Genomic DNA, 69148 nt, shown 5'->3' with positions numbered 1-69148 from the left:
GAAAACCAGATGCTGCAACTGTTCATGTGATTTTTGGTTCTTATGAAGGTGCTTTCTCACCTTGGGAGTTTTCCGTTTTGTCGTCCTGGGCGGGGGAGGCGGGGGTGGGGGATGATTGCTGGAGGGTTCTACTTGAGCATCTCGCTCCACTTTCCTCTCACCACCTTTTCAACATTGTTCGGAAAGCCCTAGCAAATGCGATAAGATTAGAAAAAGAAAGAAAAGGTATAATGATCAGAAATAGGTGTAATTGGGCCGGGCGCGGCGGCTCATGCCTGTAATCCCAGCACTTTGGGAGGCCACGGTGGGAGGATCACTTGAGATCAGGAGTTCGAAACCAGCCTGTCCAACATGGCGAAACCCCGTCTCTACTGAAATTACAAAAATTAGCCAGGTTTGGTGGCGGGCACCTGTAATCCCAGCTACTTGGGAGGCTGAGGCAGGAGAATCGCTTGAATCCGGGAGGTAGAGGTTGCAGTGAGCCAAGATTATGCCACTGCACTCCAGCCTGGGCGAGAAAGGGAGACTCTGTCTCAATATATACATACATACATACATACATACATACATACATACATAAAGTAAATGCAGCAATGAAAAAGAACGAGTTCATGTCCTTTGCAGGGACATGGATGAAGCTGGAAGCTATCATCCTCAGCAAACTAACCCAGGAACAGAAAACCATACACCACATGTTCTCACCCGTAAGTGGAAGTTGTACAATGAGAACACATGGACACAGGGAGGGGAACATCACACACCGGGGCCCGTCGGGGGGTGGGGGCTAAGGGGAGGGAGAGCATTAGGACAAATACCTAATGCATGCAGGGCTTAAAACCTCGATGACGAGTTGATGGGTGCAGCAAACCACTCTGGCTCGTGTATACCTATGTAACAAACCTGCACGCTCTGCACATGTATCTCAGAACTTAAAGTAATTTTTTTTTATTTTTTAAATTTTTTATTATTATTTTTTAAAGTAAATTTTTTAAGACAGAAATAAGTACAATTATATTTATTTGCAAAGTTTATTATTGCTTCTGTATAATATCCCAAGAAATTTACAAAAAATCTTCTAGAACTAATAAATGAATTTGTCAAGGTCACGGGATACAACATTGCTATATTAAAATGATTTGTATTCTTTTTTTTTTTTTTTTGAGACGGAGTCTCGCTCTGTCGCCCAGGCTGGAGTGCAGTGGCGCGATCTCGGCTCACTGCAAGCTCCACCTCCCGGGTTCACGCCATTCTCCCGCCTCAGCCTCCGAGTAGCTGGGACTACAGGCACCCACAACCGCGCCCGGCTAGTTTTTTTTTTTTTTTTTGTATTTTTAGTAGAGACGGGGTTTCATCATGTTAGCCAGGATGGTCTCGATCTCCTGACCTCGTGATCCACCCGCCTCGGCCTCCCAAAGTGCTGGGATTACAGGCTTGAGCCACCGCGCCCGGCCAATGATTTGTATTCTTGGTTGGGAGCCGTGGCTCATGCCTGTAATCCCAGAACTTTGGGAGACAGAGGTGGGAAGATTGCCTGAGCTCACAAGTTCAAGACCAGCCTTAACAATGTGGCAAAACCCTCTCTCTACAAAAAAATAAAAATAAAATCATTTGTATTATGTAATGGCATCAAATAATTATTAAAAAATAATTTAAAATAGTGCTAAAGAACATGGAATGCTTAGGAAAAAATGTAACAAAAGATGTTAAAATTTTTAATGCTGAAAACTACAAAATGTTGCTGAGAGAAATTAAAGATTTCAATTAATATACCACATTTCTGAATTGGCAAACATATATCTGATTTATGAATTGGAAGATTCAGTATGATTGTCTTAATCTGTTTGGGCTGCTACAGCAAAATACATTAAGTGGCTTAAACAGCAAACATTTATCTCTCGTGTTCCGGAGGCTGGTAAGTATAAGATTGAGGCAGCAGCAGATTTGGTATCTGGCGAGGGCTGGCTTCCCGGTTCACGGACAGCTGTCTTCTTATTGTGTCCTCATGTAGCAGAAGGAGTGAGGGAGCTCTCTGGGGTCTCCGTTGTAAGGGCACGAATCCCGTCTATGTGGGCTCTATCCTCATGACCTTATCATCTCCCAAAGTCCCCTCATCCAAATACCACCACATTGGGTATCAGGTTTCAACATATAAATTTGGGAGGCATTCAATCCATAGCAATTGTTACGATGTCAAATTTTCCCACATTGATCTATAGCGTTAACACAACCCCCCAAGAAATTCAAGGCTTTTTTATATAAATTGACAATGTGATATTAAAATTTATATGGAAATATGGAGGACCCAGAGAAGCTTTCTTTTTTTTTTTTTTTTTTTTTTGAGATGGAGTCTTGCTGTGTCACCCAGACTGGAGTGCAGTGGTGTGATCCCAGCTCACTGCAAGCTCTGCCTCCCGAGTTCAAGAGATTCTCCCACCTCAGCCTCCCCGGTAGATGGGATTACAGGCACGCGCCACCACATCTGGCTAATTTTTGTATTTTTAGTAGAAACAGGGTTTTGTCATGTTGGCCAGACTGGTCTTGAACTCCTGACATCAGGTGATCCACCCACCTCAGCCTCCCAAAGTGCTGGGATTACAGGCATGAAGCACTGTGCTCGGTTGCAATTTTTTATTATTTGTTTATTTGTTTATTTTTGAGATGGAGTCTTTCTCTGTTGCCCAGGCTGGAGTGCAGTGACACAATCTTGGCTCATGGGAACCTCCGCCTCCCGGGTTCAAGTGATTCTCCTGCCTCAGCCTCCCGAGTAGCTGGAATTACAGGTGTCTGACACCACACTCAGGTAATTTTTGTGTTTAGTAGAGACGGAGTTTTCACCATGTTGGCCAGGCTGGCCTTGAACTCCTGACCTCAAGTGATCCGCCCGCCTCAACCTCTCAAAAGTGTTGAGATTACAGGCGTGAGCCACCTCACCCAGCCAGAAGCAGTTTTTTTTTTTTTAGAAAAGAACAATTCTTTCTCAGGCTTTTGGTAAAGACAAAGTGTGGTCTATATGACCAGCTTAGTATTTGATATGTCGTCTATTCGAGGACAATATATTAAACGGGTGTCTAGAGCAAGCAAATAGAATAGGTGCTTATTCTGTCCATTCCACTCATTAATCTGGGGTTGCAGTATCTGGTGCCTGGAGAAGGAGATGGAGAAGTAGGTGTAGAAGAAAGAGAAGGAAGGAAAGAAGGACAAGAAGAAGAACAAAGCTAAAGGTATTACCCTACCTGATTTCAACGCTTATAAACTCGCAGGAACCAAGACAGTTTGGTTCAGGCAAAAAAAATAGATACATAGGCTGGGTACGGTGGCTCACGCCTGTAATCCCAGCACTTCCAGAAGCCGAGGCAGGTGGGTCAACTGAGGTCAGGAGTTCAAGACCAGCCTGACCAACATGGTAAAACAAAAATACAAAACAAAATACAAAAATTAGCCGGGCGTGGTGGCTCGCACCTGTAGCCCCAGCTACTCGGAAGGCTGAGACAGGAGAATCACAGAGCGAGACTCTGTCTCAAAAAAAAAAAAAAAGTTAGACTTCATCAAAATGAAAAACTTGCTTTTCAAAGGTATGATTTAAAAACTGAAAAGGCAAACCACAGATGGAAGAAAATATTTGCAAATTATATATCTAATGATGTATATCCAGAATAGATGAAGATCCCTTATAACTCAACAATGAGACAAGCAGAATGTTTAACAAGGGCAAAATATTTGAATAAAGACTTAACAAAAGATGCACAAATGAAAACTAAGCAGGTGGAAGATGTTCAACGCCATGAGCGGTCGCAGGGAAGTGCAAGTGAAGGCACAGTGAGATGCCGGTACGTGCTCATTAAAAGGGCCTAAATTTAAGAGACAGACTATACTCAGTATTAGGGAGGATGTTGAGCAACTGGAATTTTACATGCTGCTGGTGGGAATATAAGCTGTCGCTACTACTTTGGAATACAATTTGGTAGTTTCCTTAAAAGTTAAATAAATACCCAACATGTGACCAGCCGTTCTATCTGTAGGGTTATCCATGAGAAATGAAAGCTTGAATCCACACAAACGCCTGTGCTCAGAGGTTCATGGAAGCTTTATTTGTAATAGCTCAAAAGTGGGAACAATAAACTAATTCAGAAACAGAAAGTCATGAGGCGGGCAGATCACTTAAGGTCAGGAGTTCAAGACCAGCCTGGCCTACATGGCAAAACCCCGTCCCTATGAAAAATAAAAAAATGATCTGGGTGTGGTGGAGTGCACCTGTAATCTCAGCTACTCAGGAAGCTGAGGCGAGAGGATCGCTTGAATCTGGGAGGCGGAGGTTGCAGGGAGCTGAGATTATACCACTGCACTCCAGCCTGGGTGACAGAGTGAGACTCAGTCAAAGAAAAGAAGAAAGAGAGAAGGAGAGAAGAGGAAGAAGAAAGGAGGAAGAGGAAGAGGAGGAGGAGGAGAAAGAGGAGGAGGAGGAGGAAGAGGAGAGGAAGAGAAGCAGGGAGGAAGGGAGGGAGTCCAGTACTGCATGTTCTCACTTACAAGTGGGAGCTAAACCGTGGGTACATATGATCATACAGATGGAATAACGGACTCTGGAGACTCCAAATGATGACAGGGTGGGAGGCAGGTGAGGGCTGGAAAACCACCTTTTGGGTACAATGTTCGTTATTCAGGTGATGGGAGCGCTGCAACCCAGACGTCACCACTCTGCAATGTGTGCACGTAAGAAGCCTACACTTGTACCCTCTAAATATACGTATTTTTCAACAGTGGAAACAACCCAGATAGTGATCAAAATGAATCTGTGCGATAGACTACGACTCAGCTATGAAAAGAAACTCTTGCTTCCATTTATATACAATGCTTGAAAATGCAAATTAATTGATAGTGACAGAAAATCGCCGGTTGCCTGGCGACAGGTAGCGGCCCTGGAGGATGTGAGCAGTGGTGGAAGGGAGAGACGCCCAAGATGCACAAAGAAACTTTCACAGATGATGGACACGTGACAGTGGGGATGGTGTCACAGCGTGCACCCCTCTCGAATCCATCAGGTTATCTGGTGTCACAGTGTGTGCCCCTCTCGCATACATCAAGTTTTCTATTCTAAATTGTATAGTGTATTACACATCAATTATACCTCCATAAAACAGTAAAATTAAAAGTGTGCATATACACCATAGCATCTTGCTTTGTTCACTTAATTATAGATTTTGACTGATTCATAGCTATACAAATAAATCCAATCTTTTTTTTTTTTTTTTTTTTTGAGACGGAGTCTCGCTCTGCCGCCCAGGCTGGAGTGCAGTGGCGTGATCTCGGCTCACTGCAAGCTCCGCCTCCCGGGTTCACGCCATTCTCCTGCCTCAGCCTCCCGAGTAGCTGGGACTACAGGCGCCGTCACCTCACCCGGCTAGTGTTTTGTATTTTTAGTAGAGACGGGGTTTCACTGTGTTACCCAGGATGGTCTCGATCTCCTGACCTCGTGATCCGCCCGTCTCGGCCTCCCAAAGTGCTGGGATTACAGGCGTGAGCCACCGCGCCCAGCAATAAATCCATTCTTTAAAAATACTGGAGATTAGACATTACATGGATATGCCATATATTTTAAAAAATCATTCCCCTTTTAAAGAACATCTAAGTAGGTTGAACTATTTTGCTACTGCATGTTATATTTAACACAGTACCTCTGATTTGTGTGTATGTGTGTGTTTCTATTTATTTATCTATCTTTGTGCACAAGTAGAGGGTTTTTCCATAGGACAAATACCTAGAAATAGAGTTTCCTGACCAAACGGCTTATGTATTTAAAATTTTGTTAGGTCACTTTTAGGCTGACCTCCCAAGATGCTGGACCAACTTGTACTCCCATCGGCAGTGTATGAATACATTTCCATTTCTTCCCCCGGCTCATCAATGAATTGTGTCACCAAACAGAACAGAAGCTTGTTTTTCATTCGTGCTCCTCCCGGAGCAGGGGTTCTCGTCCACACTGTCAAGTGGGGTCTTTGATGACTGAACTTCCCACATTTTGTGACAGCAGCATCTAGAACATGCAGCACTCTCCATCATCGCGTGAGAAAAAGAGACTGCAGAATCACCCAGAGCTCTTTATCGCTTCAGCTAAATAAGTGACATGTGTCCTGTCTCATGATTCATTGGCCAGAACTAGTCCTGTGGGCCTAACTGCAAGGGAGCTGGCAAACGTGGAGTAGCAGATGGAATATTTGGTATTTAAATGCCACTGCTTTAATACAGTGGTTAAGAGTAAAGTACTTGAAGTTATAAGGAGATTTGTTCAAAAAATAATGACTTTGCAGACAGGCGTGGTGTCTCAAGCCTGTAATCCCAGCACTTTGGGAGGCTGAGGCAGGCGGATCACTTGAGGCCAGGAGTTCATGACCAGCCTGGCCAACATGGTGAATCCCCGTCTCTACTAAAAAAAAAAAAATACAAAAATTAGCCAGGCGTGGTGGTGCACCTGTAGTCTCAGCTACTAAGGAGGTTGAAACAGGAGAATTGCTTGAACCTGGGGGAGGTTGCAGTGAGCCAAGATCGCACCACCACACTCCAGCCTGGGTGACAGAGCGAGACTCCATCTCAAAACATTTTTTAAAAAAGCAGCAGCTACAATATCTGACTTGCTCACTCCTGGATTTCCAGCCAGCCCAATACTTGGCACGTAGAAGTCAGTCAGTACGTATTGAATGAGAAGTATCTACTTCAAAAAACTGTTTCAAGGATTAATTGAAATAATGCAGGTAAAAAGCATTATTATAATGCCTGATCTATATAACATTTTCAAATTGTAACTATTGTTTTTACTTGCTGTTCCTCCAATGCCTAGGATTCTCCTGTATCTTTGATTTTGTTTATGTACCTTCCTGCACCTGGAGGGAAGGAAATTGACAGTTATTCATCTTTTTATACTATGGCCAATACTAGGGCTGCCCACTTTTACTTTGCTGCATTAAAAAAAAAAAATTAAAGTATATTTTACATACAACAAAATGAACAGTTTTTTTTTTTCTTAAGTTTTGGGATACATGCGCAGAACACGCAGGTTTGTTACATCGGCAAACGTGTGCCATGGTGGTTTGCTGCACCCGTCAACCCATCTCCCAGGTGTTAAACTCCGCGTGCCTTGGCTATTTGTCCCGATGCTCTCCCTCCCTTCGCCCCTTCCCCCCACAACAGATCTTAAATGTAAACTTTATGAATTTTGAAAAATGTAACAGTAACTATCACTCAAATCAAGGTATTAGAGCTTGATCACAGTATTTTCTGTTCTGTGGTTTTCTGTTGGGTTCTTGAATTCCTTGATGCGGAGTTGCGTCCTGGGTGACAGACGTGACCCCTCTGCCCGTGTGGCAAGCGCTTCCAGGTGTGCAGGAAGCGTTTTGCATACACTTGGTGGAAGGAGGACTTGTTAAGTGTCTGGGTACATAATTAACTTGCAGAATGCTCAGGTAAGGTGCAGGGCTGAAAGCTGAGCTCCCTTCCCAGCCCGCGAAACGGACGGGGATGAGGAGGTGGGTGGCGCCCAGCAGAGGAGCAGCATCAGAACCAATCGCACCAGCAGGTCCAACTCGATGCCCGAAGCTTTCCAGCGCGGCCTTCAAGGAAAGGAACAGAACATTCTGGAGATGAATGCAGCGGAGCAGAGGTTGTGTCCTTACCCCCACGAAAGTCAAAATGCTGAGAGTTCCCGTTGGAGAAGGGCAACTTCTTCTCCCTCTAGGAAACCAACGAGGAGCAGGAACAGGGAACAACAGAGCTGAATGCCAGCAGTGCCGTCTATCACCACACACAGGAGGCTTAGAGGCCCGAGGGTATCACCCCATCACTTACCAGGTGGCGTAAACTCTGGGAAAAACCCTTCACCAGTGAGGACCAGGCCCAAGGATGGCATCAGACTCTCAGTGCCAATTCGATGGCCTCAGGCTGCAGGAAAAGCGTCTATAAAGTAGGAAGCAAAAGGCCGGGCGCGGTGGCTCAAGCCTGTAATCCCAGCACTTTGGGAGGCCGAGACGGGCGGATCACGAGGTCAGGAGATCGAGACCATCCTGGCTAACACGGTGAAACCCCGTCTCTACTAAAAAATACAAAAAACTAGCCGGGCGAGGTGGCGGCGCCTGTAGTTCCAGCTACTCGGGAGGCTGAGGCAGGAGAATGGCGTGAACCCGGGAGGCGGAGCTTGCAGTGAGCTGAGATCCGGCCACTGCACTCCAGCCTGGGCGACAGAGCGAGACTCCGTCTCAAAAAAAAAAAAAAAAAAAAAGTAGGAAACACAGCCGCCGTTAATAGCTCTGAGGAAAAACACACTCTCAGGTGATCTCAGAGAAGCTGAGAATCTTGCCAGGTTCGGTGGTGCACGCCTGTAACCCCAGCTACGTGGGAGGCTGAGAAGGAGGGTGCCCGGGAGCTCTGGGCAGCTGTGCCCTACGTTGATTGGGTGTCTGCACTAAGTTCGGCACCAATACGGTGACCTCTCAGGACGGGGGGACCACCAGGTTGCCTAAAGTGGGTGAAATGGCCCAGGTCAGAAATGGAGCAGGTCAAAACTCCCTGTAGTGGGATCACATCTGTGAATAGCCACTGCACTCCAGCCTGGGCAACATAGTGAGACTCCGTTTCTAAAAACAAACAAACAAAAAAACAAAAAAACATAATAAATTTAATCAATGTAAGAAAAAGAAGGTAAGAATCTCCCACAAACTCGTAAACGCTGATGGTGAGAGTGAAAACTGATATATGCATTTGGAAAAAGAGTTTGGCATTGCAGACGATATCTGGAAATGCACAGCACGCCTATGACCTAAACTGGAAGAGAGGTCCGTCCATGTTCTCACAGGAGACGTGCATACAAGATGTTCATCACAGAATTGTTTGTAATAGCAAAAAATTGGAAATGCTCAAAATGTCCATGAATGAGGATTGAGAAAATTTTATATTCATGCAATCCTGTGTATCTGGAGATTAAAATGAACTATATGTTTCAGCAAGGATAGATCTCAACATGCCAAATTAAAAATTCATTTGCATGACAGAACATTTTGAAAGAGTGTCATATATTCATAGTTATACATAACTGGATTTTAAATGAGAAGGACTCAGTATGCAGGCAGAAAGCAGCATTATTTTTTATTTTTTGAGACAGGGTCTCACTCTGTTACCCAGGCTGGAGTGCAGTGGCACAATCTTGGCTCCCTGCAGCCTCCGCCTCCTGGGCTCAAGCGATTCTCCTGCCTCAGCCTCCCGAGTAGCTGGGATTACATATGCACCACCACGCCTGGCTAATTTTTGTATTTTTGGTAGAGATGGGGTTTCACCATGTCGGCCAGGCTGGTCTCAAACTCCTGAGGTCAAGTGATCCATCCTCTTCGCCCTCCCAAAGTGCTGGGTTTACAGGACAGGCCTGAGCCACCGCGCCGGGCCAGCATTATTTTTTTTCACACCAGTGTGCTTTATTTTCTATGATAAATTTCCCTCTTTGACCTTAATGTACCTTGGATAGATCCCATAGCTTTTGTTGGCACTCACAATTATCAACAAAAACCTGTGGTCTTATTTTGTAGGCTTTAAAGTCCAGTGCAATAATAAAACTTCAATCTTGTTCCCAAGGTGTCACTGGTCTTTTTAAACTTTTTTTTAAAGCTTTCGATTGGTTTTTAAATACCAATTGCATGAGGGTCTGGGAAATCAGGGGCTAAAGCAGGTTGCACTGTTTTCTCCCCCTGAACTTTTTGTTTGTTTGTTTGTTTTGAGATGGAGTTTTGCTCTTATCACCCATGTTGGAGTGCAGTGGTGGGATCTTGGCTTACTGCAACCTCTGCCTCCTGGGTTCATGTGATTCTCCTGCCTCAGCCTCCTGAGTAGCTGGGATTACAGGCACCCGCCACCACGCCTGGCTAATTTGGTATTTTTAGTAGAGATGGGGTTTCACCGTGTTAGCCAGGCTGGTCTCGAACTCCTGACCTCGTGATCCACCTGCCTTGGCCTCCCAAAGTGCTGGGATTAAAGGCGTGAGCCATCGCGCCTGGCCTGAACTTTGTTTTTTAAACTTTTTTTTTTTTTTTAACTGTCTTTCTTTTTTAACTAAACGTCGTTGGTTTCTTTGTTATTTTCCCATCTTACTCCTTTACTCACTTCGCTGCCCCTGGCTCCATCCGAGATGTGGAAGAGGAGAGGAAAGGTCTGGCTTACCTAGTGCGGTTGTTGCATGGCTGTGTTGGTTCTCCCTGGGGGCAGCAGATGTCCAAATGCCAATGTCCTGTTAAGGAGGGCGTTTGCACGGTCTTCAGAAATCCTTTCTGCTGGAGATCTTTGACTACGGCGCCCTGGTGCAGTCAATGTCCCTCTCAAGTCCTCGGATCTGTCAGCCCTCCTGCCTCTGGGCCTCTGGGACAAGCCACCATTCAAGACAGCCAAGTCTGACTCCCTTTGCTCCTGCCCTCCTGTGGCCATTTCCTTGCTCTGCCATTCTGCTTCATGTATGAGCTGGGTACCAGTCCCTGCATCCCCCAAATCTAGGGAACATGGGTTAAATTAGAAAACTATGTCTTTCTGGCCAGGCGCGGTGGCTGACGCCTGTAATCCCAGCACTTTGGGAGTCCGAGGTGGGTGGATCACCTGAGGTCAGGAGTTCAAGACCAGCCTGGCCAACATGGTGAAACCCCCGTCTCTACTAAAAATACAAAAAATTAGCTGGGCATGGTGGCGGGCGCCTGTAATCCCAGCTACTCGGGAGGCTGAGGCAGGAGAATCGCTTGAACCAGGGAGGTGGAGGTTGCAGTGAGCCGAGATCTTGCCACTGCACTCCAGCCTGGGCAACAAGAGCGAAACTCCATCTCGAAAGAAAGAAAGAAAACTATGTCTTTCTATCAAATTTACTTTAGCTATCTCATATCCCATCTATCATCCTACCTGTATATATGTACAGAGAGATATCCAGAATGAATGATGTTTACTTAATGTTTTTTGTTTTGTTTTGTTTTTGAGATGGAGTCTCGCTCTGTTGCCCAGGCTGGAGTGCAATGGTGCAATCTCGGCTCATTGCAAGCTCCACCTCCCAGGTTCACACCATTCTCCTGCCTTTAGCTGGGATTACAGGCGCCCGCCACCACGTCCGGCTAATTTTTTGTATTTTTAGTAGAGACGGGGTTTCACCGTGTTAGCCAGGATGGTCTTGATCTCCTGACCTCGTGATCCACCCACCTTGGCCTCCCAAAGTGCTGGGATTACAGGCATGAGCCACCGCGCCTGGTTAGTGTTTGGTTAATGTTAATGCCAGTTATTTCAAGCGAAAAAGATTTGTTTTTCTAATTAATTTTGATTTTGATCAATAAAATACTTACGCATAGTTTTAAAAACTCAAATAGTCTTCAAGGTTTATAACAAAGGATGGCTCTGACTTTCCCCGGTCCTTAGATGCCATTGTTTTAAACTTTTAGCAGTTTCTTTTGATATTTATCTCTTTATTTCTAAATAACGTACTTAAAATGTTTCCAGTTTTAGATATTATTGGTTGATTTTCTAAAGCCACAGAAAATGTGGCTTTCGCTCTTTTTTTCTTTCTTTTTTTTTTTTGAGACAGGATCTCGCTCTGATTCTGAGGCTGGAGTGCAGTGGTGCAATCTTGGCTCACTGTAGCCTCGACCTCCCAGGCTCAAGTGACTGTCCTACCTCAGCCTTCTGGGTAGCTGGGACTACAGGCACACACCATCACACCCAGCTAATTTTTGTATCTTTTGCAGAGATGGGGTCTTGCTATGTTGCCCAGGCTGGTCTTCACCTCCTGGGTTCAAGCAGTCCTCCCACTGCAGCCTCCCAAAGTGCTGGGATTACAGGCCTGAGTCACAGTGTCTCACCTGTCTTTAGCTCTTTTTTTTTCCCTTCTCTTATTTTTATTTTACAATAGAGATAGGGTCTCACTACGCTGGTCTTGAAATCCTGGTCTCAAGCAATCCTCCCACCTCAGCCTCCCAAAGTGTTAGGATTACAGGTGTGAGTCACCACATCCAGCCATCTCTCTTATACCAACTCTCCTTCCCTATTCTTTCAATATGGTTATTAAGTAAACCAAGTCAGTATTTACATTATTATATTACGTGCACATTATTCACAGATGAGCCATTGGATGAACTAAGTTTCCATTTTCTTTCTTCTACAATTCTTTATTTTGTCTGGAGATAACAATTGCCTACATTTTTAGTTTGCTTTGTTTTCTATTTACCTTTCAATATCTTATCCCCAAACTCTTTGACAGACCATAAATCTCCTCTCAGCACATTCAAATCCAGAAGCTAATTGATCAGTTTCATGTTTGTTCCTGTGGTCGTCTCTTCAGGAGCTTCCATCTTCTTGGTCCGAGTCTGACTGTTGGCCCTTTGGACGACTACACAGCTGTGATCCCATTGCCCAGATCCCCCATTGCCCAGATCCTACATCTTCTTATTTTTTGGTTTCTTCTCTTGGTGGAGCATATCTTTCAGTAGCTTCCTAAGAGAAATTTCATGAGATGTCATATCAGGAGACCTTTTTTTGTTTGTTTGTTTGTTTTTTGACGGAGTCTTGCTCTGTCACCCAGGCTGGAGTGCAGTGGCGCAATCTCGGCTCACTGCAACCTCCACCTCCCGGGTTCAAGTGATTCTCCTGCCTCAGCCTCCTGAGTAGCTGGGATTATAGATTCACTAACATACTTTTCTCTCATCTGGGTTTTTTGCAGCTCAGCTTTGGCATGGTATTTACGTATGTTATCAGAGGGGTTAGGGAGTTGGGTAAGAGAGAGAGAGTAGGCGCCCTGGATTTGTATCTTGGTCATGGAGATTCTAATCCAATTGCAGTCGCTGCCTTTCCATTGCTGCGTGTCCATGGGTTCCTGCTCTACCTGACAGCCTGTTTCTGCTGAGTGGGTGTTACTCTTGATGTTCTCTAAGGTCTTTTCAGCTCTAACATAAAATCCCTCCCTCACTGAGACTGTACATTTTCTCCTTCAAACTTCAAATCCAGATTCAATTCTACCCTTCAAATTTTTTCTTTTGTTTTCTCTTTCTTTCTTTCTTTCTTTTTTTTTTTTTTTTTTTGAGACGGAGTCTCGCTCTGTCACCCAGGCTGGAGTGCAATGGCACAATCTCTGCTTCCCAGGTTCAAGTGATGCTCCTGCCTCAGCCTCCAGAGTAGCTGAGACTACAGGCGCCTGCCATCACGCCTGGCTAATGCTTGTATTTTTAGTAGAGATGGGGTTTCACCATGTTGGCCAGGCAGGTCTCGAACTCCTGACCTCAGGTGATCTGCCCATCTTGGCCTCCCAAAGTACTGGGATTACAGGCGTGAGCCACCGCACCCGGCCTAAATGTATTCTTTTATAATCTTTTCCTCTGCATCCCAGTAACACAGAAGTGCTGTTGGTGAGACTGTAGAAGCTGTACTTGTCTCGTAGGTGCCCTGCGTTCCCCTGCGAGTGTTCCTCTGCGCCTAACCACCCGGTCACCTTCTTTGGGTCTGCTGGTAGTGAGGTGTCTTGGACAACTACAGCGAATGTTCCAGGAACATGCCTTTTTCTATGGACAAGCCCGTCTCCGCAGAAGTTGCAGATTAGCATCCCTGCAGAGGGTGACTTGTATCTGCTGCTTCACCTGCTTCCCTGATTTCTGACATACTCACTGCCTTGTCTTCTAGACACAGAATTTCCTTGAGTTTTAACCCACAGACCTATCTTCGCTGTGGCTTTTTGTGTGTTTTGGCTTTTTGGCTCTTCTAGACCCAACTTTCCACTCTGCTACTGTGACGAATCATCCCCTAAGGGCTGCCGGGATTTCTAGAACACTTACACCTACGGGGAACGAGGGGGCCATGCTGCGTGGAACGGGGGAGCAGTGCTGAGTGGAACCGGGGAGCAGTGCTGAGTGGAATTGGGGAGCAGTGCTGCGTGGAATTGGGGAGCAGTGCTGAGTGGAATTGGGGAGCAGTGCTGCGTGGAATTGGGGAGCAGTGCTGAGTGGAACTGGGGAGCAGTGCTGAGTGGAATTGGGGAGCAGTGCTGCGTGGAATTGGGGAGCAGTGCTGCGTGGAATTGGGGAGCAGTGCTGAGTGGAACCGGGGAGCAGTGCTGAGTGGAACGGGGGAGCAGTGCTGCGTGGAACGGGGGAGCAGTGCTGCGTGGAATTGGGGAGCAGTGCTGAGTGGAATTGGGGAGCAGTGCTGCGTGGAATTGGGGAGCAGTGCTGAGTAGAACCGGGGAGCAGTGCTGAGTGGAACCGGGGAGCAGTGCTGAGTGGAATTGGGGAGCAGTGCTGCGTGGAATTGGGGAGCAGTGCTGAGTGGAATTGGGGAGCAGTGCTGCGTGGAATTGGGGAGCAGTGCTGAGTGGAACCGGGGAGCAGTGCTGAGTGGAACGGGGGAGCAGTGCTGCGTGGAACGGGGGAGCAGTGCTGCGTGGAATTGGGGAGCAGTGCTGCGTGGAATTGGGGAGCGGTGCTGAGTGGAACCGGGGAGCGGTGCTGAGTGGAATTGGGGAGCGGTGCTGAGTGGAACTGGGGAGCGGTGCTGAGTGGAACCGGGGAGCGGTGCTGCGTGGAACCGGGGAGCGGTGCTGAGTGGAACCGGGGAGCGGTGCTGAGTGGAATTGGGGAGCGGTGTGGAGTGGAATTGGGGAGCGGTGCTGAGTGGAACCGGGGAGCGGTGCTGCGTGGAACGGGGGAGCAGTGCTGCGTGGAATTGGGGAGCAGTGCGGAGTGGAATTGGGGAGCAGTGCTGCATGGAACGGGGGAGCAGTGCTGCGTGGAATTGGGGAGCAGTGCTGAGTGGAATTGGGGAGCAGTGCGGAGTGGAATTGGGGAGCAGTGCTGCGTGGAACGGGGGAGCAGTGCTGAGTGGAACTGGGGAGCAGTGCGGAGTAGAATTGGGGAGCAGTGCTGCATGGAACGGGGGAGCAGTGCTGCGTGGAATTGGGGAGCAGTGCTGAGTGGAATTGGGGAGCAGTGCGGAGTGGAATTGGGGAGCAGTGCTGCGTGGAACGGGGGAGCAGTGCTGAGTGGAACTGGGGAGCAGTGCGGAGTAGAATTGGGGAGCAGTGCGGAGTGGAATTGGGGAGCAGTGCGGAGTGGAATTGGGGAGCAGTGTGGGGTGGAATTGGGGAGCAGTGCGGAGTGGAACGGGGTAGCCGTGCGGAGTGGAATTGGGGAGCCGTGCTGCGTGGAACGGGGGAGCAGTGCTGAGTGGAATTGGGGAGCCGTGCGGAGTGGAATTGGGGAGCAGTGCTGAGTGGAATTGGGGAGCAGTGCTGCGTGGAACGGGGGAGGAATGCGGAGTTCTTGAGTAAGGGAGTGACATGATGAAATTGATGTTTTAGGAAGATGAACAGGGAATTAAGGAGGTACAGGGACTGAAGTCGGCAAGGTCATCTACACAATGTTGTAATAATGTCATTCAAGGGTGTGCATATCATGGCATTATCTTGTGTAATTCTTACAATCTCCCGGTGAGGGGTCATGTCTGAGACACAGAGGCTGGCTAATGGAAGGATTTGATCCAGCTCACGTGGAAGCCACTTCATGGTTAGGTGTCTGGCTTCCCAAAGGTACTTGATCACCGTTTAAAAAATGAATGTGGGGAAGCTTGGACTTGGACACAGGTTCTTTCTACGTGGAATAAAGTGGTAGCTGAGAGGAAGTGAGAGGGGAGAGGAGGCAGAAGGTTGGACCCCTGAGGTATTTGGGGCTGAAGTAGGCATATTAGGTGCTGAAGGAGGAGATGGGTAAAGGAGGCTGCTAAGAACCTGAGTCTGCTTTCCGGACAAATGAGAGAGCCAGGGGAGTAGGGAAGCAGAGCTGGATTGAGAGTTTGGGTTCTGTTGCTACCTTCTAAGATGAAACAAAAGTCTGGGTGTCCACTCAACATCAGTGCTCAGGCAGGCAGCCGCAGACGCAGGGAGTTCGGTACCTGGGGGCCTCATTAGCTTAGCTGTGGGAGGGGAGTTGGGGAGTGGCAGCGGGTGGAAATGATCTTACCCAGCTGGAGAGGCTAGCCAAAAAAGGAGCAGGTATGGGCTTGCCTGGAAGGCTGTTTTAGCAGAAGGAAGACGAACAGTCAGCTAAAGACTGTGCAGTGTCTGCACCGCAAATGGGGAGATTTGAGCAAAGGAGAGGGCAGAAGAAAGGTGCAAGAGTGACACAGTACCTCACCATTTAAAGGCAAGCCTTGACCACAACATTTTCCTACACTTAGTATGGTGGGTTCCAGGGGAAGCCAGATTTCAGGGAGTTAAAGAAGGAGTAGGTAAAGAATCAAAGGGGCCCGTCCTTCATATGATTAGTCTCGACTCCTCCACTAGAAGTTTGTTTATTTATTTATTTATTTATTTATTTTTTAGACAGGGTCTTGCTCTGCTGCCCAGGGCCAGAGTACAGTGGTGTGATGATACCCCATTGCAGCCTTGAACTGCTGGCCTCAAGCAATCCTCCCACCTCAGCCTCCTGAGTAGCTGAGATGACAGGTGCACACCACCACAACTGTCTAATTTTTAAATTGTTTGTATGTAGAGAGTCTTGCCATGCTGCCCAGGCTGGTCTCGAACTCCTAGCCTCAAGCAGTCCTCCCAACTGGGCCTCCCAAAGTACTGGGATTATAGGTGTAAACCACCGTGCCTAGCCTCTTTTTTAAAAATTATTTTTTTTTGGCCAGGCGCAGTGGCTCATGCCTGTAATCCCTTTGGGGATTACACTCCGGGAGGCCGAGGTGGGAGGATCACTTGAGCTTAGGAGTTGGAGACCAGCCTGGCCAACATGATGAAACCCAGTCTCTACTAAAACACAACAATTAGCCAGGCATGGTGGGTACCTGTAAGTCCAGCTACTGGGGAGGCTGAGGCAGGAGAATCACTTGAACCTGAGAGTCAGAGGTTGCAGTGAGCCGAGATCACACCACTGCACTCTAGTGTGGGTGACAGAACAAGACACTGTCTCAAAAACATTTTAATTTTTTTTAGAGACAGAGTGTCCCTCTGTCACCCAGGCTGCAGCACGGATCACAGCTCACTGCAGCCTTGAACTCCTACATCAACTGATCCTGCTGCTTCTGCCTCCCGAGTGCTGGGACTCCAGGTGTGAGCCACCGTGCCACGCTAGAAATTCCTTGATGGTGTATGGGGCCACATCTGGAATGACTGTGCCTGACACCAACAGATGACCAGGAACTGAGCTCACGGGTCCGTTACCAACCACAACTCTGGGTGCCACCAGGGGGCACCAGAGCCCAGGGCTCCACGAGGCTCTGTTTCGGAAAAGCCCATGATGACCTCAGCGTTTGTCATCTCTTGGCTCGTCTGGCTCTTGCTGTGGTTGGGCAGAGGGGGCAGGTGTGTGGGAGCGGCTGGCAGTGCCTCCTCCCAGTGGCCTAGTAAGGCTTTGAAAACTGAATTGCTCGGGGGCATGTGAGCACAGCCCCCTTGGCCGCTCCAGGGACCCCCGACTTGGGCAATAGGGAGAAGGCACAGTCTGTTCTCGGTCCCAGGAGGATGTGGCCAGGGTTAGCAGATACGCACCACGCCTGAGAATCCTTCAGAAATCCCTCTCTTCACCTCCGCAAGGAGGCAAGTGATCCCCTCCTGACTCAGAAATGGTGGTCCTTTGTCAAGTGCGACCGTCCTGATCCCAGCCCTCCCTTCCCGGGGCCTTAGCCCGGCCTCCTTCGAGGCAGTGAGGGTGTGCTTGGGAACAGACCGGCTCCTCATCCCCGCCAGCGGTTGCCTTCAGCCAAGCACCTCCCACATCTGGTAGCAGGTTGGAATCTCTTAGGGAGCCTTTAAAAACTAAGATGCTGGCCAGGCGCGGTGACTCACGCCTGTACTCCCAGCATTTTGGGAAGCCAGGGTGGGTGGGTCATCTGAGGTCAGGAGTTCGAGACCAGCCTGGCCAACATGGTGAAACTCTGTCGCTATTCAAAATACAAAAATTAGCCAGGTATGATGTGATGGCGGGTGCCTATAATCTCAGCTACTCGAGAGGCTGAGACAGGAGAACTGCTTGAACCCGGGAGACAGAGGTTGCGGTTGCAGTGAGCCAAGATCACACCACTGCACTCCAGCCTGGGTGACAGAGTGAGACTCTGTCTCAAAAACAAACAAACAAACAAAAGAACTAAGATGCTAAGGCTGGGCGGGGTGGCTCATGCCTGTAATCCCAGCACTTTGAGAAGGCTGAGGCGGGAGAACAGCTTGAGCCCAGGAGTTCGAGACCAGCCCAGGCAACATCTTGAGATCCTGTCTCTACAAAAAAAACAAAAACAAAACAATAAAATGAAGATGCCAACCGCCATCCAAGTGGTCCTAGGGTGGTGCCTGGGCACCAGCATTTTGTTTTGTTTTGTTTTGTTTTGCTTTGAGACAGTCTCATTCTGTTGCCTAGGCTTGAGTGCAATGGTGCGATCTTGGCTCACTGCAAGCTCTGCCTCCCAGGTTCAAGTGATTCTCTTGCCTCAGCCTCCCGAGCAGCTGGGATTACAGGTGCCTGCCACCACGCCCAGTTAATTTTTGTATTTTTAGTAGAGACAGGGTTTCACTGTGTTGGCCAGGCTGGTCTCGAACTCCTGACCTCATGATCTGCCCGCCTCAGCCTCCTGAAGTGCTGGGATTACAGGCGTGGGCCACCGCACCTGGCTTGGCATCGGCATTTTTGAAGCTTTCTGTGTGATTCTTGTGTGCAGCTGTATTGAAGCTGTCTGCGTCTAAGGCCTTGATAGTCAGAGTGTGGTCCATGGGAAGCTTGATAGAAATGCTGGATCTCAGCACCCTCCTCCCAGTTTGCTGAATCAGAATTTACGGTTCACCAAGATGCCCAGGTGATCGGCCGCACACAGTTCCAGAAGCCCTGAGCTAGTTGGTATATCGTTCTTCACCCATGCCCACCTCCCTGGCCTGAATCACAGCGTGTCTGACTTGTTCCAGTTGTAGCTGTGGGTCTCAATGTTTTGACTGTGACCTACAGAAAGAAATGGACTTTACAACGATGAAACAAGAACACCACAGAAACAATGCCTTCACTACCTGGGGTGCACTCTGCACTCTCATTCATTCAGCAGGTAGTTTTGGCACCTGCTTTGTGCCAGGCCTCGTTCTAGAAGAAAGCTGCTGTTGTTGGGAGGTTTCTATTCTAGGAGGAGGGCAAGGGGGTCAGAAAGTTAAAAGTAAGCCATGTATATAAAGGGCATGCTAAAAGTTATTTATTAAAATCTCTTTAAAAATTACATTTTGAGGGTGGGGTTCTGGGGTGCTGGTTATGTTCCGTTTCTTGATCTGGGTGCTGGGTGTGTTACCTGCAAGAATGCAAGCTTTCCGCACTTCTCTGGAGGTATGTTGTATGTCAATAAAAAGTTCAAAAATTACATTCTGATATATATTTTTTTCTTTTTTTTTTTTGAGAGACAGAGTCTTGCTCTGTCACCCAGTCTGGAGTGCAATGGCATGATCCCAGCTCACTGCAACCTCCGCCTTCCAGGTTCAGGTGATTGTCCTGTCTCAGCCTCCCAAGTAGCTGCGATTACAGGCATGCACCACCATGCCTGGCTAATTTTGTATTTTTAGTAGAGACGGGGTTTCACCATGTTGGTCAGGCTAGTCTCGAACTTCTGACCTCAGGTGATCTGCCGGCCTCGGCCTCCCAAAGTGCTGGGATTACAGGTGTGAGCCACCACATCCGGCCAAACATTCTTATATTTTTTATTCCATTATTATCCTCTTTCATGAAAAAAAAAAAAAAGTCATTCAAAATCCACCATATTCAATTTACCTCCCACTAAAAGTTTGCAACCGTAGTTTTTAAAACTGCTTTATTTAAAAACAAGCTGTGTGCAGTGGCTCATGCCTGTAATCCTAGCACTTTGGGAGGCTGAGATGAGTGGATTGCTTGAGGCCAGGAGTTCAAAACCAGCCTGGCCAACATGACGAAACTCCATTTCTACTAAAAATACAAAAAATTAGCTGGACGTGGTGGCGGGTGCCTGTAATCCCAACTACTAGGGAGGCTGAGGCAGGAGAATCGCTTGAACCCGGGAGGCAGAGGTTGCAGTGAGCCGAGATTACACCACTGCACTCCAGCCTGGGCAACAAGCCTGAAACTCCATCTCAAAAAAAAAAATAAAAACAAACAAACTGGAAGCCCAACCCCTCAGCAGCACCCACCCGCTCTTGGCTTAGCAGCTGCCGGCAGGTGTGAGCCAGGCTGCCCGCTCCCCAGCAATGGCTTTCCTTGCCCTCTTGCTTACCCCACAGTGCAAAACCGCCCATGGTGGAGATTCTTAAGGGCACCACCCAAAGCCTCCCTCTGGCAGCCTGGCCCACCTCCGCTCCCAGCTAGACCTGACAAGCCCTTCTTGCCGAGTCATTCTGCTGTGGGCAGCTCTCCTGCAGTCCCAGATGTAAGAGGAGATTGGCTCAGGCACGTTAATTAGAGGGTTGGGGTTATCCCTGTGGCCACCTCCCAAATCTCCTGGGACTTATGTTTTTAGTCTGGGGCTCATTCCTCATGTCAGCTCCCTAGTGGCAGAGCAGTCTCCCTCGGTGTCTCTCTGGCCACCACGGTCAGCGTCACGGACACATCCCAGCATAGCCCCAGTGCTCAACCCCATGGTGGGGACCGTCCAGGAGTTGGTGAGGAACAGGGTGGGAGGGAGGAAGGGAGCAGGAGACCTCACTCTTTCCTCTGAACCTAAAGCTCCAGATAACCCTACACTAGAGGTCATAGGGGGCGTGACTCTGGCTTCTTGAGGGAAACTGGAGAGATGAGGGGCTGGGGAAATGGGGGACTGGGCTGCCCTAGGAGCAGGACCAACCACGGTGGAGGCGCTTTGACCCCTAGCTTTGTTTGATTTGGAGCTTGATTTACTGGAGGGGAAGTTTGCTCTAAATCAGTTGTTTGCATCTATTGACCAATAAAATCTGGTTAGTCCTGATGCTTCCTGAAGCAGGGCTCCTGGATTTGGCATTGCTATTTTGTGCCTCAGATTTTTTTTTTTTTTTTTTTTTTTTTTTTTTTTGAGATGAGGTCTGGCTCTATTGCCCAGGCAGGAGTGCAGTGGTGTGATCTTTATTCACTGCAACCTCCATCTCCCAGGTTCAAGCGATCCTCCCACCTCAGCCTCCCATGTAGCTGGGATTACAGGTTCGTGCCACCATGCTCTGCTAATATTTGTATTTTTTTGTAGAGACAGGGTTTTGCCATGTTGCCCAGGCTGGTCTTGAACTCATGAGCTCAAATGATTTGCCCTCCTCAGCCTCCAAAGTGCTGGGATTACAGGCGTGAGCCACCACACTCGGCCTGTGACTTGGACTTTAGAGTCGGAAAACTGGATTTGAATCCTGGCTTCACCACTACCAGCTGTATGGTGCTGAACAAGTCACTTGGCCATGTAGAACCTCAGTTCTACCACGTGTAAAATGGGGACATTATGTTTCTCCTTGGATTGTTGTGGGGTTGGATGAGAAGAAGTGCAGAGGGCAGGGCCTTGCACAGTTGGGCTCCCTGAGCCTTAGCAATGGCCATGACTGAGGCAGTGTGAGGGAGACTGGGAAAAAACCTCCTCAGGTTCCTTCTCCCAAATCTGTTGTCTGCCGCACTTTCTTTCCTGAAGCCAGGCAACAGGGGGGTGGTCCTGGCCCAGCCTCAGGGCTCCCTGGGGCAGGGCTGCCATTACTTGCAGTGTCAGATAATTCAGTAGAAAGTTGCCCGGCCCACCTCGCAGGCAAGGCACCGCCACCCAAATCCACCCAGATGGGGTCTCGCGTAGGTTTCCGGAAGCCACCTCTTTCTCATTGCCCTACTGCCCTCTGGCCATGGCCCTGGGGCCCACTGCTGGACAGTGTGAGTGCAGAAAGAGCCAGCCCGACAGTTCCCAACGTCTGAGCTTGCCATCTACAGCGAATTGTTTTGTTATTACACCCATCTTCTAGATGAGGGACAGTAACAAGGGCTGAGTGGCCCTGAGCCCTGGGGTTCCAAGCGCCCGCTGCCCAGGGCCGCCTCCGTTTGGGCTGGGACCCGGGCCTGCAGGCTGCCCCGCCGCTGGGAATCAGAGCTCTGGGTTTTCTCCTTCTGGGGTGGGGGGTGGGGTGGGGCAGGGAGGAGACCGCTCAAGTGCAGGAATGATGAAGGTCCCCTTGCCTGGGGCTATTTCTGCCCAAGTCCTCATCAGGAATTGTCAGGCCTGAGACAAACCCTCCCTCCTTCAGGAGTCCTCCGTTGGCCCCGGGGAAAGAGAGGTGATGGTCCGGTGTCTGGGCCTTTCGGTTGCTACGGTGATATTAGGGCTAGAATCCCAGCCTCACTGGAGTGACCCCAGAAACCTTCCAGTGCAACCTCCTCACTTCGGAGCTGAAACCACCGAGACCGGGTGGAAGTGACTTTCACACTCGCACAGTGCAACGGCAGCTACTCGGAATGAGGACTCGGCGGGACTTCCTCACCCCACTTCCCTCGGCACCGCAGGAGGGCGCAGGCCGGGCCCGGGGTGCGGGGAAAGCGGGGTGGGGCCCGCAGGCTGGGGGCGGAGCCGGGGGCGGAGCGACGAGGCCGGGCCCTTTAAGGGGCGGGCCGACCCCCAACCCCACCCCGGGGCGGCGCAGGCGCAGGCGGGCTCGGGGCGCGCTGCAGGAGGGACGGCGGGCGGGCGGGCGCTCACCTGCGGGGGCCGGCGCGGGGCGGGAGCCCGGCGGGCCGACGTTGACGCCCGGAGGCGAGGGCGGGGAGGCGGGCGCGGGACTCGGGGGCGGCCCGGGGCGGGCGGGGAGGCCGGGGCGGGCGGGCGGTGTGAGCGGGCGCCGAGGGCAGCACCATCTGGAGGGGCGGGAGCGCGCGGCCTCTGGGGGGCAAGCGAGTGCGCTGGGCCGAGCCGGTCGAGGGCCCCCGGCGGGGCGAGCAGGAGGAGCGCGGCGGGCTGAGCCCCGCGCTGCCGGAGCAGCAGCCGCAGCGCGTCGGGGTTCTCAGCTGGGGCCCGCAGCAGCTCCGCGGGCTGAAGCTCGGCGTGGAGGAGCGGGGCGGGGTGGGCCCGGCCGTGCAGGAGGAGGGCGGGGTGGGCCCGGGGCTGCAGGAGCGCGGCGGCCGCGGCCACGAGCCCAGCCGGGGGGTGGTGTGGGGGCCGCCGGACGGCGCGGACTGGGGGCGCCCTCCGCGGTGGACGGGCTCGGCGGGCTGGCCTGTGGCGCAGGAGGAGGGGCTGGGGCCCCGCGGGCAGCACCAGGAGAAGGGCGGAGGCAGCCCCGCAGTGCAGGAGCGCGGCGAGGCCCGGGCCGGGGTGCAGGAGCGCGGAGAGGGGAGCCCGCGGAGGCTGCTGCAGCAGCCCGAGCCGGCGCCCGAGGCCGGGGAAGGCCCCCGCGAGCGCGGGGAGGGGCCGGAAAGTTCCGGCGAACTGGGGGAGCGGCAGTGGGAGAGCGTGGGGCGGGAGGCGGTGGTCCTGGGGGCGGCCCCGGAGCGCCGAAGCCGCCCGGAGCTGGTGGGGAGGGCAAGGCCGGTGGGGCCTCGGGGGCCTGCGGGCGAGGGGCGCCTGGGGGTGCAGGAGGCGAATTGGCTGCCCGGAGTGCAGGAGGGACAGGTGGTGCGGGCTGTCCAGGAAACCTACCTAGACGGAAAGGAGCCCCAGGAGGGGGAGGGACCCGGCGAGGGGCTCAGGACCCGGAGGCGCCGGCGGAGGAGGAGGTGGTGACTGGCAGACCGCCGCCCGGGCCCCACGGTGCCTCCGGAGCTGAAGGGAACGCAGGATGTAGGGGCGTGGGGAGTCGGGCACAGAAGAGTGCGGGGAACCGGGGAGATCTGCGAGCCACTGCCTGAGGGTAGGCCCGGCCCGCGGGAACGTCTTCTGCTCGCTCAGCCTGGGCATCGCTGAAGCTGTGTCTGCGGGGAGGCAGCGGAAGGCGGCAGGTAAGGAAGCCCAGTTCTCTTAGCTGGAGTTGGTGTGCTTGGAAGCGAGAAGCTGCAGGTCACTGGCGAGAGGGTAGTCTCCACACTGCCCTCGTTCTCTCGGCCTCTCATCCCTGGGGGGAGGAAGCAGTGCACTTTTCCGCTGCGAGGCAGGACCTCTCCCCCGCAGTACCGTGTATGGTAGTTGGAGTGATGGGGCATCTTCTTAGAGTCTAGGCAGCTCGCGGGACGTCTGGGTGGCTGCCAGGTCTGTGCAGAGGGAAGAGAGGGGTAGCCCCAGGGAGGAGCTACAGGACGGTCACCCCTCCACCTGCCCCTCGGTGGCAGTAGGGTGCATCCATGGTATTTGCTCTGCTTGGTGCAGTCAGCACAGGTTGCCTCAAGTCCTCAAAACACGTCCCACAGAAGGGAAGAGAGCAGCGTGGGATTAACAGAACCTTATCTTGTAACCCTGTTGGTCACGTGAGCTGAGATGTGAGTGTGACAGCTAGTGGCTTGGACACGGCACGAGCCTGACCCGCTCCTGCCACGCCGTCCTGTCACAGCTGATTTACCCTGAGGGCCCAGAGCCAAGGATGATTAGTGGGCAGAAGGTGGGAGAGCGACTCTCTGGGTGGGACTTCATGACCCCAGCGTGAGCGGGGCGGGAGAGGAGGGTGCATCTGCAGCAGAGGACTCTGGGCTGCCTCTGCGGCCCCACCGTGGGGAGGTTTGCAGATGGGCCGCCGTGGTATCGTGGGCTCTGCACCTGTCAGGGCAGGAGCGCCCAGCCCAGTCTAGAGGTAGGGCTTGTAGGGGCCAAGGGTGGGGGCTGTATTTGGCTTCTTGTTGACTGCATCATGGCCTGAGTGCCAGACCTACTCATTCCGTGTGGTGCTCCCAGGGCGGCCTGGAGGGCTGCTTGTGGGCCTTACTCTCCTAGAGCTGTTCACCTCTTACCTGGCACTGTCAGGTTCTTGCTTCCCCTGCCCCTGGGTGGGGATGGGTGCAGGGTTGCTGCCTGCCCAGGGCCTTAGCTAGGACCCCTCTCTGCCCCAGCCCGAGGTGTGGCTCTGAGTCAGATGGTCCCAGGCCCCTGTCCCGAACCAGACTGGCTGCTCTCCTATGGGGGCAGAGGGAGTGGTGCTGGAGGTAGCTGCTGGAGGAGCCGGTTAGCCTACTCCTCATACTCAAACTCGCCTGTCAGCTTCATCCCATGCCTGTCGCGCTGCTGCCCGAACACTCATGCACCGGAAGTTCAGCTGCTGTGCCCACGGTGCCCGACGCTTCTGGAATGGCCAGAGTGGCTCTCAGTGTCTGGCTTCAGTGGAGGGAACTGTCTGTTTTAAACGCATACACACAACACACATCTTCACCTGCTTATTTCAGGTCGACGTTTTTGAACTTGTGGTAGATGAATGGGAGAAAGGCCTTGGCATCACACAGATTGCTTTTGATCTGGTTATATCGCTTACAAGCTGTGCAACTTCCTTGGGCAGCATAGTGTCTTTAGGTTTCAGTTTCCTGGTGTGTGCGGTGGACCAGGGCTTCCCCTGCAGTGTCCTGAGTGAAGAAACCTCAGGCCCTTTGGAGCCTGGTGCCCACCTCCCAGGAGCCCAGCAGACGTTGGGGAGGAAGGGTCAGACTCTTCCCTCTGGCCCCTGAGCCTGAGATTAGCCCCCACCTTGTGCTTTGTCTAGAAGATGCAGTGTTTCTTTTTGTTTGATTTAAGTAACAGCTTTATTGAGATATAATGACATATGGTAAACTGAGCATATTTAAAACATACAATTTAATAAGTTGTAGCCTATGTATACACCCGTGAAACCACCCCCACCGTCAAGATAGTGAACATCCCCCTTATTCCCCAGTCCCCAAAAGTTTGCTTGTGGAATCCCTCCATCCCCCCTTCTGCTGCTATCTCCTACCCCAGGTAACAGGCTGGTCTACTTTCTGTCACTGTATCTGAGTTTGCAGCATTTACTGTAAACGGAATCCCGTCTTTCATTCAACAGAAGTGTTTTGGAGTTGGTTCACATGGTTGCACATATCAACAGTTCATTGCACACGTGTGCCAGTCTGTTTACCCGTTGACCTGTTGATGGGTTTTCAGAGAAAGCTGCTCTGAACTCTTTTGTTAGTCTTTGTATGGATGTATGCTTTTATTTATCTTAGGTAAATCCCTAGGACTGGAATGGCTGGGTCATGTGGTAGGTATACATTTAACCTTTAAGAAACTGCCAGACTGTTTTCCAAAGTGGTTGTACATTTTATATACTCACCCGCTGTGTCTGAGGGTTGTGGTTTGTCCACGTCTTTGATATGCCCACACCGTCATATGGTCAGTGTCTAATTTCAGACATTCTCATGTCTGGTGGTATCTCATTATGATTTTCATTTGTGTTTCCTAATGACTCATGTTGTTAAGCATCTTCTGATGTGCTCATTTGCCATATATATGTCTTTGGTGATGTGTCTGTTCAGATTGTTTGCCTGTTTTTAATTGTGTGGGTTTTTTTCATGTTGAGTTCTGAAGAGTTCTTGATATATTCTGGATATAAGCCTTTTATCAGGTATGTGATTTGCAAATCTTTTCTTCCAGCTTGTGGCTTGTATTTTGATTCTCTTAACAATGCCTTCTAAAAAAATTATCATGATCAGTGATGCAAAATGGTGTGTTTTGAAAGAGAAGTTTTAAATTTTGATTAATTTACTAATTTATTACTTTGTGGATTGCATTTTTGGTGTCATGTCCAAGAAATCTTTGTCTGACCCAGAGTCACAACAGTTTTCCCCTGTGTTTTCTTTTTTTTTTTTTTTTTTTGAGACGGAGTCTTGCTCTGTTGCCCAGGCTGGAGTGCAGTGGCCGGATCTCAGCTCACTGCAAGCTCCGCCTCCCGGGTTCACGCCATTCTCCTGCCTCAGCCTCCCGAGTAGCTGGGACTACAGGCACCCGCCACCTCGCCCGGCTAGTTTTTTGTATTTTTTAGTAGAGACGGGGTTTCACCGTGTTAGCCAGGATGGTCTCGATCTTCTGACCTCGTGATCCGCCCGTCTCGGCCTCCCAAAGTGCTGGGATTACAGGTTTGAGCCACCGCGCCCGGCCTTCCCCTGTGTTTTCTTATAGCCATTTTATAGTTTTGGGTTTTACAGTGAAATCTAGGATTCATTTGGGGCTAATTTTTGTATGTGGTACAAGGTGTGAATTAATGTCCAGTTTTTTGCATGTAGAGATCTAACTGATCTAGTAGCACCATTTGTTAAGAAGATGGGTCTCTCCACTGAATTGCCTTTGAATCTTTGTCAAAAATCAATTGTTGGCCGGGCGCGGTGGCTCAGGCCTGTAATCCCAGTGCTTTGGGAGGCCGAGGCGGGTGGATCACGAGGTCAGGAGTTCAAGGCCAATCTGGTGAACATAGTGGAACGCCATCTCTACTAAAAAATACAAAAAATTAGCCTGGCGTGGTGGCGGGCACCTGTAATCAATCCCAGCTCTTTGGGAGGCTGAGGCGGGAGAATTGCTTGAACCCGGGAGGCGGAAGTTACAGTGAGCTGAGATTGCGCCACTGCACTCCAGCCTGGGCAACAGTGTGAGACTCCGTCTCAAAAAGAAAAATAAAAAAATCAATTGTTTATGTGTGTCTAATTCTGGATTCTGTTTTGTTCCATTGATCAATTGTCTGTCTTTATCCCAGTATTGCACTATCTTGATTACTGTGGGTTTATAAACCATAGTAAGTCTTGAAATCGGGTAAGATCTCAAACTTGGTTTTGTCTTTTCAGAATTGCTTTAGCTATTCTGGGTTCTTTGTACTTCCACGTACATTTTAGAATTAGTTTGTCAATTTCTACAAAAAAGCCTGCTGGAATTTTGATTGGGATTATGATCAATTTGGGAAGAACTGATAGGTTAGCAGTATGGAGCCTTCTGACCGGTGAACAGTGTATGTCTCTGTATTTATCTAGGTTTTCTTTACTGTCTCTCAGCAGTGCTTTGTAGTTTTTGGTATATCAGTCTTTTCCATCTTTTATTGAACATATCCTTAAATAGTACCTATTTTTATGCTATTGCCAATGATACTGGTTTTTCTTGGTAGTATTTTTTTTTATTTTTAAAAACTTTTAGTTTTGGTAAAATATACATAATATACTACCATTTTAACCATCTGAAATGGTGGTAAATACATCATACTGTTGCATAGCCATCCCCAGCCTCCATCTCTAGGACTTTTTTCATCTTGTGAAACTGAAACTGTACCTATTAAATGGTAACTTCCCATTCCCTTTTCTCTCAGCCCCTGAGAACCAACGTTCTGCCTTCTGACTCTAAGAATTTGGCTCCTCTAGGTGCCTCATAGAAGGATAATTTTACAGTGTTTGTTCTTTTGTGACTGGCTTATTTCACTTCGGCGTAGCCTATTCAAGATTCATTTATATGGCAGCATATGTCAGAATTTTCTTCTTTTTAAAGAGTAAATCATATTCTGTTTTATGAATATACCCCTTTTTGTTTATCCATTCACTTGGATTGCTTTCACCTTTTTTTTTTTTTTTTCTAAAACAGGGTCTCACTCTGTCTCCCAGGCCCGAGAGCAGTAGTGTGATCATGGCTAACTGCAGCCTCAACTTCCTGGGCTCAGGTGATCCTCCCACCTCAGCCTCCTGGGTAGCTGGGACTACAGTGTGTACCACCATGCCTGGCTAATTTTTTTTTTTTTTTTTGGGGGGGAATTTTCTGTAGAGATGGGATTTTGCCATGTTGCCCAGGCTGGTCTCCAACTCCTGGCCCAAGCGGCTTTCACCTTTTGGCTCTTATCAGTAATGCTATTATAAGATGGTACCTTTGTTTAAACTTCACTTTCCAGTTGTTTGTTGCTAGTATATGTAAATACCATTGATTTTTGTATTTTGAGCTTGAATCCTGCTGTCTTGCTAAATTGACTTGTTAGTTCTAGTAAGCTTTTTTGTAACTTCCGTTGGAGTTTCTACATAGAGCACCATGTCATCTGCTAATGAACAGTTTTACTTCTTCCTTTCTGATCTTTATGCCTGTTATTTCTTTTTCTTGCCTGATTACACTGGCTGGATCCTCTGGTGTAATGTTGTTGTTGTTGTTTTGAGATGGAGTTTTGTGCTTGTTGCCCAGGCTGGACTGCAGTGGCACGATCTTAGCTCACTGCAACCTCCGCCTCCTGGGTTCAAGCGATTCTCCTGCCTCAGACTCCTGAGTAGCTGGGATTACAGGCGCCCGCCATCACACCCGGCTAATTTTTGTATCTTTGGTAGAGATGGGGTTTCACCATGTTGGCCAGGCTGGTCTCGAACTCCTGACCTCAGGTGACCTGCCCGCCTCCGCCTCCCAAAGTGCTGGGATTATGGGGGTGGGCCACCAAGCCCAGCCTCATCTAGTATAATGTTGAAGAGGAGAATATATACCTTGTTTCTGATCTTCTAGGGAATGAATGCATTTAGTCTCTCGCCATTAAGAGTGGTGCTAGCTGGCCGGGCGCGGCGGCTCACGCCTGTAATCCCAATACTTTCAGAGGCTGAGGTGTGCAGATCACGAGGTCAAGAGATCGAGACCCTCCTGGCTAACATGGTGAAACCCCGTTTCCACTAAAAATACAAAAAATTAGCCGGGCGTGGTCGTGGGTGCCTGTAGTCCCAGCTACTCGGGAGGCTGAGGCAGGAGAATTCCTTGAACCTGGGAGGCGGAGGTTGCAGTGAGCCGAGATTGCGCCACTGCATTCCGACTCTGTCTCAAAAAAAAAAAAAAAAGTGATGTTAGCTGGCCAGGCGCGGTGGCTCACGCCTATAATCCCAGCACTTTGGGAGGCCGAGGTGGGCAGATCACCTGAGGTCACAAGTTCAAGACAAGCCTGGGCAACGTGGTGAAACCCTGTCTCTATGCAAAATACAAAAACTAGCTGGGTCCGTGGTGGTGCATGCCTGTAATCCCAGCTACTTGGGAGGCCAAGGCACAAGAATCGCTTGGACTCAGGAGGTGGAGGTTGCAGTGAGCCTAGATTGTACCATTGTACTCCACTCTGGGTGACAGAGCGAAACTGTCTCACAAAACAAAACAAAAATGTGGTATTAGCTATAGATTTTTCATATCTGATCTTTACCAGGTTGCAAAAGCTCCCTTTAATTCCTACTTTGCCGAGAGGTGCTTTTTTTTTTTTTTTGAGATAGAATCTGGCTGTCGCCCAGGCTGGAGTGCAGTGGCGCAATCTCTGCTTGCTGCAACTTCTGCCTCCCGGGTTCAAGCAATTCTCCTGCCTCAGCCTCCCGAGTAGCTGGGATGACAGGCACCTGCCACCACGCCCAGCTAACTTTTGTATTTTTAGTGGAGATGGGGTTTCACCATGTTGGCCAGGCTGGTCATGAACTCCTGACCTCAAGTGATTCGCCCACCTCGGCCTCCCACAGTGCTGGGATTACAGGCGTGAGCCATCGTGCCTGGTCCTTACTAACTCCTTACTAACTCTTAAATAGCTTTTCAGTAATCCCCTGTATTTTAGCATTGCCCTTCTGACACTCACCGCTTCTTCCAGAGGCTTCTGGGGCTGCCTGTTCCTGGGCTTTTGAGGATTCAGTGGGATCGGTTAAGCGTCTCTCACACTGGGATTTGTGATTTTCTTGGTCAGCTCTCAACTGCCACTAGCCTGTCTGCTTTCCAGCTTCCCAAGTTTTGTGGTGGTTTTTCCCTCTACCATTCTCCCCGCTCCCTAGGGGCTGGTGACGTTCAAAACATTCTTTTTTAATTGTAGGTCTGGTGAGGTTTCAGGAAGGACTGACACTGTGTGGAATCTACTGTTTTTTCCATGGAACCCCTGTCCCTTCTTTAGCCTTCCTCCCAGAATCCATGCATTCACTCAGCGTTAGCGAATGACGTGGTATCTACTCAGCGAGTCTGATGTGGGTTAGAAGACGTCTGCCGTGACCTCTGTGGGCCCACATCCTTGGACCAAGCAGTACAGTCCTGAATGGGCTGAATTCCAGCTTTACCTTCTACTCTCTGGGTGCTCCTGGCCGCCTCTCCAGAGCTTGTTCCCGCCTTCGTAAAATGGGGATGATCTGGGGTTGTCAGGCGGGTTTTCCGTCAGCCAGTGAAGAGTCTGTCTTAGTGGAGCTGGCGCAGGGTGTCTTCCTGAGGACCCAGGCTCTGACTTCTGCTCCCTCATATTCCCCCAGAAACTGGCATCAGGTGGGCATGTGGGGTGCATGGCGGGTGTCTAAGGAAGGCGAGAGGGGAGAGGTTTTCCCTGGTCCCTCTCCTCGGCGGCTGTACCTCCTGGGAGCCGCAGCTGGAGGTAACAACGTTGGACTCTTGTTTCTCTCTGTCTCCTGTATACTGTGTCTGCCAGTGAGGCAGGGCCTCTTCTCTGGTCCCCTGACCTTGGCAGGGCTCTTCCCCGACCCCATGGCCAGAAGAGAGTCACATTCCCCTAACATTTGCCCTCCCCCGGATGCTGAGCCTCCATTCCCGATGACAGCTTCCTAGTGCCTTGGACCAGGCAAGCCCCTTCCCCTTTGAGGGTCCCAGGCTCTTCAAGGGTCAAATGGTGAGCAGGATCCAGTGGGATTTAAGGTGTAGGATGTGAAGCCCCAGACATTTCTCTCGCTCCCAGGCTTTCCTGGGCCCTCCGGCCTGCCCTAGATGACATGTTCCGGCTCCTGGGTCTTGGTGTAGACGTGGTCCTGAGGGGGTGGGCAGTGCATCTTGTAGCCTGAATGTTCAGTTCCCAGCTCTGGCATCCACTCTCCACTCCTTCTTTCCACACTTCACCTCCAGGGCCAACAATAGGGCCCTTCAGCTCTGGGCTCTTGCTTAGGGCTTGGGGGTGGGGTGAGGCCTGAGCTGGCAGCAGGCAGGATGACTAGCCGGGCAGCCTCTGCCCAGCCCTGGAAGAGATCTCTCTGGGAGTGGCTAGCTGCTGGGAGCTAGACTGCATCCTTCCCTCTGGGCCCTCGTGCCATGACGGTGCATGGGCAGGACAAACAACGAGAGGCAGCTCTCTGCAGCACTCAGTGTCCCAGCCTTGGCACCTGGGCATGCGTGGTGTGCGTGGGAGTGAGACCCGGACAGCTGCAGCGATGTGTCCTCCGCCGCACGCTGCTGCTGCTGTCTGTGTTGGGGAGTGACGGTGCAGGAGCACGTTAGGGCCCTGAGTGTACTGTCTCTCTGTGTGTCGGCGTTGACACTCCGGTCTGCAGCTGGCGGGGCATGAAATGGTTTCACTTTCAAGACCTGGGACAGATGGGTGATCTTGTCCCCACATGTCAGTCCCACCAAGTCCGGCAGCCTCAGGTTCAGTGTGGACTGGGTCACATTGTTTAGTCAGATCCTCTCCCCTCCTCTCTCAAGTGACACTCCCTTTTGCACTGGAGTTGGAGGGGACGAGGCATAGCAGGGCCCTGTCTGGTGTGTCTGCCTCTGCTTCGGTGCTCTGCCCTCCCACCCTGTCACTTGCCTGTTCCCCTCCTCTCTCTCGGTGAGCTGGGATCCTGACAGACCCAGGCCTCCTTCCCATCACCCTGTGTGGCAGCCTGCGCCCCGGCACCCACTTCGCAGTCCAGTGAGAAGGCACCTTCCTTAAGACCAGTGTCAGGCCCTCCCTCTGCCTGAGGGGCTGCCTGAGTTGTCTCTGGTTCTGAGATGGCTTTGGGAGACTGAGTCGCTGGGTGCGTCTGGGGTCGCAGTGGCTGTGACGGCATTGACAGCCCCTCTTCCCAGGAAGGTGCTGGCTTCTCTGGATTAGAAATCATGGGGGGAGGCAAAGCCAGGGCTGGGAGAGGGCAGCCAGGCTTGTTGCTGGCACCCACTGGAAAGCAGCCAGGCAGCAGCTCACGGGGAAGCAGCGGCCCCCTTTCTCCCGTGTTCTCACACAGACACAGCCAGGGCTCCTGCCAGGTTCTCCCTTCAGGATGACAGATGTGGAAAGATGGTTCCCTTACGATGTACAAACCACAGCAGAGGTATACACAGGGCTCCTTCAGCACAATTGTGTGCTGATACAAAGAGTTATGGGAATAGTGACCCTTTAAGGATAGGAACATGATGGATAATTTAAACTTTTTAAAATTCTTGGCCAGGCATGGTGGCTCACGCGTATAATCTCAGCACTGTGGGAGGCCGAGGTGGGTGGATCATGAGGTCAGGAGATCGAGACCATCCTGGCCAACATGATGAAACCCTGTCTCTACTAAAAACACAAAAATTAGCTGGGCGTGGTGGTGTGTGCTTGTAATCCCAGCTACTCGGGAGGCTGAGGCAGGAGAATCACTTGAACCCAGGAGGTGGAGGTTGCAGTGAGCCGAGATCGTGCCCCTGCACTCAGCCTGGGCAACAGAGCAAGAGTCTTTCTCAAAAAAAAAGAAAAAAAATCCTTGTGCCTATTTTTCACATATATTATGGTGTAGTTTTACTACTCATGTTTCAAGCATCCCTCCAACAAAACAGCAGAGATAACCATTTGGGGCTAGAAAATGGGAATTTACAGAGGAGATGGCATTGGCTTGGGTCTTGAGGAGTTTGTGGGAGTTTGTCATGTAGACAAAGAATAGAAGTGTCACAGACAAAAAATAGCTCAGACATTAAAATTGTTTTTGTTATTTATTTATTTATTGAGACGGAGTCTCTCTGTCGCCCAGGCTGGAGTGCAGTGGCACAATCTTGGCTCACTGCAGCCTCCGCCTCCTGGGTTCAAGCGATTCTCCTGCCTCAGCCTCCCGAGTAGCTGGGATTACAGGTGTACGCCACCATGCTCAGCTAATTTTTATATTTTTTGGTAGAGACAGGGTTTCACCATGTTGGTCAGGCTGGTCTCGAACTCCTGACCTCAGGTGATCCGCCGGCCTCGGCCTCCCAAAGTGCTGGGATTACAGGCGTGAGCCACCGGGCCCAGCCGGAGACATTGAAATCAAAGGGCATCCGGACATGGTTCCTGGTGCCTGTCATCCCAGATACTCAGGAGGCTGAGGTGGGAGGGTCACTTGAGCCAAGGAATTCAAAGTTAAAATGAGCCGTGGTCACACCACTGCACTCCAGCCTGGGCAACAGAGCAAGACCCAGTCTCTTAAAAACAAAAAACAGGAAGAACCCCAGAGTATGTCTAGGGAAGGGCAAACACTTGGCTTGGCTGGGACATAGAGACATTTGAAGGGAATGCTGAGAGAGAGAGGTGGGGAAATCGGCGAGGAGTGGAGCCCAGAGGGCCTGTGTGCCAGCAGGGGACTGGGCTCTTGAGGACTTAGCGAAGGGCCTGCGTGCCAGCCGGGGAAGGACGACAGGCCTGTGCTCAGACCACAGTAACAGTAGGCAGCCAGGTGCTGTGCTGGGGGTGCTACTCATTATGTCCTTGACTCTTCATGACAGTTGTATGAAGGAGATTCCGTTTATGCCCACTTTACAGATGCGGAAACTGGAAACTGAGGCTTACAGGTTATTTGCTCAAAAGTTGCCCAACTAGAACAGGATGGAGTCAGGGTTTCAGCCCCCGTCTGCTTGACTCCTGATCTCATTGTTACTGTTGGGAGGAATTCTGAGGCAACCTGACTGGTGTGCCTGGTGGAGAAGGTGGAGGAAGGAGGAGAGTCTGGGTCGGGGGTCCGTGGTGGGGTGTGCTTTCTACCTTGGGTGGCTGGTGTTGGCTTGTGATGTTTTCAGCAGGATACAGGAGCGTAGCAGCAGAGTTGAAGGGGTGATGCGGAGCCCAGTTTGGATATGCAGTGTGTGGTACCTGTGCAGCCTTCTGGCGGAGCTGCCCTGTAAGTGTGTGGAAATGTGGGTCTGGAGCCACAGGAATTCAGGAATGGAGGCAGCACATGGTGGTAACAGGAGCCCCTGGAGGCGGAGGTGACCCCAGGAAGCAGAGCATTAGTGGAGAATATAAGGAAACATGAGTTCAAAAGTCTTAGGAAATCCCAGCAGTTAAGAAGCAGGGGGTGGGGCGGGAAGGCGCAGTGGCTCGTGCCTGTAATCCCAGCACTTTGAGAGACCAAGGCTGGCAGAATGCTTGAGCCCAGGAGTTTGAGACCAACCTGGACAACATGATGAAACCTCATCTCTACAAAAACTACAGAAATTAGCTGGGTGTCATAGTGCACGCCTGTAATCCCAGCTACTCAGGAGATGGAGGGCAGGAGGATTGCTTGAGCCTGGGAGGCAGAGGTTGCAGTGAACCAAGATCACACCACTGCACTCCAGTCTGGGGGCAGAGTGAGACCCCATCTCAAACAACCAACCAAAAAACACGTGGGGGAGAAGAGGCTGCAGGGCCAGACCATGGACCAGCACCGCCAGCAGACACAGCCTTGCCTGCCCTCAGGGCCTCAGCTGCCAGGCTCTCCTGGGAGGGAGTGGGCCCCCGTGTTCTGGAGATGGAGAGAGTATGGACAGTCACGGTGTGTGTCTGAATCACTCCCTTTTCTTCCTTGGGCCCTGGCCAGCCTCCTCCCCAGACCAGTGTGATGTCAGGCCCAGCTGACCTGAAGGTGCGGGGTTGCCTGGTGCCGCTCCCTCTGGGATGAGGTTCCGAGGGCACCCAGCCTGGCCTTGGGCCAGAAGCTTGGGCTCTGCGCACAGAGGGGTGAGTTAAGGCTGACTAAACTTGGTGGGGCTGACATGTGGAAGCAAGATAATCCTCTGGCCCTGGAGGAGCTGTAAGCCCCCCTCTCCTCTCCAGTGTTCTTTTTTCCTTCAGGGCCTGGAGAAGAGGGAGGTGGAGGTGGGAGAGGGCCAGCTGGGAGGTAGGGTTGGCCTATATTCCTGAGAATACGGTAGATTGTTTTGGAAAAATCCTCTTGGCCGGAAATTGCCTGTCATGTCTGCGCCCTGGTGTGGATTTGTCACTTCGCATGCAGTTGGGGAGGCTGGAGAGGGGAATGGACAGCGGAGCTGGGCTGGGTTCCAGCCTCTTGTTTCCTTTAGCTCTGCAGAGTGGAGATGTAAAGGGACAAGTGAAGAGCAGGGGGGTGTACACGGCGGGGGGGGGGGGATTCTTGACATCCTAGAAGTAGTTTGGATCCTGTGGATGTCTTACAATAGGATGGTACTAGGACGCAAGAGATGTCAGGGGGAGGTGAGGCAGGGAGAAAGCGGGAAAGGGCAGTGGTTTGGATCAGGTCCTTTATCCAGCCAGGGCAAGAAGGGAGGGGCCTGGTATTTTCTGCCTTGCCTTCTACAACCTCCCGGCTTTGGGGTCTTGCTGCTACTCCCAAGACTAGTGTGTGCCTGTAGCTGCGGCAGGACGCCGAGGAGCTTCTGTATAGCATAGAATCAGGCGTCCGGGGCCTCGCCGGCAGAGTCATCCACCTACCCTGCTGTGCTCGGGCTGGGGAAGGGACTGTGTGAGGAGACGGGGCCCTGGGGGAGCCTCACCTAGTGCCCTCCCAGGGTCTGGCCCAGCCTTGACGCTGCGTGGGGAGGAGAGGTCGCAGCATCTGTCTGTCCTCTGCCCCAACCCAGGGAGGTGCCCTGAGCTCAGCCCTAAATACCCGGTACTAGCGAGTCAGTGGCTGCTTCAGATGCCACCGGAATGAGAAGTGATGCCTTGGGCCCCAGGGGAGAGGAAGAGCTTCTGCCCTGGGACTTCCTGTGCCGGCGATGGCCTCGCGCCAGGGCTGGGCGCGGCACCCCCGCGTGGGCCCGTGTTGGGGCGGCTTTTCAGCGGGAGTCCGGGCCCTCGTGTCACTGCTCTGAAGTCAGGGAGGCAGCGCGGTCCTGGCCGGCCCAGCGCACAGCGCTGCGGGAGGGGCGCGTGGCGGGAGGGGCGCGTGGCGGGAGGGGCGCGTGGCGGGAGGGGCGCGTGGCGGGAGGGGCGCGTGGCGGGAGGGGCGCGCGCTGGCTCGGCCGCGGGGGGCCGGGGCGGGGCGTGGCCTGCGCGGAGGCGGTGCTGGGAGGCGCGGGGCGGGCGGAGCGCGGGGCCGAGCCGCGGGGCAGGTGGGCGCCGGGGCAGGTGGGCGCCGGGCAGGCTGCGGGCGGGTGGGCTGCAGGCCCCGGCATGTCTAGGGGGAGGGTCTCAGGTGGAGTCGGACGGAGGCCTCTGCTGTGGGCTTCTGAGATGGCCCCTTGTGAATACCGGGGCCTCGTGAATCCCCAAGGCCGCAGTCGGTGGCTCCGGGGCCCTGGAGGCGGCCGAGGGCGGAGTGGAGCCGGTTCCGCGGCCGGGAAGGCAGAGCCCCAGCTCGGTGGGGTCAGCCCGGGGCTGGCACAGCTGGTCCACGCAGAGGGCGGGGGCAGCGCCGCGGAGAGGAGGGACGGAGCTGGGACGGGCTGCGGGGGGAATGGCCGCAGGCCCGCGGCAGGAGGGGCGACCACCGGTGGCGGATGAGGCGGTGGGGGGCGGGGGCCACAGGCTGGAGCCTCCCCGGGCTGAGACGCAGCAGCGGCCCTGCGCTCCTTCTGGAGGATGCTCGAAGCCCGGCCCCCCAGGACGCAGGGCAGTGACGCTGCGGGGCCGCCGCGGGGCGGGGGCTGCGGGCACCGCTGCTCTCCCTGACCGCAGCCACCGGGGTTTGGGCTCCATGGGGGAGAGAGCTGCTTACCAGCGCCTGGCTGGGGGCGAGGAGGGACCGCAGGTAATGGGAAGGCCAGAGGGCAGCCGGATACCTGGGCGCAGACCCCTCGGTCTGCTGTGAGCCGGGCCCAGCCCTGCCCTCTGCGGCAGCCTCAGGAGTGGGGGTACCCGCTCCCGGGCCCGGGGACACAGGGCGGAGTGTTTGTGCGGGTGTGGCGGGGGCGACAGTGATGCTGGCATCTGTCTCCGTGTGCATGGGTCCCCTGGGACCCAAAAAGCTGCCCGTTGGGCTTTCTTCTATGCCCCAAGGGAGTCCAGGAAGCACTGCTAGGATTGGGGTTCAGTCCTTTAGGAGAACGGAGTCTGTGTGTCCTGGACATTCCCATTTACCAGCCTTTTGAATATGAATATCAAGCCAGATGTGCTTGTTTGCTTCCGAAAACGCAGTCACTGTATTGATGGACGAGGCAGCTTCCCTTCCCCTTGGAGAGAAGGCACTTCCTCCCGCGGCCGGCGGAGGGCAGCAGCTGGCAGGAGAAAGGGGGACTCGGCAGGAGCGTTGGGGCTTAAGGTCGGGCATTTTCCTGGGCGAGGAGAAAGGGGGCCAGGCCGGGCGCGGTGGCTCACGCCTGTCATCTCAGCACTTTGCGAGGCCGAGGCGGGCAGATCACCTGAGGCCAGGACGCTGAGGTCAGGAGTTCGAGACCAGCCTGGCCAACAAGGCGAAAAAAAAAAAAATTAACTGGATGTGGTGGCAGGTGCCTGTAATCTCAGCTACTGGGGAGGCTGAGGCAGGTCAATCACTTGAAGCCAGGATGGCGCCACTGCACTCCAGCCTGGGCGACAGAGCAAGACTCTCAAAAAGGGGGAGGGGGGACGGTCAAAGTATGACCCCACATACTTTGCTTCTTCCCGCATCTGGATTACTGGTCCAGTTATAGGTCTTGTTCTTACGGGGCATCCAAGGAAGGGAGGGTCAGGCATGGCGTTCTGGTGACTTTGAGACATATATTTCTGGGGACAGCTAGAGTGTTTAATCTAGCCATTCTGATCCAGCAGACTCATTTTGAAGTAGAGGGAATAACCCTGCTTAAATTCTTCCCCAGTCCCTGGGTCTCCTTCCAGGTGTGTTTGGTGCCAGGGTAGGCTGTAGGCTTCTCTGATGCAAGGGCATAGTCAGCCAAGGTTTGGGAAAAGTCAGCTCCAGTGTATCATAGGCCTGACCTTGTCCATCTGACCTCAGCCCCCACTCAGTGCACACCTGCCATCTCCACAAGCTTTGTGGGGTGGATGGCAGGGGGATGAGGAAGAGGGACTGAAGTTGGGGGTGTCCTCCTCCCTGCCTCCTGGAGTTAGACCAGGAAATGGCTGTCCCTTTTGGCATCATTAGGGAGGCCAAGCGCTGGGAGAGGCCCTGGGAAGGGAGCCTGGGATGCTGATCCCCAAAGCCCTGTTCCTCAGCTGCCCACCCCTCCAGCCAGCTGGGGCTCCTTGAGCTGGTGGCCAGCTGGACAGGGACAAGAGAGCAGTGTGCAAGAAACAGGGCTCCCTAGGCATGGCTCAGCAGGGAGGGGGGTTCCTGGGGAGCTGGAGAGGGCTTCCTGCAGCTGTCAGGTGTGTCTGGGGGCCGTGGCGAGGGGGGTGTAAGAGCAGCTGGCACCCTTCGAGGAGGGCCAGGGAGAGCATTTGTCAGTTCTGGAAACACGGGGGCCCCACGGGGGCTTGATGGAGCATCTCTAGGCCCCTTACTCTGAGGCTGTGGTCTGTGTCCGGGGTGTTATACAGGAGACATCCTACAGCTTTGGGGTGGGGGCATCCCATCAGGAGTCGCAGGGCATGTTTGTTTGTTTTGAGGGGGTTCGGGAGCTTGGCCACCTGGTCTGGGTAGGAGGCACCCTGGGTGTTTGGGCAGCAGACAAGGCAACCCTGGGGGAGGGGGTGGGGATCCTCACCCCACCCTACCCTTGCTTTTGGCCGGGCTGCCCCACTCTGGCAGGCTGCCGGCCTCCTATTTCCGTCGGGCACCAGGGTAACAGGGCCACATTAGGGTCTGAGCCAGGAGACGCCCAGCCAAGGCTGGGACTGGGGAGTGGGGGAGGGTCTCTGAAGAGTCATCTACAGGGCCCAGCAGAGCCTCTGGGGCCCAAGCCTCCCACTCAGGCTGTGCTAGTCCCCACGTCCCCACACAAGCCCGTGTGGGGGTCTACAACCCTGCTTTGTACATGCTGTTTGAGTCGCATAGCCCCAACCCCCCCCAGAGTCCCAGGGGTTGTCTGCGACTGTGAGGGCTGGGGTAGAAGCCAGAGACAGGAGCCTTGTGTATGGGGAGGCAGGGGGGCCAGCGCGGGTGGCTGGGAGGAAGAGTCCCCCCTATTCCTGCTGCCCTCTTGGCAGTGATTCAGAAAGGTCCTTTTTTTTCAGCCAGTGTCAGAGCTGCTCAGCTGGGGAGGGAGGGAGGGAGGGAGGCAGGAGGGAGGGCAGGCAGGCAGTCGGGTGGGGAAGCCGGAGAGTAGGGCTGGACTGTTACCACTGCCCTGGAGAGAAGACAGAAACAGGACAGAGGATCCCGGCTGCAGCCGGCGTGAGGAGGGCTCCTCCGCTCCCTGCCAGACTGGCCAGCTGTGGAAACCCAGCCGGCTTGCAGCAGAGCACAGGGGCCCAGCCTGTTCTTCCGCATTTCCCACCCCCGGTGTGGGATTTGGGGGGCTCCTGGGCGGAGTGCGAAGCTCATAGCCGAGGCCCCTGCTCACCCGCTTCCTGGGCCGGATCCCCAGTGACTGTTCAGGGGGTCCTGCTCCGTGGAGATGCCGGCAGCACGTCGGTTCCCTGGCCTGGAGCTCTCCTTCCCTCTCCTGGCCAGACTGCGGCGACGGCTATACACAGTGAGTGGGGTGCGGCGGTTGGACTGCTGGGGACTGTTGGGGCTCCTCAGCACCAGCAGTTGACTGAGAGGCAGACAGCAGGACTGGGAGCGGCTGAGGGACCCCGCCAGTGAGGGCTCGACGGGGTCCGGGCCAAGTGGCCTCCCCTGTGGCTGCTGTGTTCATTCTTGTTGGCCTGTGTGTTTGCACGCCAGCCACGGAGTAATGACGGACACAGGTGTGCAGACTCCGCGAGGTGCTGGGGGCCAGGCCTGTGCAGATTGGAGAGTGTTTGAACTCCAGATGAGCTGCAGCCATGCCCTGTGCTGTGCGAAGAACCTTGGGCTGGAGGGGGACTTAGAGGGGAGGCGGACCCCTGCAGAGTCACCCTGGACTGAGACCCTGCCTGCTTCCCTCACTGGGATCCCGGAGTTCCTTCCCATCCTCCCACACGCATCCCCGGTGCAGAGCAGCGCTGTTCCTGGTCAGGGAGCACGGAGGGGAGTGCACAGCTGAGCAGAGGTGTGTCAGCTGGTGTTTCAGGGAGAGGGAACAGGCCGGGCTGTGCTTTCTGAAGAGCTTCAGGGGAGGGGCCTCTGGGTCTCCTCTAGCCCTGACCACCCAGGGCATGGCTTTGAGCTGTTTTCAGGAGCCTGGAGGAGGGGCCTGGATCCTTGGGAGTTGGTGGTGGGAGGAAGAAGAGGGGGCCTGGAGACTGCCTGCCCTGCGGGAGACTGGGATCCCCCATCCTGAGGCTGAGCCCTGAAGGGGATGGGGTCACTTTGCTCCAGGGACAGGGCAGCAGTGGCTGGGCCGTGGCCGGGTGGAGGGGAGATGCTGCCTAGGCCAGTGCCTCCCAGTGCACCTCTGGACTGGCTTCTGGAAAGCACCGGCACCTGGTTCTCTTAAACCCCACGTCCCTTTTTTGTAAACAGATTATTTTGTTGAGGATAAATTAATTAATACAGCTTAATAGTTAGAACTGTTCCTCGTATATAGTAAGTGCGGTTGAAGTGTTAGATATTAATTTAGTTTAGTTTAGTTTGAGATGGAGTTTTGCTCTTGTTGTCCAGGCTGGAGTGCAATGGCACAATCTTGGCTCACCACAGCCCCTGCCTCCCAGGTTCAAGTGATTCTCCTGCCTCGACCTCCCGAGTAGCTGGGATTACAGGCACGCGCCACCACACCTGGCTAGTTTTGTGTTTTTAGTAGAAACCGGGTTTCTCCATGTTGGTCAGGCTGGTTTTGAACTCGGGTGATCCGCCCGCCTCAGCCTCTCTAAGTGGGGATTACAAGTGTGAGCCACCGCGCTCAGCCTAGATGTTACTTTTATTGTTACTTGTCTTAAACAAAATTAACAGAAATATGTAACCTGTTATGTTAACCTGTTAACCTGTGTACAGTGAAACAATACAGTGGGAACGGTAGTATAAAGAGACATAAGAAGAAGCTAATTATTACACTTTATGTATCTTAATACATTAGTAATCTAGACAATGTAATGAGGAGTCAGCTCCTGAGACCTCAGGCAGAAACACTGTGAAGGCAGCATCTGCAAGTGCTGACCGAGAGACGAGTTTTGAAATAATGAGAGAGGGTTGCCTTCACTGACATTTTTGCCAATAGTGGACTTCCGCTATGTTCTGAATAAAGCAAAGTCCGTTTTCCCTTAAGTTTACGCAGTAGTTTCATTCCAGGAAAATTTGTTTTATATTAAACCCGTAAGGCCAGGCGCGGTGGCTCACACTGGTAATCCCACCACTTTGGGAGGCCAAGGCAGGTGGATCACTTGAAGTCAGGAGTTCGAGACCAGCCTGGCCAACATGAAGGAACCCTGTCTCTACTAAAAAGACACAAATTAGCCGGGTGTGGTGGCAGGTGCCTGTAATCCCAGCTTCTCGGGAGGCTGAGGCGAGAGAATTGCCTGAACCCCGGAGGCAGAGTTTGCAGTGAGCCAAGATGGCATCATTGTACTCCAGCCTGAGTGACAGAGTGAGGTCCTGTCTCAAAAAAAAAAAAAACTATAAAAGTACTTTCTTGTTTATATATAAAGTGGGATCAGATTCTAGGTTTGCATGATCATAAACACCTTCATGAATTGAGTTGTGTGGGATTTGGGACAGTGCGAGAATGTCCTATGCATTGCAGGCTAGCTCACGTTCCTGACCCCCAACCACCCCCAAATGTCGTGACAATCAAAAATGCCCCGTAGGGGTCTGCGCAGCCCTCGTGAGAACCATCCAGTAAAGGGTTACAGCTTTAACTTCGGAAACCACCCGGCGGCCCAGCTGCCTGGCCCAGTCGCCGTGAAGGAAGCGCCAGGACTTGAACTGAGCGTTTCTCATTCCCCTTTGTTACTCTTTGTACTTCCCTGAGCTGCCTGAGAAAGTCGGAACTGGCACTATGTTGGCAGGGCCACTGGGAACTGTGGGGGCAGGAGGCTCACGCTGGGCCCGGGCTGTGTGTGCCCGCTTCTCCGAGTGCCGCTCACTGTGATGGGAGCTGGGGAGGAGGCCACCCCTGAGTTGGGGAGGGGGATGGCTTGGTCCCCAGCCGGGCAGCTGGCCTTTTTTCTCTTGCCTGTTTGCCTCTTTGGGGATTGAGCATGGGTCAGGGGCTAGCCTGGGCACGCCCTCAGCTCTGAACGGCCTTCCTCAGACAGGAATGGGTTTGCTGTGCGGTGACAGACCTTCCTCAGACAGGGGTGGGTGTGCTGTGCGGTGACAGACCTTCCTCAGACGGGTGGGTGTGCTGTGCGGTGACAGACCTTCCTCAGACGGGTGGGTGTGCTGTGCGGTGACAGATCTTCCTCAGACAGGAATGGGTTTGCTGTGCGGTGACAGACCTTCCTCAGACGGGTGGGTGTGCTGTGCGGTGACAGACCTTCCTCAGACAGGGGTGGCTGTGCTGTGCGGTGACAGACCTTCCTCAGGGGTGGGTGTGCTGTGCGGTGACAGATCTTCCTCAGACAGCGGTGGGTGTGCTGTGCGGTGACAGACCTTCCTCAGACGGGTGGGTTTGCTGTGCGGTAGATCGCTTGCTTAGCTTTGAAGTTTCCACCAGCTTCTTTATCTGGGCCCAGGAGAGTGTAGGTCAGAGGTCACTCACCTGCCCATTGGCTGATTGCGGCCTGCAGTGTGCTTTGGCCAGCACGTTGTGTGCGTGTGCGTGCATTTCAGATTTGAACTATTCAGCATTGTTAAAAAGTCAGGAGAAAGACGAGTATTAAGTGAAATCAGGGAACAGAGTGGTATGGTTAATGCGTGGATATCTGTGTAGGGACGACAGAGTCTGAAGGGTCCGCAGAAGACGTCACTGGCAGCTCCTGGAGAGCTGGTGGCTGTGCAGTTGTGGGGGGAATGAGATTCGTGGCTCTGTGGGCCTTCTGAATATTTTACCATGTGCAGATATTACCTTTTCCAAACAAACTTTAATGGCAAGATTTCACATGTAACTTCAGATTTCTTTTATTTCTTGAAAAAATGAAAAGCTTTGACAACACTGGGTCACAGTCTCTTGTGACAACCATTGGTGGGATCTGAGCTCCCTGTTGACGGGGTGTCCGCAAGCCCGCCCCAGGCCCCACCCCTCCCTCTCGTCTTCTGCTTGCCGTGGCCCTGTGGGCACTTGGGTGGTGACCTGTGGCGTGGTCTTTGGATTGTTAGGAGAGGCTGGGTGGTCAGGCATTGGGAGGAGCTTAGCTCAGAGCTCGTCTGGCCCTGAGAGTTTTCTCCGTCACATCTGAGGAGCCCATAGGTGGGTCTCAGGGCACCCTGCACCCTGCAGATACTTTTGTCACATGTTAGGGGTAGGAACACCTCGATGTTCCCAGAGAGACCATTGTTCGTTTTTACAAGGTTTTCAAGGGCTTTTGACCCCTGGAGACTTAGAGCGGGTGAGGAATGTGAGCACAGACGGGTTATCTGGGTCGTTCAGCCACGGATCACATATTTCGGGAGCAAGACCCTGACTCCTGACTGCAGGGCCGGGGCTGTACCTCTGCCGCCCTCACTGTGCCCTGTGGCTGGCAGGAATGGGCACGTGGGTCCAGGCGGTTCTCAGTAGCTCCTGTTGGGAGTTAGAAGGTGGCGTGAGCCCTTCCAGGCGGCAGTGTAGTGGGATGAAGGTGAGCCCAGGTCACTCGGGCAGGCCCCCTGTTGTCCCCGCCACGACCCTTGTCCCTGAGCCACTCTTCCCTCCCCACAGAGGCTGGGAGGCGGCAGCATGCAGCCGGAGGAGGGCACAGGCTGGCTGCTGGAGCTGCTGTCCGAGGTGCAGCTGCAACAGTACTTCCTGCGGCTCCGAGATGACCTCAATGTCACCCGCCTGTCCCACTTTGAGTACGTCAAGAATGAAGACCTGGAGAAGATTGGCATGGGCCGGCCTGGTAGGTGGGATGTTGACTTGACTTGTCTTACCCCTGACCGTTTACATCCTCTGTCCTCAGGACCACTGAGTGCATGGGTGGCAGCTGAGAACTCTGTCCCAGGGCCTGAGGCAGCGCAGGCTGAGAACTCTGTCCCAGAGCCTGAGGCAGTGCGGGCTGAGGACTGTGTCTGTCCCAGGGCCTGAGGTGAAGCAGGCTGAGGACTGTGTCTGTCCCAGAGCCTGAGGCGGCGCGGGCTGAGGACTGTGTCTGTCCCAGGGCCTGAGGCAGCGCAGGCTGAGAACTCTGTCTGTCCCAGGGCCCTGAGGTGAAGCAGGCTGAGGACTGTGTCTGTCCCAGGGCCTGAGGTGAAGCAGGCTGAGGACTGTGTCTGTCCCAGGGCCTGAGGTGAAGCAGGCTGAGGACTGTGTCTGTCCCAGGGCCTGAGGTGAAGCAGGCTGAGGACTGTGTCTGTCCCAGAGCCTGAGGCGGCGCGGGCTGAGGACTGTGTCTGTCCCAGGGCCCTGAGGTGAAGCAGGCTGAGGACTGTGTCTGTCCCAGGGCCTGAGGTGAAGCAGGCTGAGGACTGTGTCTGTCCCAGGGCCTGAGGTGAAGCAGGCTGAGGACTGTGTCTGTCCCAGAGCCTGAGGCAGTGCGGGCTGAGGACTGTGTCTGTCCCAGGGCCCTGAGGTGGCGCAGGAGGGACCTCAGTAGGTGCTGATGTGTGATGAGAACAGTTGGCAGTTGTAAAGGTGAATTGGAGTTTGAGGAGAGTGAGGCCTTCCCGAAAGCCAGCTACACAGGAGTCACTCCATGCCCCGTTCTGTTTGTTCTTACATAGAGAGTATGTCCTTGATCGCCTCTCCTTCATAAGCATCAAATTGAGTCTGTTCTCATCATTCTGAATAAGGGGTGGTCGGGGGGGGGTCCACGTCCAGAGATCTGTAGGGAGAACGCTAACTCTCAGATGGTTTGCTGATTCCCACTAGCGTGCTCTTTGTCTCACACGCACATGCATACACGCACGTGCACATACACGCGCACACACATGCGCACACACTTACATGCACGCATGTGCACGCACACATGCATACGTACGCATGCATGCACGCACACGCACACGCACACATGCACACACGCACACACGCAGATGCACGCACACATGCACACATGCGCACGTGCGCACACAGACACATAGATGCACGCACATGCGTGCACACGCACATATATGCATGCACACTCGCGCACATGCACAAGGATGCACACACGCACGCACATATGCACGCACACACACGCACATGCACAGACGCACACACGCGCACAAACAGGTTTGCTCTGATTTGAGCTCAACCCTTATCTTCGTATTTTTCCTAAAAGTGGGGCTTGTGGCATCTAAAAGTCGTGATGTTCTTCGTAGAACGTTAGAAACGTATTAGGGCATTCAAGTTAAACTAGCTTAATAGGTAGTCATGTGCTGAGTTGGACATTGACTTATGCTACTTTTGGCCTGGATAGTTGGTGTCTGATGCCAGTAGCATAACAAAATTTTATGGAGGGAAAAAAACCTCAACATTGAGAAAATTCTGTTCATTACCTTGATTTTTTCCTGAGAATTGGGAGAAGCCCACCACTTCAAGTTTTTGGTTAAACACCTTCACCCAGTTTGAGAGCCAGTGCCGGGAAGTGGCGTGCAGAGACCGTCTGGTCAGTTGAAGCTCCCGGTTAGTTGGGGTTGATTTCATTGGTATCATTGTGCTGAGTGGTGTCCAGTGGCAGACTCACCCGCGAGGGGACCACAGGCAGCAGCCTCTCTCGGGTCTGAGCTGCCTTCACAGCGCTGGGTTCCCCACCCTCCCTGCAGGCCAGCGGCGGCTGTGGGAGGCTGTGAAGAGGAGGAAGGCCTTGTGCAAACGCAAGTCGTGGATGAGTAAGGTGGGTGAGGAGGTGGGAGGGTGGCAGCTTCGAATGCCCCCTACCGCTTCCAGTCCTGGGAACCTTCCCCAACTCCCCAGCAGGTCGAATCTCGCCATTCCGCCGGCACTTTGTACAGAACCCCTGCATCCAGGGTCTTATCGGGCAGGGCACTTGTAGAGCTGCCAGGCTAAGTGTCTGTCTCCGCCAGATATGGACACGCAGGCAGCCTGTGTGTGGTGAGGCCTTCACAGCCCCTCTCAGCGCCTGGAACAGGAGCTCACTGACAAGTGTGTGCCTTAACTTAGCCCCGCTGTGTCTGGGCGTTGGGGCCAGTGTCCAGCGTGGGGCGGTGGGCCTGTCTGGACCCAGAACATCTTCACTTGGCTTCTCTCCTCCCCGACCCTCTGTAATCTCTGTATTTCTCTGGTCATCTGTCCCTGCTGACAGCTTCCTTCCCCACAGCCTGTCCCCACCTCTCCCCACACCTTGTCCTAATTTGGGTCTGTGGTGTAGTGAGTCCCTGGTCTGACTCAGTGGAACTCTGCCCATTGTCTGGAAGACAATGAGAGAGGAAGTGAGCCAGCCGTGGCCTTTCCTCCCCACTTCTGGCCTCAGGGCTGGGGTGGGGGGTGGGCAGGGCCCAACAGCTGGAGTGGGATTGGGCAGCAGAGATTTTCCTGGCTGCAATCCGGCAAAGGGGCTGTCTCTTGGGACCCTGTGGCTTTTTCTGGGAACACTGTCCTGGTCCTTTGCCCGGGTTTTAGGGAAGGATGAGTAGTGTCGGGCTGGTGGAGGCCGGAGAAGAGAGCAGCGTGGTTTGCCGAGATTTAGGGGTGCTGAGATTTAGGGGTGCTGAGATTTAGGGGTCTTGGATCTGCCACTGGCTCTTGATAGGTCCCTGGGCAGTCAGTGGCCTCCCGATTGTCTTTCGTCATGTCTTCAGTGAAATGATGCCGGGCCCACTGCCCAGCTCATCTCCCAGGGCTGTGGGAGGCACCAGAGATAATGACTGTAAAGGGTCTTGTAACCTGAACATTGCTTGCAAACATAAGGAATTCTAGTTACTGTGAGGAAGCACAGAGGCCAGAAGAGGCCCTCAGATTTGAGGCACCCTAGCCCGAACGGATAAGGCTCCACCAGCTTTGGGGACGTGAGACCCAAACTGGCAAGAATCTGCAGCCTGGCGCCTAGGCTGTGGGTGCCTCGGTGGAGGCTGCCAAGTCAGACTGATGTGGTCAGCTTTGACCCTCATGGCCTCCTTTCTTCTGTCTCTTGACCTTTGGCCCCCTCCCTGTCCAGTCTGGCCTCAGAGTCTCCTCCATTCTTCCTTCTGTCTCAGCCCTCAGCTCTAGTTTCCCCTCCAGAAACCCAGCTGTCTTCCCAGGCCCTTCCCCAGTAAGGACTGGCTTCATCTGAACCACACACACACTCACGGTTCAACCTCAGACTAAAATTATCCTCTCCCCTGGGCAGGATGAAGGGCAGCCGACTCCCTAGTGAGGGTGGAGACAGACAGCACCAAATGGTCAGGCCAGAGAAGGGGCCAGGGCTAAAAATGGACAAGGAGGTGTTTGCGGAGGCCCCTGTGGCTCCTGCACATCTACATGAGTTAGGGCTGGAGTCTGCTGGGCGGCGGGTGCAGGAGGGGAGGGTGGGGCAGGACTGGGAGGAGACTCAGACCTTGGGTGGGCAGTGCTGGGAGGGCTTTGGACTCTCCCTGTCCGCACAGCTGGGTGTGGGGCCACTGCAGCCACAGGCTGATGCCTGTTGGTCTTTTTCTGGCACCTACCTTGAGGCCAGCGTCAGGCTTTTGAGTTCTGTATTTGGGGTGTGCCTGGACGGAGTGCAGCCCTCCAGCCAGGCTGCCCCACTGGCAGTTTGGCAAAGCCAGGACTTATCTGGAAGCCGAGCCAGGGATCACCAGGTGGACCCAGCAGGGTGGGACTGAGTGATCCTGGGGTGTTGGATTCCATCTGGCCCCCGGCTGCCCTCAAACAGGTGTTCAGTGGAAAGCGACTGGAGGCTGAGTTCCCCCCTCATCACTCTCAGAGCACCTTCCGGAAGACCTCGCCCGCCCCTGGGGGCCCAGCAGGGGAGGGGCCCCTGCAGAGCCTCACCTGCCTCATTGGGGAGAAGGACCTGCGCCTCCTGGAGAAGCTGGGCGATGGCTCCTTTGGCGTGGTGCGCAGGGGCGAGTGGGACGCGCCCTCAGGGAAGACGGTGAGCTCTGTGTCCTGCCGGCGCGGCAGAGGCGTGGGACCCAAGGCTGGCAGTGGCTCTTCGGCCCCCAACTGGGATGTGAATGGGACTGGGGACGCATCACAACAGGATTTTTGGTTTTTTTTTTTATTTTTTTGAGACGGAGTCTTACTCTGTTGCCCAGGCTGGAGTGTAATGGGCACGATCTCGGCTCCGTGCACCCTCTGCCTTTCGGGTTCAAGCGATCCACCTGCCTCAGCCTCCTGAGTAGCTGGGATTACAGGTGTGCGCCACCACGCCCGGCTAGTTTTTGTCTTTTTAGTAGAGATAGGGTTTCACCATGTTGGCCAGGATGGTCTTGAACTTCTGACCTCAGGTGATCTGCCCACCTTAGCCTCCCGAAGTGCTAGGATTACAGGTGTGAGCCACCACGCCCAGCCCATGCTCAGGTTTAACTAAGCACACTTATTATTTCAACTATAAAAATAATTTACTTATTATAAAAGTTTGGAAACTATTTGAAAAACAAGTAAAAAAAAATCGCCTGTAATCCCATCACTAAGAGGAAGCAGAGTTGGCATTTCTGCCTCTTCCTCCTACTTTAGGTATTTTGTCGGATTTAGTTAAGATACAAATTCTGGATACAGCTTTTAAAATCTTGTTCTTCCTGGCATTGCATTTAACATTTTCCCCTCAGGGTAGGCCGGGCGCGGTGGCTCACGCCTGTAATCCCAGCACTTTGGGAGGCCGAGGCGGGCGGATCACAAGGTCAGGAGATCGAGACCATCCTGGCTAACACTGTGAAACCCCGTCTCTACTAAAAATGCAAAAAATTAGCCGGGCGAGGCGGCGGGCGCCTGTAGTCCCAGCTACTCGGGAGGCTGAGGCAGGAGAATGGCGTGAACCCGGGAGGCGGAGCTTGCAGTGAGCCGAGATCGCGCCACTGCACTCCAGCCTGGGCGACTAAGCGAGACTCTCTCAAAAAAAAAAAAAAAAAAAAAAAAATTTTCCCCTCAGGATAACATGTGTGCACCACAGCATATAGTTCTGGTGTGACTGTTTCCTATGCAGAAGCCATGTTCTTACTGCCCAGGTCACGTCCGGTGCATTCCCGGCACCTCAGAGGGCTCCGCATGCCCTGTCCACTCAGTGCACCTGCGCCTTTCTCGAGGTGAGGCCGCTGTCAGTGCGCCTGCGCCCTTCTCCCGGGGAAGCCGCTGTCCACTCAGCCCTTCTCCCGGGGAAGCCGCTGTGCTGACCTCTAGCTCCACGTTTGTTTTTGGCATTACATTTAAAGCATTTTCCTTCTACAGCAAAAGAACTTTTAATATTCCATTTTATGACCAGCCTGAGCAACATGGAGAAACCCTGTCTCTACTAAAAATACAAAATTAGCCAGGCATGGTGGTGCCTGCCTGTAATCCCAGCTACTCAGGAGGCTGAGGCAGGAGAATCACTTGAACTCGGGAGGTGGAGGTTGCAGTGAGCTGAGATCATGTCACTGCACTCCAGCCTGCATCTCAAAAAAAAAATAATCCATTTTATAACATTTGAATATTCTCTCATCATACTGGTTATCTCTTACTTTTTGGTTGGTATTTAAGCCCAGCATTCCCCCTGGAAGGGGAGGCATGGCCAACGATGGCTCCTGAGGGCCAGCCCTCTGCCCTTCTGCAGCCAGGCCTCCTGTAGAGCATGTAAGCCCAGGCACTGGTGGCGTGCTTACCCACCCAGATGAGCGGCTCGGAGGCGGGGATCGTTGAGCCGAGTTGGAGGGCGGAGCAGGTTGGCTCCGTGTGTCCGGGACCTGGCAGGTCCTGAGTCCTTGCACATCCCGCTGTGGACAGGTGAGTGTGGCTGTGAAGTGCCTGAAGCCCGACGTCCTGAGCCAGCCAGAAGCCATGGACGACTTCATCCGGGAGGTCAACGCCATGCACTCGCTCGACCACCGAAACCTCATCCGCCTCTACGGGGTGGTGCTCACGCCGCCCATGAAGATGGTGAGTGCTGTGGGCAGGAGCGGGTGGCAGGGAGAGGGCTGTGGTCCTAGACGTGTGGTGCAGTTACTCTCTCCGTCCTGAGGTCAGAGGCGCCCTAGATCCTACTTTGGTCCCCCCACCTGATGGAGTAAAGGGGTTCACAAGGGCCCAGCCTGGTCCGGGCTGTGTCTGCTGCGGTCGGGTCTGGGTCTGCCTCTGGATTTGCTGGTGCTCAGTGTCAGAGAGTTACTCCCATGGGAGGGGCTGGCCATTGAGTTTAATTTGGGGAAATTATGTTTTATTATTTATTTATTTTGAGACAGAGTTTCGCTTTGTCGCCCAGGCTGGAGTGCACTGGCACGATCTCGGCTCACTGCAGCCTCCGCCTCCTGGGGTCAAGCGATTTTCCTGCCTCAGCCTCCCGAGTAGCTGGGAGTACAGCTGTGCGCTACTACGCCTGGCTAATTTTTGTATTTTTAGTAGAGAAGGGTGTTTCACCATGTTGGCCAGGCTGGTCTCAAACTCCTGACCTCAAATGATCCACCCGCCTCAGCCTCCCAAAGTGCTGGGATTATAGGCGTGAGCCACCAGGCCTGGCCAAGTTTTGGAATTTCTAGCCATTGCCTCTTTGAGCTCCTTCTCTCTGGGTATCAGTTTCCTACATTGTCTCGAGGGAGAGGCCTGAGAAACTGCAGGACTCCTAGAGGTACCCAGACAGCAGGCCAGGAAGGAGTGTGCAGCCTGGTTCCGGAAGGGGGCTGGGGGCCCAGCGTGGCTGCTGAGAAGGGGCAGGGTCCTCCAGCTCATTCCTCCTGCCTCCTCCGTGACCTCAGGTGACAGAGCTGGCACCTCTGGGATCGTTGTTGGACCGGCTACGTAAGCACCAGGGCCACTTCCTCCTGGGGACTCTGAGTCGCTACGCTGTGCAGGTGGCTGAGGGCATGGGCTACCTGGAGTCCAAGCGCTTTATTCACCGTGACCTGGCTGCCCGCAATCTACTGTTGGCTACTCGCGACCTGGTCAAGATCGGGGACTTTGGGCTGATGCGAGCACTACCTCAGAATGACGACCATTACGTCATGCAGGAACATCGCAAGGTGCCCTTCGCCTGGTGAGGGGCAGGTGCTGCCAGCTCACAGAGTCCCTGCAGACCCCGGCCTCAAAGTTCTGGGGCTTTCTTGACCCACCACAGCCCCTGGTTTTGCTTGGGCCTGTCCTTGTCTGTTCTAAGGCTGGGGTGCCCTCCTTTGCACCCATTCACTCACCATCCATCTAGGAATTCTTGAGGGCCTGCATGCCAGGATCTGAGTGCTGGAAAGCACAGGGATAGATGCTGTGGGGCTCTCCAAGGGGCATTGCTGGGTGGGGTGTTACAGGGATAGATGCCGTGGCCTCACTAAGGGGCATTGCCGGGTGGGATGTTACAGGGATAGATGCTGTGGGGCTCTCCAGGGGGCATTGCTGGGTGGGGTGTTACAGGGATAGATGCTGTGTCCTCACCAAGGGGCATTGCTGGGTGGGGTGTTACAGGGATAGATGCTGTGGGGCCCTCCAAGGGGCATTGCCGGGTGGGATGTTACAGGGATAGATGCTGTGGGGCTCTCCAAGGGGCATTGCCGGGTGGGATGTTACAGGGATAGATGCTGTGGGGCTCTCCAAGGGGCATTGCCGGGTGGGATGTTACAGGGATAGATGCTGTGGGGCCCTCCAAGGGGCATTGCTGGGTGGGGTGTTACAGAGATAGATGCCGTGGCCTCACCAAGGGGCATTGCTGGGTGGGGTGTTACAGGGATAGATGCTGTGTCCTCACCAGGGGGCATTGCTGGGTGGGGTGTTAACAGGGATAAATGCCGTGGCCTCACCCAAGGGGCATTGCTCGGTAGGGTGTTCAAAGGCTTCCTGAAATGTCAGGGGAAGTTTGCCAGGGAAAGACTCGTTGGTAAGCATGTTGTAGGTGGAGCTAGCGGTAGACAGGCCCAGGCCACAGCAGGCCCTGTAGATGGGCCAGGGCTGCTCACCTGTGCACTGGGGGTGGTACTTGCCCTGGCCCCTCTGTGGGCTTATCCTCTGCTGAGACCATTGTGGTCCTCTGGTGCGAGAAGCACCCAAAGGACTGTGATCTGCCTGCTTTGAGGCGGGAAGGGTTATTCCAGTTCTGCTTGCCGAGCAGTGACTGTGGGCAACCCTTATGATCCAGAGCGCATGGTCATCTTAAGGAGCAGCTGGCTTTACCCCTAGGGTGAGCATAGGTCTTAGATTATGCCTGTCGTCCTGCAGTAATTTATAGCAGCCTCTTTTGTATTCAGGCATCCTGGTTTGCGTGGTAATGTATTAATACAGTTGCCTTTAAACAACACGATGAAGGGGACGGGTTATTGTTCTCTTTTCACCGATGAGGATAATGAGCCTTAGAGATCTCGAGAGACTTTCCTGGCCCCATCCCCTTTGAGGGGCAGGGCTCGCTCTGGTTCCCTGTCTAGGTGCCACCCTCCTCTCTGCACCTCAGCCCACGCCGGGATGTCCGTGTCTAACCTCACCACAGTGGCGCTTCCCCCTCACCCGGGGGGTGCCCAGAACGAATGTATTTGGGTGAAGCCAGTATGACTGTTTCTACCCATTTTGGTTCTTCCCCAGGCCCTATCTGAATTTCCCACCCACTCCTTCCTGCCGAAGGACCCAAATCCCAGGATCCCGCCCCAAATCTGGGAATTGTCATCCTCCCACCACAGTCCGAAAACAGCCAGTGATCTTCTCTGCCTGCCCCGTCCTAGAGCCTCTGACCTCCTTCATTTCCCTGCTTCTCTGGCTGGGAAACTTCCCTCCTCTTCCCACGCCAGGCTGCAGTGAGGAAGAGGCCTGGGCTTAGAGGATTTTCCCCAGGTCTGTGCACCATGTAGTCGAGGAGTCCTGCCCCTTCACACAGCGCCCCCGAGACCCACTGTTGAACGTGGCACGGGGTCACAACAAGTGTTCGCTGAATGAGTGTTTTAAGTCCCCGGGGCGGATGCAAGTAGGGTGTTTGAGAGGGTTCTCTTTGACCCCTGCCTCTGCCAGGTGTGCCCCCGAGAGCCTGAAGACACGCACCTTCTCCCATGCCAGCGACACCTGGATGTTTGGGGTGACGCTGTGGGAAATGTTCACCTATGGCCAGGAGCCCTGGATCGGCCTCAATGGCAGTCAGGTGAGGCTGGGAGATGGGCCCCTATAGGGCTGGTGGGGTGAGTTCCATTCCCAGCTTGCAGCCTGGCCCTGCTGGAACTGCCTCTCACCCACGGACTCCCTCCTCCACGCCCCGTATCTGTATGGCCTCAGGGAGAGTCCAGCAAAGAGACGGGGAGGGAAAAGCTGGGGCCTGCCCTCCTCTTCTAGCCCTTGCCACATCCACTCGCTCCGAGGCCCCAGACCTGGGAAGAAGGGTCTAGGGCTCTGGAGAGGGCCCCTCCCGGGCAGGCAGATCCCTTCTGTGGAGGCCAGGCACGGCAGCAGCTGCTGCAGCTGTGGATAGGCCGGAGGGAAGGCGGGAAGTGAAGGGCTGGGTGCTCTGTTTGTCTTCAAACGCCGCACCTCCTCACCTTCAGATCCTGCATAAGATCGACAAGGAGGGGGAGCGGCTGCCCCGGCCTGAGGACTGTCCCCAGGACATCTACAACGTCATGGTCCAGTGCTGGGCTCACAAGCCGGAGGACAGACCTACATTTGTGGCCCTGCGGGACTTCCTGCTGGAGGTGAGGGACAGGTCAGCCCAGGAGAGCTGGGGTGTCCAAGCGGAGGGGCTACCCAGGCGTCAGTCCCAGAGCTGGCAGTGACCTTTCTCTTCCCCCAGGCCCAGCCCACGGACATGCGGGCCCTTCAGGACTTTGAGGAGCCAGACAAACTGCACATCCAGATGAATGACGTCATCACCGTCATCGAGGGAAGGTAGGGAGTGCAGGGCTGGGCCCGCCCTGGGATCGCTTGAAGGGCACAGGTCAGAGGGGCCTGTGGACAGATCTCTTTGGCCTCCAAGATTCCCTTGGCCACACACAGGCTGGTGGTTGGGCCTGAACCCTGCAGTGTGAGGGGAGGACAGGCCTGCCTCCGTCTCCCTAGTGCCTTTCCCTGCGCAGCTTCTCTCCACCACCCTTTCCCACTGGGCTCCAGCCCTGGCTCTGTGGTTGGGCCAGGCTGCCTTTATGGAGGGGTAGGGAGTGGCCTGGCCTGGCCTGGGTCGCAGCAGAGCTCTGGACTCCCGTGCTTCCTCCTCTGTTCCTCCCTGGCACAGGGCCTCCGCCTTCCACCTGGGTGCCTTTCAGTAGCTGAAGCAGCCCAGCCTGCCCTCTTGCCAGCTTTCCATCCTTCCTGCTGAGCCCACTACGCGCTCCCAGGCCTGCCTCCAGCCTCTGGGCCTCTCTTCCCATCTCCCCTTGGGGAGACCCTCTCTGTACCTAACCCTCCTGCCACAGCCTCTGCAGAGCCCCTGTCTTCCACCCGAGCCCCGCAGTTCTAGCGCCTGCCCTGAGGCCCCACCCACTGCTGACCCTGCCTTCTGCTAGCTGATCCCCAGGGCGTCTGAGGAACTGGTGGGGGCAGGGCAGGTGTGAGGTGCCTTTGAGGCAGGGGAGTATTGAGGACCAGGAAGAGGCGTGAAGTGGAGGGAATTCCCTGTGCTCTCAGCTCCTGTGACTCAGGCCAGGCAAGGAGGGGGTGGGGCTGCTTCCCAGGAAGCCTGTTCCTCCTACACTACGGGTTTTAGGGGTCTGCAGCCTTCGGCGCAATCCCGTGCCTCTTGGGGGCATAGGGAGGAGACCTGGGGGGCTGCGTGGAGTGTGACCTGCACCACTGTGGCCCCGACACCCCGAGCCTTCCCAGGCCTGGCTCCCTCACCTTTGGGCCCAGGGTCCGGGAACAGGAATGACATACTGAGACTGCAGGGCCTGTGGTTGGGGGTGTTATTCTGGGGAAGAAAGCAGAAGGTTCTAGAAAGAGAGGTTTGGTGACAGGAGGCACACAGTCTGCGGGTTTGGAGCGGAGAGGTCAGGGATGGGATTGCAAGCGTGGCGCTCCGGGGAGCATTCTGGAAATAGGAAGATTAAGTGTGGGGGTCCCCTGGAGGTACCTGGCAGGGCCTCCAGCCCAAAGTTCAGCCCCACGTCCATGTCTGCCTCCACGAGCCGGAGAACCGTTGGCCTGGCCCCTCTTGTGCTGCCGCCGGAGCCCCGGATCTTTACCGCCCGCTTCCCTTGCTCTCAGCAGGAGCCTGTGTGCCTGCCAGTGTCCCCAGGGGTGACTCGGAGTGGCCTGTGTTTGGGGCGTGTGTCTCTGGAGCTGGTGCTTTAGGTCACCGACGGGGCAAGGCGGGCAGAGGGAGGGGCCGGGAGCGGCTGCTCCCGGGAGGATTGTGGGTGCGCCCTGCCCTGCCCTGCCCTGCCCTTCCGTCGAAGGCTCCTGTTAGCCCCAGCCGCTGGTTCCCTGTGGCTGCTGCTGGGGGCTGCTTCCCCAGGGCCACCAGCCCTGGCTTGGACCACAGCACCTGCCCTCCGTGCCTGAAGCTGCTCAGGAGGTGGGAGGTGAGGGGCAGGAGGCCACAGCAGCTGGTGAGGCTTGGGAGCGGGCCTGGGTGTCAGTGGTGGCAGAGCTTGACTCTGCCCCTTGTTTTCTCAGTCCCGGAATATCTCCATGTTTGTGTGACTGCCTCCGTCTCCATGTCTCCGGGCAGATGCTCTGTCTGTCTTTGGGCCTGGCTTTGCACATGTGGGTCTCTGTGTTTGGGCCTCCCTCCTAGCCTGGCCTTCTCTTCGCAGTGACTTCCCGCTTGCTGTGTCCAGCGTTTGTTTCCTGGTGTGGAGTCGGGGAGGCCACCTGCCCCAGCTCTGAATCTAGGCTCAGTCCTTCTCAGGGTACTAGGCTGTGGGCAGCGGGAAGACACCTAGGTGTTTCGTGCTCTGTCTAGATTTGGAGACACAGTTGATGACTGGTCTTTCCTGGGGGCTCATTTGGAGGAAGGGATGGCTGGCAGCACTTCTGTTCCGCATACAGAGCGGGTGTTGGGATCCGTTGCGGGTCGTTGGCCTGGTCTGGCCCTGGAGCCTCGGCTTCCTGTTGGGGTGGGAGCCAGGCATCCTGGTTATCCCTCCAGGCCTGGGCGCCTGGGACCCCCAGAGAGAAGAGCGGGCGGGCGTTGTGAACAGAATGTCCGGCATTGGTTGAGCCATTTCTGGACTACCTCTGGCCAGGACGGGAACACGGTGCTGAGATTTCCAGAGCTGGGGTAGCCTCAGGCAGTTCTCAGCGCCCGGCCTCTGTTTTCCATCTTGTCAACCCCAGAGACGCTGACCAGAGGCCCAGGGGCAGCAGGAGGTAGAAGGTTCACGCTGGAAGTGTTGGGCCCTTTGCCTGCTTCCCCGGGAAGTCCGCACCTGTCCCTGCTTCATCACGCCTGGTGGCAGCCCTGGCCCTCCCATGGCCGCAGGGACCGGCCTGTTGGTGGCGGGAGAGAGAGGGCGGACAGGGCGGGCCTGGAGGGAAGGGCTGGCCTCAGTCCCCTCCGGGCTGCTGGTGCCTCGGCCACAGTGAGCCTCACACGGGTGTGTGTGGGCTGTGAGAAGCGACACTGGTCCTCTTGGGGGAGAAGCTGCCTGGGAATGTGCTTGGGTGTGACCCTGAGGGGTGTTTCTTGCACACATTCTCTGCCTCTTACTCTCCTTCCCCCAGGAGCAAGCATGTTTTCTGGAGTGGCCGGGACTCCCAGCAGCCGTGGGGGCTCTCGCCTCGGCCACGCCTGTGCTAAGGGAGGTGGGCTTGGTGTCTCCTTTCCCTCGCACAAGTGGGTCCCAGAGGAGGCTTGTGTGCCAGGAGCTGGGCAGTGCTGGTGGAAGGGAAAGGCCAGAGGGAGTGGCCTCCTGCCTTGGGCACCAGTCTTGCTGCTCTGAGCGAGGTCTCCGCCTCAGCTGCATTCTCACCTGGTTAAGGAGCGCCCCTGAAGAGGTGGAGACCAGAGTCCAGCAGTCCAGCGTCTGGCCCGGGGCCGCCACCAGGGAGCCCGTGGGTGTAGCAGGAGAGCCGCAGCCGGGCTGGTGCCGGGGTTCCTCCCCTGCGGGCCGCCGCGGGAGGCTGTGTGTGCCTGTGCTGGGGAGCCGTGGCTCTGCTCCTTCGAGTAGCCCAATTTTTCGGATGGGACTTGTCCCTTCCCGGGTGTTGTCCTCTCTCCTTCCTTCCCACCCTGCAGGCAGGGTGGGAATCACAGGGTGGCTGTGTGTGGTGGGGCCGGGCCAGTGGCCCTGTGTATGGGAGGCTGGGCAGGGGGAGCCTCCTGCCTCCCCGCGCCCCCCGCCCTCCCTGCACCTCCCTGCACCTCCCCGCGCCTCCCCACGCCTCCCCGCGCCTCCCCGCGCCTCCCCACGCCTCCCCACGCACCCCCAGGCCCCCAACCTCCCTGCGCTCCCCCCAGCCTCCACGTGCCTCCCCGCGCCCCCCCCTCCCCGGGGCCCCAACTTCCCTGCGCCTCCCCCACCGTGCCTCCAGGCGCCCCCCTCCAGGCGCCGCCCCCCGCCCCTCCACGTGCCTCCCCGCGTCCCCCCGGGCCCCCAACCTCTCTGAGCCTCCCCCCTGCGCCTCCACTCGCCCCCCTCCACGCACCCGCCCCCCGCGCCTCCCCGCGCCCCCCCAGACCCTCAACCTCCCTGCGCCTCCACCACGCGCCGCCCCCGGCGCCTCCACGTGCCTCCCCGCACCCCGCCCCCGGCCCCCAACCTCCCTGCGCCTCCCCACCTCGCGCCTCCATATGCCTCCCCGTGCCCCCCCCGGCCCCCAACCTCCCTGCGCCCCCACCACGCGCCGCCCCCCGAGCCCTCTGCCTCCCTGCGCCTCCTCCCGTGCCTCCATGTACTCCCCGCCTCCACCTGCCCCACCCCGCGCCTCCACGCGCCCCCCCCAGGCCCCCAACCTCCCTATGCCTCCCCCCAACTCCTCCACGCGCCCCCCCTCCCCCCCTCCATACACCCCCCGCCTCCACGAGCTTCCCTGGGCCCCCCTCCCCTCACCTCCCACCCCCCCGCGGACTGTGGTGCTCTCCGGTTTGACTTTGGTCTCTGGGATGGGCTGTTGCCGGAGTTGAGCCGCTCCAGCCAGGCCTGGTCACCTCACAAGGCTGTGGGTCTGGGTGCCCACGCGTTGCTGCCTTCTCCATCCTCTCTCCCGGGCCTGACTGTGTTTCAGAGGAGCCCTTCCTCAGGCTTTGGCCCTGGGACAGGTGACGCGGGGGTTGGTGGGGAGGGTGTGCAGTGTGGTGCCACACGTGTCCACCCCAGCAGCACGGGACTGTCACCGCCCCCCCTGCGCAGACTCTGCCCAGCGCATCACTTATGAGCAAGTCCAGCGCGGAGGCGGGAGCCTCACAGCCTGTCACAGCCTTCGGGTGTCAGGAGTGTCTCGCAGGAGCCCTGTGCTTCCTGGCGTGCATTCCCTACCCCAGCCGGACCCCAGCCCTGGCTCCGGCTTAGGCTGTAGTAGCAGAGGTTTCGTGTCTGAGGTCAGAGGGGACTGAGGTTAGGGGGGACTGAGGTCAGGGGGGACTGAGGTCAGGGGGGACTGAGGTCGGGGGGACTGAGGTCGGGGGGGACTGAGGTCAGCGGGGACTGAGGTCAGCGGGGGACTGAGGTCAGCGGGAGACTGAGGTCAGAGGGGACTGAGGTCAGCGGGGGACTGAGGTCAGGGGGGACTGAGGTCAGAGGGGACTGAGGTCAGAGGGGGACTGAGGTCAGGGGGGACTGAGGTCGGGGGGACTGAGGTCGGGGGGGACTGAGGTCAGAGGGGACTGAGGTCAGAGGGGACTGAGGTCAGCAGGGGACTGAGGTCAGCGGGAGACTGAGGTCAGAGGGGACTGAGGTCAGCGGGGGACTGAGGTCAGGGGGGACTGAGGTCAGAGGGGACTGAGGTCAGAGGGGGACTGAGGTCGGGGGGGACTGAGGTCGGGGGGGACTGAGGTCGGGGGGGACTGAGGTCGGAGGGGGACTGAGGTCGGAGGGGGACTGAGGTCGGGGGGGACTGAGGTCGGGGGGGACTGAGGTCAGAGGGGGACTGAGGTCAGGGGGGACTGAGGTCAGAGGGCACTGGCAGCCCCACTGTCTGGTCACTGTGTGAGTACTGAGTTCCCTTTTGGACTTCTTGTTTTAAGACACAAGTAGAGCACCTCCTGAGGAGACGGGGAGGCTCCTGCAGGCCTGCCAGGAGGTGATAGAAACTGCCGGAAGCATGTGAAGTGGTGGGGAGAAGGCCTTGAGTTGCCCGGAGTGTTTCTAGACTCTCACGGGTCTGCAATGCAGGAGGCAGGTTGTAGTTGGAGGCCTGGCCCCCAGCCTAGTGCAAGGCCCTCAGTGTCCTGACACCCCCACACCTCTCAGAACTCCTGGAATCCAGCCGAGGAGTGAAAGCCAGTGGCCAGAAGAGGACTGGGGCCCGGCCTTGCCAGGGGACTGACTGGGGAGCGAGGAGGAGCTGTGGTTGGGGCACTGGTCCCGCAGACCTGAAAGCTGGGTTTGGGTCCCGGGATCTTTCTGGTAACCGTAGACAGGTCATGTTGCCTGCTGCAGCAGCATGCCTCCTTATTTGCCAACCGTGGGGAAAGTGCCTGCTGCAGCAGCCTCCAGCGTGCCTCCTTATTTGCAAACTGTAGGGAAAGCTGCCTGACCCACCTAGAGAGTTGAGGGTAAGGCCGTGTGCAAACAGGCCTGTACGCGGCATGGTGGGTCACGGGGGCTGTGGGGGAGGAGGGCCGGTGGCAGACAGTCTGGTCCTGAGGCCTGAGCCCCATCCTCGTTCTGCCACAGTGGCCAGGGTGTGAGGAGGGTCCCAGTGCCGGGGCTGCCCGCCACGCCTCAAGTTCACTGTGCCATCTCTGTCGGGCAGGGCCGAGAACTACTGGTGGCGTGGCCAGAACACGCGGACGCTGTGTGTGGGACCCTTCCCTCGCAACGTGGTGACCTCCGTGGCCGGCCTGTCAGCCCAGGACATCAGCCAGCCCCTGCAGAACAGCTTCATCCACACGGGGCATGGCGACAGCGACCCTCGCCACTGCTGGGGCTTCCCAGACAGGATTGACGAGTGAGTACCGGACGGGGACGGGTGCCCCGCTCGGGACTCCAGGGCCCTCAGCACGGCACGCGTAGGCGGAACCTGTTCTGCACCTTTCGCTCGGGCTTCAGCCCCCGACCCGCCACCCGCGACCCTCCCCTCCTCACCCCTGGCCTTACTCTCGGGAAGCTGGAACCCTAGAAAGCCCAGCCTGGTGGGGATTCTCCCGGGGAACGTGCTTTCCCTGCCGTTTTCAAGCTTCAGGGGCCGATCTCCTAACTCCGAGACTGACTTCATCTGTGAAATGGGTCCACACCCCGATGAGGGGAGGGCTGTAAATGCACTCTGAATTAGAACGTGCTGCTCAGAGGCAGGGGTCCTGAGAGAAGCTTTCCTGCCCATCACAGATGAAATAGGGTCAGGGGCTTCTGAGGATGGACTCCTGTTTGGTGGAAAGGTCTCCGGAGCCACAGCTGTAACCCCTCTTGGGACCCGGGCCTTAGGAAAATGGACTTGGGAGGAACCCGGTGGAAGCTGCTGAGGGGCAGAGCTTCTCCCGTGACCCCCCCGTGACCCCCTGTGACCCCTGCATGCGAGCAGTGGTTTTCCTTTTCCTGCCGGTGGTGCCAGAGTCCTGGAGACGTGAGCCCACTGGCTCGGGCCCTGGGGATGTGTGCAGGTGCACGTGGGAGTGAGCCTGCTTCCCAGAACCACAGCAGGACTGGGGACCTTGGGGACTGCAGAGGGAACGTTAGGTGGCAGGTCCGCCTCCCCACCGCACAGTGCAGAGCTCACTCCATACCCGGGAGGGGCGCTGCCTCCTGTGTAAGAGGATAAGGCCACTGAGGGGCATCTGGGAAAGATGCACAGAATCGGTCACTTCGGGATGCTACACCCCAGGGAGGCCCTGGAAGCTGCTTCCGCCAGGCCTCCAAGCCTCTTGCTGGCCACAGGGGGATTCCAGGTCCCTGGCCTCTGCAGCCCTTCTCCTGCTGTCTTCTGATACTCTGGTCTGTCCTGAGAGGCATGGAAAGCAGGGGCCTCCAGCCACCGGACCCCACACACCAGAACCCCAGGCTCACAGGGCTCAGCCCATGCGTTTTGCCTAAAAAGCCCAGCAAGGGCCTGAGGCTTGGGGTGAAAGGTTGCAGACACCTCCGGGAGAGGCTGGTGCCCTCTGCCCCACTCCTGGCACGCCGTGGCCAGCCCAGCCCCATTCCTCCGGGCTTTAATCAGCCCCAGTGACTAAGTCTTAGATACTGACGGTTGGTGCAGGGACGGAGGGTGGATCCGCAGCAGGACAGGTGGCCCAGCCTCTCCCGCACCTCCTGGCCACCCTGGCCGGACACCATAGCTGGATGCCTCGTTCTCAGGCCCCCCATCGTGGCCTGCAGGACAGAAGTGTGTGCCCTCCTGCGGCTGCCTGGTGTGGGCTAGGGGCCTGGGGTTGTTGAGGACCACCTCTGCCCTTGTAGGGTACAGTTGGAGCCCCTGAAGTCCTAGGCTTTCCATCCTGGGGTCAGATGTCCTTTCTCTGCCCTCTCTCCAGGACACCCTGGTGTCCCTCGTCTGGTTCCAGCTGAGATGAGTGGTCAGGGTCTGTGGACTGGGAGGCGGGAGGCCTGCGCTCCAGACCTAAGACTACACCCGGTTTCCTCCAGGAGGGGGGGGTTCCGATAAGATTCTGCCACCCCTCCACATGCTTCCCCTGCTCTCCTGACCTGGCTCTCTCCCCCACAGACTGTATCTGGGAAACCCCATGGACCCCCCCGACCTGCTGAGCGTGGAGCTGAGCACCTCCCGGCCCCCCCAGCATCTAGGAGGGGTAAAAAGTAAGATCTCCTCTGCTCCTTGGTGTCCCTAATTCATTGGCTGCTCAGGAAGGAGCACTGTGTTCACAGGCCACCCCAAGCCTGCTCCTCTGGCTCTGGGGACAGTGGGGTCAGGGCAGCAGTCGGGACAGCTGTGTCCCTGGCTCTGGCTGGGCGTGGGGTGGAAGACAGGCAGCTGTTTCCGCCGAGGTGGGCCTCCTCAGGCTGGGTCTGCAGCAGCCCCGTCCGCCCCGGCGTCCTTCCTCCCTCCTTCCACGGCCGAGCTCAGATCCAGGCTTTCCTCACTTCCCCCTAATCCTGCTCTCCTGTCCCAAGCCAAACCCCCCGCCATGGTCCGGCTCTGTCTGGAGCCTCCTCCATCTCCCGGTCCTCTGCCTGTCATACCAGACTGCCGTGTTCCTCATCCTGCCGCCCGCGGCCTCCCGTGTGCTGGGGGCTTGTACGTTCACTCGCCCCCATTCACTTCTCTCCCTTCCTCTCTCTCCACACTCTGCCCTCTCGTCCGGCCGTCTTCCTCCCTCGTCCTCTGTCCTGTTCTGTCCCTCTCCCCCTGTCCGCATGGCCTTTCTTGCAGGGGAGCCTCCACCTCGCCCACCTCAGCCTGCCTTCTTCACTCAGAGTAAGTGGGGCTGCTCCCGATGCCTCGGCCCCCGCCCCCGCCCCCTCTCTCTCACTCCTCTCCTGGAAGGTACAGAGCCCGGGCAGCTGGGTGGGCGGGGAGGCTGGTGTGTGCTGTGAGCTTCCGCGGCTGGCCTGGCCTAGCATGCCTGCCTCCTCCGGCCTGCCCCCCAGAGTCTGGGCTTTGGAGCACGAGTGTGGCGCTGGCTTCCGCCTCGGCCTCACTCCCTCTCAGACCTGCCTGGGCTTTTGGAGCACGAGTGAGGCTGAGGCTTTCACTTCCTCTCAGACCTGCCTGGGCTTTTGGAGCACGAGGGTGGCCCTGGCTTCCGCCTCGGCCTCACTGCCTCTCAGACCGGCGGGCACTGTCTGGGCTTCGTGGCGGTTGGTCAGGAGCGCTGTCCTCTCCAAGGATAGTTCCTATGGCCCTGATGGCAGGAGGCGGCTCCGTGCCTGCACTAATGGTGTGCCGTGACGGGGGCGGGGGTGAGGGCTTACTAACTCGCTGGGGCCCGGGCGCAGAGCTGCCAGGGTCTTGTGCTGATGGAGGGAGCGACGGGCAGGAGCCAGTGTTGCTTGCTCCAGCTCAGGTGGAGGGAGGCGGGGCTCGTGGGCCCACACGGGGCTGCCTGCTGGGCAGAGCAGGTTCCGCCCTCCTGATCGAGGGGTCGGAGGTACACTGAGAACCTGGCAGCCAATGGCTGACCTCAGACCTCGGGGCGAACTGGGAGTGGAGGGTTTTTGGGGGACACTCGGCTTTCTTTCCCATGTGCCACCTCCCCTGTGCCCCTGACCCGGCCTGACTGCCTTCCTTTGGGGTCTCCCTTTCCTCACAGAACCAACGTATGACCCTGTGAGCGAGGACCAGGACCCCCTGTCCAGCGACTTCAAGAGGCTGGGCCTGCGGAAGCCAGGCCTGCCTCGAGGGCTGTGGCTGGCGAAACCCTCAGCACGGGTGCCGGGCACCAAGGCCGGCCGAGGCAGCGGGGCCGAGGTCACGCTCATTGACTTTGGTGAGGAGCCCGTGGTCCCGGCCCTGCGGCCCTGTGCGCCCTCCCTGGCGCAGCTGGCCATGGACGCCTGCTCCCTGCTGGACGAGACCCCGCCTCAGAGCCCCACGCGGGCACTGCCCCGGCCCCTGCACCCCACGCCTGTGGTGGACTGGGATGCCCGCCCGCTGCCCCCTCCGCCCGCCTACGACGATGTGGCCCAGGATGAGGATGACTTTGAGGTCTGCTCCATCAACAGCACCCTGGTGGGCATGGGGGTCCCTGCTGGGCCCAGCCAGGGCGAGACCAACTACGCCTTTGTGCCTGAGCAGGGGCGGCCGCCCCCTCCCCTGGAGGACAACCTGTTCCTCCCGCCCCAGGGTGGGGGCAAGCCGCCCAGCTCTGCACAGACCGCAGAGATCTTCCAGGCACTACAGCAGGAGTGCATGAGGCAACTGCAGGTTCCGGCCGGCTCCCTGACCCCCTCTCCCAGCCCAGGGGGTGACGACAAGCCCCAGGTGCCCCCCCGGGTACCCATCCCCCCTCGGCCCACGCGCCCACACGTCCAGCTGTCTCCAGCCCCCTCGGGCGAGGAGGAGACGGGCCGGTGGCCTGGACCTGCCTCCCCTCCCCGGGTACCTCCGCGGGAGCCCCTGTCCCCTCAAGGCTCGAGGACACCCAGCCCCCTGGTACCACCTGGTAGCTCCCCATTGCCACCCCGACTCTCAAGCTCACCTGGGAAGACCATGCCCACCACCCAGAGCTTTGCCTCAGACCCCAAGTACGCCACCCCCCAGGTGATCCAGGCGCCTGGCCCGCGGGCCGGTCCCTGCATCCTGCCTATTGTCCGGGATGGCAAGAAGGTCAGCAGCACCCACTATTATTTGCTGCCTGAGCGGCCGTCCTACCTGGAGCGCTACCAGCGCTTCCTGCGTGAGGCCCAGAGCCCCGAGGAGCCGGCCCCCCTGCCTGTGCCCCTGCTGCTGCCCCCACCCAGCACCCCGGCCCCCGCCGCCCCCACGGCCACCGTGCGGCCGATGCCCCAGACTGCCTCGGACCCCAAGGCCAACTTCTCCACCAACAACAGCAACCCAGGGGCCCGACCACCAGCCCCGAGGGCCACTGCTCGGCTGCCACAGAGGGGCTGCCCTGGGGACGGGCCAGAGGCGGGCCGGCCAGCAGACAAGATCCAGATGGTGAGCACCCAGCCTGGCTGTGGGTGAGGCGGGGCAGGGCCCAAGGGGCCTGGAGCAGTGGGCCCTCGTGGTGCTGACGGGGGTGGGGGTGTGCCCAGCTGCAGGCCATGGTGCATGGGGTGACCACAGAGGAGTGCCAGGCGGCCCTGCAGAGCCACGGCTGGAGCGTGCAGAGGGCTGCCCAGTATCTGAAGGTACCACCTCTTGCTCGCTCTGGCTTTTAGGGACCCTGAAGCCTGGTTCTGCTGCCCCCAGCCCCCCGCCCCCTGGCTCCAACTCTCCTCTTCCCCACCCTAGTTGGTGCCCTGGGTCCACGTGTCCATGGCACCACCCTTACCCCCAGGTGGAGCAGCTCTTCGGGCTGGGCCTACGGCCCAGAGGGGAGTGCCACAAAGTGCTGGAGATGTTCGACTGGAACCTGGAGCAGGCCGGCTGCCACCTTCTGGGCTCCTGGGGCCCTGCCCACCACAAGTGAGTGAGCCCCACAGTCTGCCCCGCTCCATGCCCCAGGAGGGTTGTCCCGGAGCCTGCCACGCTGGGAGGAAGCCCAGCACCTCGCAGGCCACTCCCGGCCAGGGAGACACGGCTCTCCAGCTGCGGGAGGGAGGCGTGCACGGGGCTCAGGAAATCGTTTCTCCTAAATGTGTTTATTTGGACATATTAGCCACTTGGTTTTCAAACGAGTACAAGAGGGAATTGGAGCCTCTCCAGTTGAAGGGACCTTGCTCCCCTAGCACCTGCAGCGACCCTGAGCGGTTCCAGGGAATGGTGCTTTAGGGCCCCGTGATTTACACACCTCTGTCTCACCTCTGTGTTTCCGTATTTCTGTTTAAAGTAACATTTAAAATTTCAATGTTGGCCGGGCACCGTGGCTCATGCCTGTAATCCCCAGCACTGTGGGAGGCCAAGGAGGGAGGATCACCTGAGGTCAGGAGTTCGAGACCAGCCTGGCCAACATGGTGAGACCCCGTCTCTACTAAAAATACAAAATTTAGCTGGGTGTGGTGGCGGGCACCTGTAATCCCAGCTACTCGGGAGGCTGAGGCAGGAGAATGGCTTGAACCTGGGAGGCGGAGATTGCTGTGAGCTGAGATGGCACTACTGCACTCCAGCCTGGGCGACAGCGAGACTCTTGTCTCCAAAAAAAAAAAAAAAAAAAATTTTTTTTCACTAAAAAGAAAATGTATTGTCTTTCCTGTAAAAGGTTTATATTATAGTGTAACAAAATATAGACATTTAAAATATATACATATATAAATATACTTTATACATTATGTAAATATGTATGTGAGAGTGCTGCCAAAGCAAAAAGCAATGAACTGAGGTCAGATGGGTGGAGCCAGCATCATGGCAGGAGGTGGGGCTGACACGGGCCAGGCCCTGGAGACGGCAGCTCAGTCAGGGCCTGCTGCCCTTGTCCCAGCCACGTGGCCTGTGCGTGGCGCTGAGTTTCTCCATATGTAAAGTGTGTAGATAATAGTGCCCACCCTAGGTTGGGCGCGGTGGCTCACGCCTGTAATCCCAGCACTTTGGGAGGCCGAGGCGGGCGGATCACGAGGTCAGAGATCGAGACCATCCTGGCTAACATGGTGAAATCCCGTCTCTACTAAAAATACAAAAAACTAGCCGGGCGTGGTGGCGGGCACCTGTAGTCCCAGCTACTCGGGAGGCTGAGGCAGGAGAATGGCGTAAACCCGGGAACCAGAGCTTGCAGTGAGCCGAGATCGCGCCACTGCACCCCAGCCTGGACGACAGAGCAAGACTCCGTCTCAAAAAAATAAAATAAAAAAATAGTGCCCACCCTGTGGACGGGACTGGCGCGATGGATGGGGGGCGTGTCTGTCACATCACGCACAGCATGCCTGGCACGAGGACACAGGCACCCCGTGTCCCCCATCTGTCTCATACTGTCTCGGGTGGTTCTTACTGATTTACACCCGGGACACAGGCACCCCGTGTCCCCCGTCTGTCCCATACTGTCTCGGGTGGTTCTTACTGATTTACACCCGGGACGCAGGCACCCCGTGTCCCCCGTCTGTCCCATACTGTCTCGGGTGGTTCTTACTGATTTACACCCGGGACGCGGGCACCCGTGTCCCCCGTCTGTCCCATACTGTCTCGGGTGGTTCTTACTGATTTACACCCGGGACGCAGGCACCCCGTGTCCCCCGTCTGTCTCATGCTGTCTCGGGTGGTTCTTACTGATTTACACCCGGGATGCAGGCACCCCGTGTCCCCCGTCTGTCTCATGCTGTCTTGGGTGGTTCTTACTGATTTGCATCCACTTAGGCTTGGGCTTTTTCGCACCGGTCGTCCGCAGATTCTCTAATACGCAGGAGTGCTAGTTAATTTACTCATCGTTTATTAACGTACAGAGAAAGGACATCCAGGATGATAAATGTCACAGTTCTTGCCGGGCACTGCCAGCTTCCAGTGGTGTTCCCTGGCACCAGGAGGCAGCGACTCCTGCGGCTCCCGGTACCCGCCCCGCTGACCTTTCTGTAACCTGTGTAACTGCTGGTGGTTTCCCATTCTGCAGGCGCTGAGACGTGTCTGGAGAGCCAGAGGACCTGGCTGAAGGAATCGCCTGAGCCTGTCCATCCACCAGGGGTGGGGAGATGCTCCCATCCAGGCCTGGAGGACCTGCTGCTCCCTGTTGCTCCTGGGGACGGAGCAAGGCCAAGGCTGCGGGAGGCTGGGAGCCCCGCCCTGCCCATCCCTCCCGCACCAGCGCTGTCCCTGCAGACTTTGGTTCGGTGCCCCAGCCAAGATGAGGAAGGGGCCCGGTGAAGACAGGCCTGGGGGCTGCCCCAGCAGGCTCTGGGTATGACCTGCCTCTGGCCTGGGTCCTGGGTGGGGCCTGTGGCTGGAGTAGTGCCCCCAGGCCCTGCCCTGGGTGACCAGACGGGGAGGAAACCTGACTGGACCTGGGCAGGCAGGATGTGTTGGCCACAGAGAGAGGCGGACCAGCACCCGGTAGGACCTCCTAGGACTGGGCCTTCTTCCAGGGGGCCCCTGGCAGGCAGTTGGGGTGTCGGGCAGAATGTGACGTGTGGCCTCACCATGGACTTGAATGGGACTTGGCTGGCCTCAGGATCTTGTGCCTGGAAATAGCCTGAAGTGGCTCAGGAGGCAGAGAAAGGGCGCCAGACCATTCTCTGGCGGGGACCAGGGCCCAAGGCCCCAGGGCTGGAAGGAGACCAAGGGGCAGCCGCCCTGGAGGGACATCAGTGCTTCCTCTTCCACCCAACTTCCCGTGCGGTTCCACGTTTTCCCACCAGCCTGTCGGTTGCTGCCCCAGCATTCGGTACCTGCTTCTTCCAGAGAAATAAAGTTAGTTTCTATTTTATGTTACTTACTTGCACCTGCCTGTTCCTTTGCCTGTTGGTCAGCAAGCTCCAGCCCCAAGTGAGGCTCCCCGGGCCACCAGCATCAGCTCCGGGCGGGTGGCCTCGTGGCACCACCTGGAGGCAGCGGGAGGGCGTGCAGCCCCGGACACCGACGCCTTACACAGCCGGCAGCCGGGCCAGAGTCCCCACCGGTCTGGTCAGTGACTTTCACAGGGCCTGGATTTCTGTAAGGCTCAGGGCCTGGATCCCTGTGGGGCTCAGGGCCTGGATCCCTGTAAGGCACAGGGCCTGGATCCCTGTGGGGCTCAGGGCCTGGATCCCTGTGGGGCTCAGGGCCTGGATCCCTGTGGGGCTCAGGGCCTGGATCCCTGTGGGGCTCAGGGCCTGGATCCCTGTGGGGCTCA

At 55.6% G+C, this 69148-nt stretch overlaps 1 protein-coding gene across 28 annotated transcripts; it reads left to right on the top strand.

Annotated features, from left to right (window-relative positions):
- The first annotated feature begins 23746 nt into the window (after positions 1 to 23746).
- On the top strand, positions 23747 to 68748 carry LOC105470761 (tyrosine kinase non receptor 2). Of its 28 annotated transcripts, none has more exons than XR_011619487.1 (17): positions 23747 to 23891; positions 44461 to 44641; positions 46482 to 46552; positions 48533 to 48754; positions 50581 to 50733; positions 51546 to 51823; positions 53767 to 53893; positions 54291 to 54437; positions 54536 to 54630; positions 60595 to 60789; positions 62500 to 62591; positions 63166 to 63210; positions 64046 to 65394; positions 65493 to 65588; positions 65738 to 65865; positions 66230 to 66353; positions 67934 to 68104. XR_011619487.1 is itself a non-coding variant. In XM_071090551.1 (16 exons), the coding sequence occupies exons 2-16, from the start codon at positions 44479 to 44481 to the stop codon at positions 67938 to 67940; spliced, it is 3168 nt and encodes a 1055-aa protein (XP_070946652.1). In that variant the 5' UTR covers positions 23748 to 23891; positions 44461 to 44478; the 3' UTR covers positions 67941 to 68748. The 28 variants fall into 28 exon arrangements, 19 of the variants coding, with proteins under 19 accessions (XP_070946659.1, XP_070946652.1, XP_011721287.2 ...); XR_011619483.1 differs by lacking the exon at positions 23747 to 23891 and adding an exon at positions 37341 to 37454 and having other exon boundaries at positions 48584 to 48754; XR_011619481.1 differs by lacking the exon at positions 23747 to 23891 and adding an exon at positions 37341 to 37454 and having other exon boundaries at positions 65499 to 65588.
- Positions 68749 to 69148: the final 400 nt, after the last annotated feature.

This window comes from Macaca nemestrina, chromosome 2 (genome assembly GCF_043159975.1).
Source record: "Macaca nemestrina isolate mMacNem1 chromosome 2, mMacNem.hap1, whole genome shotgun sequence".
Lineage (NCBI taxonomy): Eukaryota > Metazoa > Chordata > Mammalia > Primates > Cercopithecidae > Macaca > Macaca nemestrina.
The sequence above is the reverse complement of the archived record's forward strand: the minus strand, read 5'-3'. Positions and strand labels throughout refer to the sequence as shown.

Excerpts from the sequence above, each read along its gene's own strand:
- LOC105470761 (XM_071090548.1), top strand. The coding sequence starts at position 40,198 with ATGCCGGCAGCACGTCGGTTCCCTGGCCTGGAGCTCTCCTTCCCTCTC. Across the intron at positions 48,755-50,580 it reads ACGCGCCCTCAGGGAAGACG|GTGAGTGTGGCTGTGAAGTG; the intron begins GTGAGCTCTGTG and ends CGCTGTGGACAG. Across the intron at positions 53,894-54,290 it reads TCGGCCTCAATGGCAGTCAG|ATCCTGCATAAGATCGACAA; the intron begins GTGAGGCTGGGA and ends CCTCACCTTCAG.